General features: G+C 41.1%; 7 protein-coding genes across 9 annotated transcripts in view; 4 read left to right on the plus strand and 3 right to left on the minus strand.

Moving 5' to 3' along the window:
* Window positions 1-2,479: 2,479 nt before the first annotated feature.
* On the minus strand, window positions 2,480-4,516 carry LOC135706356 (F-box/LRR-repeat protein 2-like). Its single transcript, XM_065227972.1, has 4 exons — window positions 4,376-4,516; window positions 3,116-4,321; window positions 2,851-3,051; window positions 2,480-2,788 (listed from the first exon to the last, which is right to left on the minus strand). Exons 1-4 carry the CDS (start codon window positions 4,514-4,516, stop codon window positions 2,480-2,482), a joined length of 1,857 nt encoding a protein of 618 aa, XP_065084044.1.
* A 554-nt stretch (window positions 4,517-5,070) lies between these two features.
* On the plus strand, window positions 5,071-7,005 carry LOC135706357 (uncharacterized). Its single transcript, XM_065227973.1, has 2 exons — window positions 5,071-6,756; window positions 6,943-7,005. Exons 1-2 carry the CDS (start codon window positions 5,071-5,073, stop codon window positions 7,003-7,005), a joined length of 1,749 nt encoding a protein of 582 aa, XP_065084045.1.
* A 9,868-nt stretch (window positions 7,006-16,873) lies between these two features.
* Window positions 16,874-20,498, plus strand: LOC135706402 (F-box and leucine-rich repeat protein 13-like). Of its 2 annotated transcripts, none has more exons than XM_065228011.1 (5): window positions 16,874-16,944; window positions 17,014-18,222; window positions 19,810-20,013; window positions 20,080-20,286; window positions 20,352-20,498. In XM_065228011.1, exons 1-5 carry the CDS (start codon window positions 16,888-16,890, stop codon window positions 20,442-20,444), a joined length of 1,770 nt encoding a protein of 589 aa, XP_065084083.1. In that variant the 5' UTR covers window positions 16,874-16,887; the 3' UTR covers window positions 20,445-20,498. The 2 variants fall into 2 exon arrangements, with proteins under 2 accessions (XP_065084083.1, XP_065084084.1); XM_065228012.1 differs by lacking the exons at window positions 16,874-16,944; window positions 17,014-18,222 and adding exons at window positions 18,391-18,481; window positions 18,545-19,747.
* Window positions 20,499-21,637: 1,139 nt separating this feature from the next.
* LOC135706318 (F-box and leucine-rich repeat protein 13-like) lies at window positions 21,638-33,239 on the plus strand. Its single transcript, XM_065227929.1, has 4 exons — window positions 21,638-21,786; window positions 21,857-23,359; window positions 32,861-33,067; window positions 33,138-33,239. The coding sequence occupies exons 1-4, from the start codon at window positions 21,688-21,690 to the stop codon at window positions 33,159-33,161; spliced, it is 1,833 nt and encodes a 610-aa protein (XP_065084001.1). The 5' UTR covers window positions 21,638-21,687; the 3' UTR covers window positions 33,162-33,239.
* Window positions 33,240-33,742: 503 nt separating this feature from the next.
* LOC135706403 (F-box and leucine-rich repeat protein 13-like) lies at window positions 33,743-49,212 on the plus strand. The gene is made up of 5 exons (XM_065228013.1): window positions 33,743-34,033; window positions 34,107-35,300; window positions 48,396-48,599; window positions 48,664-48,956; window positions 49,129-49,212. The coding sequence occupies exons 1-5, from the start codon at window positions 33,809-33,811 to the stop codon at window positions 49,151-49,153; spliced, it is 1,941 nt and encodes a 646-aa protein (XP_065084085.1). The 5' UTR covers window positions 33,743-33,808; the 3' UTR covers window positions 49,154-49,212.
* Window positions 49,213-49,261: 49 nt separating this feature from the next.
* On the minus strand, window positions 49,262-50,672 carry mRpS31 (mitochondrial ribosomal protein S31). Its single transcript, XM_065228014.1, has 3 exons — window positions 50,543-50,672; window positions 49,895-50,475; window positions 49,262-49,835 (listed from the first exon to the last, which is right to left on the minus strand). The coding sequence occupies exons 1-3, from the start codon at window positions 50,572-50,574 to the stop codon at window positions 49,297-49,299; spliced, it is 1,152 nt and encodes a 383-aa protein (XP_065084086.1). The 5' UTR covers window positions 50,575-50,672; the 3' UTR covers window positions 49,262-49,296.
* Window positions 50,673-60,118: 9,446 nt separating this feature from the next.
* The window catches only part of mib1 (mind bomb 1), a 19,862-nt gene continuing 9,602 nt past the window's right edge, over window positions 60,119-70,378 (minus strand). Inside the window, exons 2-5 of one of the 2 annotated variants that reach the window (XM_065227852.1) lie at window positions 63,140-64,237; window positions 62,019-63,080; window positions 60,993-61,958; window positions 60,119-60,922 (exon numbers count right to left, since the gene is read on the minus strand). In XM_065227852.1, coding sequence (XP_065083924.1) covers window positions 60,782-60,922; window positions 60,993-61,958; window positions 62,019-63,080; window positions 63,140-64,237 — 3,267 coding nt within the window. In that variant the 3' untranslated portion in view covers window positions 60,119-60,781. Of the gene's footprint in view, window positions 60,923-60,992; window positions 61,959-62,018; window positions 63,081-63,136; window positions 64,238-70,378 lie in introns of both variants that reach the window. The other variant, XM_065227851.1, reaches the window with a different exon arrangement.

The following is a 70,378-nucleotide window of genomic DNA, read 5'->3' on the forward strand; positions in this document are numbered from 1 at the left end:
TCGTCAATAACTCTTGCATGATGAACTAGAGTGGACAGAACTTGTTATTGTTTGTCAATGAATGGTGCGTTCTGTTCGCTCTGGTTCATCATGGATAAGAGGTACAGATTTGTGTTATTCACAATCTTCAATCTTTTATCTTTTGATCTGTTGCCCTAAAACCGTCCAAGCCGTGGTACTATCAAGATGATTTCTACCTTGATTTTTTTTCGATCATCAAATCATCGATTCAACGACATGAACCCATGAAAACGGATGATCTCTCTCACGAATGAGTAAATGGCGAATTTTCATTTGTAATGCGTTATTAATTATTTACTATGTTTTGTAGTTATGAAGCAGCCCACGGATGAAAATTACTGTTATAAAGTTTAAAAAAAACGCTTTTTTTTTGTTGAAGAGATATGCAGTTTTTGGGGAAAATCTCTAAAAGTTTTCCAAGTCCGCAATCTTATCATTAGGATTTATTGTTTTCTAAGAATGAGATCTTAAATTTAAAAATTCAAGATGCAGATTTATTTTAAGTCCCAAATTTTAGATTAGTTTTTCTAAGTGTGCGATTTTGATAGATTTCGATGATCAAAAATATTGTTTTTTTTTAATGATCGTGTTTTTTCATGTCTCTAATGTCTCTGCTTAGACAGAGATCTAGAAAACATCAGTCCCGGCCCAATCACCTTCAATGGCTTTCAACCACATTACCCATTCGGCCTTTTGATCTTTTGAGCTAATAGCACAGACAAACAGACATAACACTCGCAGGTTGTTCATCGAGCAAGCATTTAACGGTCAATTTAAAAGTATCGTAGTTGGTAGTACCGGCACCTGTGGCGCGCATAGTCATTTCCCTTGAGTTTGACGTTTACACACTACCGCCATCTGTTCAGCGTACTACCCACCACAGTGTACTCAACAGATGGCGGTAATGTTTTAGCGACGATGTTTTACAGTGAGAAATATTCAATGTGTTATGTCTATTTGTCTGTGCTAATAGCATTAGGCTTAATGACAAAAATCCTGGTTGTATATCAATTTGAGCATGAAATATATCACCCCAGCAGGCCTGGGTTCAATCAAAGTCGGCACCGCCGGGATGTTCTGAGGCATAACATCTCTGATCACGCTCTCCTTCGGAAGGGAAGTAAAGCCGTGGGACCCCGGTTAATGAGTTGATGGGTCGATAGTTAGGGTCCAGGTGTAGGAGCTGCCTCCCTGGCGTCGGTAGCGTTGATGCTCAGCACGAAAAACAAGATCGACGGAAAACAAATCAAGGAAAAAAAAACTACATAGCTTATGAACAGCCTTTTGATAATATATATTCATCGGAACTTCAAAGAAACACTTGGAACCAATGTTTGCAATGCAGTCAAGTAAGAATTTTAATGTGCTAGATTTCTAAAATCTGGAAATCTAAAACTGATTGCGATGGTGCGATGATGAATTACAAGGGTCATATAGAAGAGATTATCTAACCAAGGATTTGATGACAATCTTTATCAGTGTTCCAGCTCCAATCAGTTTCTATCAATTTCACTTTCCCCAGTACTATACTAAAACAGGTTAGTTCCAGACTTCAAGGGACTTTTCGGGTTGTACATTTTCTCAACTTCTTCGGGCTTTGTATATCAGTGTGACAAACACAGCGCTCAAAACAAAATACTTAGCTGAGAGCAAGAATTCGTTCCACTTGTAACGTCATCAACCGAAAAGAAACAAAACCATCGATTTTAAATGGTTATACAGATTTTCTTCAAGAATAAAAACTTAATGTATCAAACGGAAACCCAAACCACTCATATTCATTCAAGAGCAGACGAAAACCAATCCCAAAGATGAGAGCCGAACCGGAAGTTTTCCTTGCCCACACAAAACACACAACTCCTTCTGTGAGGTCCTCAAGTGTCCACTATCTATCGCCCCTAAACTGCACTAATTGCTCCATCAAGGACCTTCCATCCCGATCCCCCGCCGGGCCACCTCCAATAACGCAACAAAATCCGACACCCGGTTCAACTTGTGCATGAGATTTCCTCGCCCTTTCTCGACCTTTGACAACCGCCAGAAGTGGACACTGGACAGGAGGTAGATTACCGATCGCCGATTGCCACCATCCACATCGGTCGGAAGCCGGTTGATTAGTTCACTTCGTGTTCAACTCTTTTTTTTTAAGATCAAAGCCCAGGTGCCGCCGCTTGCCCATAGTATAGTAGCAATGGACTCGAACACTCAACGTAAGGTGAAGAGATAAAAAATGGGATTACCTTAGAGTAAAGAAAGGTCGAACCCGTCGGTCGGTCACTCAGTCATCGCCGTCGTCGGCAGCGTCAAACATAAAGAAGCAAGAGCAGAGAGTAAATTTATATGATTTAATAATTTTATTGCACGCATCTCCGGTGTTTTTGTTTCTGTTTTCTTTCTACAAATTTTACTCCGGGCTTTTTGTTTTACATATATCTTGAGCTACCGTCGGGCAACGATTTCATTCCCGCTCATTCGCCAGCACATTCCTCAGTGTTCTGATGGCGACCAACCGTGCTTCGGCTTCGGCGGAGATTTTGTAGCAACCACGAATGTTTAGGTGTTTCAAAGTGGTACAGTGTTTGACCAGGTGATCGATTGCCAGATCCGTAATCTCCGGACAGTTGTGCAGCCTCAGGGTGGTCAAACGGGTGCAAAACTTGGAAATGATTTCCACACATTGGTCGTTTACGTTCGGGCACTCGCTGAAATCGATAATCTCCAACGAAGGACAGTTGGCGGCGAGCTTTTCCACTCCAGAATCAGTTATCTATAATGGTAATTAATCGAGTGTGAAAATTAAAGGATAAATTCAAAAAATGAGGTTTTAACCTGAAGGCGAGCCAAAACTAGTTCCCTCAGCTCCTGCAGCATGAATTTTCGTCTGAACGAATAGTTGGTAACTCGATAGCAGCCGGAAAGATTCAGATAGCGCAACCTCTTCAGATCGTTAATGGAGAAGGACATTTGGAGGTCCCAAATATCAATTGCACATTCCGGTAGATCAATCCCCGTTAATCCTGCGTCCGAGAGCTGAAATGATCATTTGTCTGAAATAAGGCTTAATGTCGAATACGCTTAATGCAAACTGCGTTACCTTCGCACAACAGTCCAGATTCAATTCCTGCAAGCCCGTCATATGGTAGAAAATGTACTGGATTGATCGATCGTTGATACAATTTGAACAACCACCCAGATCAAGTACAACCAAATTGTTCAACTCGAAGGAGATTTTCGTGAACACCACCTCGCCAATGTTCGTCAACAGACCAAGGTATAACTTCCTCAAGCTCCGCTGTCTATTATGAGTCAACAGCCCTCCCATAATTCCCGTATCGCTGATCCTCTCACAGTTGGTTAGGTCTATATGCCTCAATCTGTTCAAATTCTTGATCGCCAAAATCCCATAGTCCGTTATCATCCAACATCGATTCAGGATCAACGTCTCCAACATAGGCATACACTTGCATATCTCAATCAAGCAAGAATCATGTAACGCCAACGATCGCGACAAGTCCAGATACGTGACATTCGTCTGCAACCGAATCAAGTCGATAATACCAGCATCAGTCGCCGGTATCTTATCACACACCATCAAGCTCAAGCTCTTCAGCTGCAGGCCCTTGATGTCGGCCAGATGACGCAAGAACAGATTATCGATTGGCGTATCGCCAATGTAAAAGTGGCGAACCGCGTGTTGATGATCGGACAGATACTGCAACACGTGCCCCAGCATTCGAAACCGATTCCCCGCTTCAATTCCCTTGAAACAGTTCGACACGTCTAGTGAATCGAGCTTTGGCGCCATGCCAACAATGAAATCGAAATGATGCTGCTCGAGTTTGTTATTGCCGGCTAGACTTATGTGACGCAGCTGCGGTAATGACGGACAGAACACTACCGTGAGGTTCTCGATGAACTTCCACGAGCGAAACAGATCCGGACAGTTCTCGATCGTTAGGCGCTTCAGCTTATACGTATACCGAAGAATCGACAGCAGTTTTTGTTTCCAGATGACACAGTTATCCAGCGTCAGTTCTTCGATGGATTCACCAAGTTCGGCCCAGAAGTCGCTGCGATTCCCAAATACGATTTTGGTTAGTTTCACATTCGGGAAGTACCGGAACGCCGTCAGTAGACTACGTACCGGTTCGACGTTGTCTTCGAATTCGATTTCAAAGATATGGAGACACGTTGACCGCAGAAAGTGTGGATGCTTGAGTCCTTCGTAGAAACCCCTGCACGCTTGAGCCATAGCGTAGCGATCGCTTGTATTAAGATACTTGAGCAGCATCACCATAATCTGAAAATGGAATCATTCATTGATCTGATCCTTGCCGAATAATTCCAAACAAACCTCGAAAGGAAGCTCCTCGAAAAATGGTTCATAGAAGAAAATAAAACCGTCCTCGAAGTGAACGTATCGATTCCGCTCTATCACTTCGCCGTTGATTTCCACTTTCATTTCGAGCACTTCACGATCCAAATCATTCGTCATCATGGCGATCTTCAAATTCAAATGTGCTGCCGATTGTGTGTTTTTGTTTGCTTGCGTGTTCAAGAATTCAAACTCGCGTCTCGAGATGGGAAAACAAAGCGCACTGCCGTACGTAGTTTTGATATGTGTAACGCTCACGGCGAACCTTGGCGATCAACTGATCGATTGCAGATCAAGATCATGGCTGAAGAGTACCCATCCCGAATGGATTTTTTGTTTGTTTGATGGTTTTCAATGTATTTAGTTGTTTCTGTTTACTTGACTTTTGAGATATTCTTCAATTGATCAAATGTCAGGTCAGTTCATTCGATTGCAAATAGAGAGTATTTTTTGAATAATGAATAAACGAACAAGTAGTAACTCATGCTGCAAGCATAAATACGATCTTTGCCACGATCATTCGAAATCGTAAGGTGCTTATGTGCACGATCGGCTTTTACTCATCCACGAAGACAATCGATCGTCAAATCTATCCGAATCGTTGGATCAAGCTACACTTACCGACAGTTCTGTGGACTACCCAGGCATCAGTTTGCCTAAAACCTTCGATCACAATGGAGACGAATAAACATCTGTTAAAATTAAGGGAGTGGAAAGAACTTATGGATCTGATCCATCCCCCAACCGCGTACATAGAGAGAATGCCTGAGTTTAGGAAAAAGCAACCGGAGGAAAGTGAACCGAGGTCGTCCCGATCAAGACTGTGGAGAACCAAGAAAATCATAGACTACACTAATCCAGATCCAGAAAATATTCTGATTCGCACTCCTCCACCGAAGCCAGATCCTCCCAAATCTTCCAAACCACCACGCACTGGAGGTAAGAAATCGAAGAAAACCCGACCACCACCACCGCCACCGGTGGAAGATCAGCCCGTGGAGCGAAGAATCAGCTTTATCGAGAGTCTGCCGAATATCACGTGGAATTTTAACAAAGGTGAACCCGACCCACCCGAAGCTCCCAAGTGGATGGAACCCTTCGATACGACCGGTTTCTTCGAGGCACGGTACGATCTGCTGCCCATGGAATTGATTCTGATCATTTTCAAACAAATCACCACCAGCGATCGGATTTCCGCTGGTGAAACATGCCGACGATGGAACGAGGCCTCGCATTACTACGAACCATTTCTGGACCAGACCTACTATCACTTCGATAAGGCAGAATTTGGCGATAACATCGCTCCGTTCAAGTACTTCAGCAAAGGTTTCCGGTATTACCCCAGGTTGGTGTTCACTCAAGTCGAATTCAACAAGCACAGCGATTTCTGGGAAATGCACGGCCTTTGGATTACGGAACTAACCCTACGGTCATGCATTATTCGAAAGAAAAAATTCATATCGATCATGCGAAACCTGCTGAACCTGCGCAGCCTGGAACTGATGCAGTGCGATGAACTGTTCAAAAACTGGAGCATCGAGTACAACACCCAAGAGCCGATGTTCCCGTTTTTCATGTTCTGTCTCAAGCATCTTTCCCTATCCGGGTGCGACTACTTCAACGAGTTCCACTTTGAACGTTTCATCACGATGGCTCCAAATCTCCAATCGATTGACGTTTCCAATTGCTTCATAAACCTGTACCTCTCCAAGCGAATCACCATGCTCGATCGAGTCATGAAACTGATCAGTCGAAATCGCTACCTGATGAAAAACTTGAACCTTGCCGATACACCATGTGTAGATGACTTCACGTGGCACTGTCTGTGCGACATCGACGATCTCCGTCTATCCCACTTCACCATTGCCTACAGTGACCGAGTACCGCTCAAAGAACCCGGAATCATTCGTTTCTTCACTCTTCAAACCGAGCTCACCCATTTGGATCTAACATCCTCGATCGGTCTCAACGACGAGTGTATGCAGATTATCATCACCAGCTGTTTGCTACTTCACACGCTCAAAATCCGTCGCTGTTGGCTGCTGAGTGACGAAGGAGTTATCGATATGCACACCCTTCAACACCTCCGAGTACTGGACATCTCCAGCTGTGAGCGAATCAGTGACTACGGTATCATGACCGGAATCGTCGGCAAACGGAACAGAGAGATGCACGAAATCCATCTCTCCCTGCTTAACAACCTATCGGACACGACCCTGTACTACATGGTGGTCACCTTCAAAAATCTGCAGATTTTGAACCTGGACAGCTCGGCCAACGCCGTCACGGACGAATGCATCCAGTACATCGTATGTTACCTGCATAACCTGCGGCACCTGAACGTCATCGCTTGCACCAAGGTAAGACATAGTTTTCTAGTCGGTGCTAATCAATCCGCTTTGAAGTGTGCCGTAATGGTAGCCATTCTTGTGCAACCGGACGGCACACGATGTTCATTTTTATCCAATCGAAAAAGGATACTCTTTTACTCGATTGGAGCATAATTATAGTGCACAGCACCGGGTGCCAAATCATTTCCCTGACAGGAATCGATCGAGTTGTGCATCGGTTTGACGCAAATATTTGCGCTACCTGGTGACGTGCATTGATCGCATCGCGGCAGTGAAATGATAAATCAACCGTTAGTATGTGTGTGTGTGTGTTTGCTTTGGTTACTATCGAAACGCGATTGCATCAATAACAACAACGTCTCCGATGACGCCATCGCATCGTAGTGCTTGATTGCGTTTTTGGCAAGCATCACCGCCGGTGATGTCGGCTGTGTCGTTTCCTAGTTTGTTGTGGCATGTAGGGGAGGAAAAATGTGTATCTGCTTTGTTGTGAGGACAAGGTTCAACAAAACCTCCGTGATTCTACTAGCAAAATGACTAGACAAACATTTCAAAGATCTAATCTACATATAATAGTGAACCGTTAGATATGGGTGATGAAAAGTTGTTAGGAGAGCAGGGTAGTGTTTACTAATTATTATTCATTTTCATGAACATTTAGTGTTCATTTTTAGTAAACATTGTTCCACTCTCCTGTCAATTTTTCATCAGTGGAGTAACGTAAATCCGAACAACTCGATTACTTTTGAACTTAATTGTCTTTGGAACACTTCCATATGTAGACGAGTGCACAGATGGTTCACTCACTCGAGAAAAAGTGACACAAACTGCGGAAAATTTTTACTAATCATAAGCACTAAATGTTCATTATTCAATAACATTTAGCGTTCAAGATAAGTAAACATTGCCCGTAGATGTGTCACTTTTTCTTGAGTGAGTGAACTCAAATCCATCCGTGAATTCTAACAGTTTTGAAAATATAAATTATTACAGCGGGTAAGCATTGTTTTTTATGTCATTCATTTCAGAATTTTCTTCAACTTCCATAGCAACTCTTATGGTACATGTCTTAACTACGACCAAGAAGTTTTGTTTCAAAAACAGGTCTCCCTTAGTACTTAGAACTTAAGCCCTAGAACCAGGATTAATAACTCTGCTTTATAATTATTCCTAACATTCCTAGCATTCGGCCTTATATGGGTTGTTGACACTTAAGCTAGTTCACTAGTTCAGCCAGCTCAACCAATTGTCACGAATTTCAGTTGTTCCTAAAATCTCATGCTGGTATATGCTGACGCCCTGTTTACATTATGCTGGCTACTTTTTAGTACAGTTCTAGTACACTAGCGCTAGCAAATCAACACAGATGTAAACACCACATTTTGAAATATAGTGATAATATAGGGCTTCCGAACTTTACATCCTTCATATGTCACCCTTATATAGCAAATAGTGAATTTATTGGGCTTCTCGGTGACTTGAGATATGCTATAAGGACTCAATCAATCTTGATGCTTAGAGAAGGAATATTGCATATATTCTGATGATGAGTAGCATTTCCCATTAAGGGTCAATTTTGTATATTAGACCTAGTTATGTATTTCAATCGGCATAGACCAATTTTAAATAGCAGGCATTTAAAAAAAGCACATTTGAATATATATTTTTTTAATTTAACATATACTAATGACGGTTCATAAACATGTTTGCTAATCCAAGTTGTGCTATGCTTATTGAAATTTCCAACTAGGTCTGCATTAAGAAATCTGAATAAATTTGTCCGTCCATGTATGTCCTAGTTTGAGTAAATTTCAAGGGGTAATCAACTCTGTACATTGTGCCAAAACACAGCATGGCACACTGTTTGGCACGTTAGGCAAGTAGGACACAAATAATATAAAATAAAACGTCATCACTGTTGAGTGTTGATGTTTTGCCAATTGTTTCTATGGCTTATTACTCGGTTGAATAATTTGTTAACTCAAAAATTAAGCTAGTGAGATAATTTGTTATCACACTGGTACAACAACGTTTCAATCAAGAATTTAAAAACGACAAACGGGTACCCACTGGTTTTGAGGATCGTATCTCTAAAAACCTATAGCAAAACTGTGTCTGTCTCTTCTGAATCACAGCAAAAATCCCAGTGGCTCATGTTTTCATCTAAAACAGCTACTATTCGAGCCTCACCTTAATCGAGTTCATCCACACCATGGCCGATCGAGAGCGTCTTATCGCTCAAGTCAAGGCGGCTGGAACGGGTTACCTCTAGTGATGATTCGTTTTCGATTGAAAAATGCCGACGGTTGCCTTTGATGATAAATTTGGATGGCCACACAAACAATTTCATCAATATCAAGCAAATGGAACCAAACTATATGACTGGAATGCGGAACACCTACACTATGCTCACAGAACAGAAATGGAACTTCGGATCCAAATGTGGCTCCATATTACATTTGTGAACACTAGCGCACATAGCGGTAGAAGGCAAACTTTGCCAGCAGTTTATATTAGCAGCATGCTTCCCATAGAAAACCCATGTGAAGCGCATCCACAACCATCGCTTGGTAAACAAATAAAATCTCCCACTTTTTGATACACTGGTTCGTTCACACTTCAACTTCTGTTCTGTTATTCATACGAAAAGAGGAGTACCATCCTGCAAAGATCGGATTTAAATTTCGAACGGTGACCATTGCTCGATGAATCCTCACTTTGACTCGGGAACTTTTCCTACGCTGCTCACATTCACGCAAGCTTTACCCAAAGGTACTGAAGTCTTATTCCAGAATACGCTTCTTATTTTTGAGCTATACATTTTGTACTGTCGTGGATATCCAATTTCTAAGCGTACAATGAAAGATCAGAGTAGCATCTTCTGCGAGAGTTTAACTACATTAACAAAAGCTTATCATAAGGGAAGCGACCAGATTCGAATCCCGGTCTTGCCGAGGATCTACTGGGATGGCCCTGCATTTTTCCTCGGATTTCTTCTCAGTCATTAATCTCATTTATGTAGTATGGACTTCAATAGGACATCTACAGGACTTAATAAGGATGTCTTTAAAATTATGAAAGAAGTCTCAGAAGTCCAAATATAAAAGCTCTTGAACCTCGAATCACCCACGATTATCATCTGTGCGAAGCTGAGTAGATTGATCAGAAAATTTTCGACTTCTATACAGACCTACTGAAGCCTGCAGTGAACGAAAATCCCATTTTCGAAGCATGACAGATCTTAAGAAGGAGATGTTTGATAATTTTCATCGATAGGAACCACAACTCCATTAAACCGTAGGTCAAGGGGTAAGTCACTCAGGACATTGTGCCGAAATCAGATTTGGCACAACTTGGGCACATCCATCGGCACACCTTCGGCAAAATCTTCGGCATTGGATTGTTGTAAATAAAATGGGAGCACTGCTGGATAACTGTCATTGAAGCTGTTCACAACGTTAGGTGCTGTTTGACTGTATATTCAGGAACATCCTCAAATTCAGGAGTACTTTGAGATTTGAGTAATTGCTTTTGTAAACAAACACGTCAATCGCTGATTGCTCGCGAATAAAAGCTCAATCTCGCAAACAAACAATACCAAATGATAGAGGAGTCATTCCTCTACCTGCTTGTGTGGTTAGTTTTTGAGATTGAGCTCCAATTCGCGAGAAATCGGTGATTGGCGTGTTTGTTTACAAAAGCAATTACGCTCTAATCTCGAAGTTCTCCGGAATTGAATATACCACAGGAACTCAGACCAGCAGTTCACTTATAGATCTAAATGCGAAATGTAGATTCTAGAGTGGGCTCAAGAGAAAGAGGCATCAGACCCCATTAGTAACCCTTAATTCAAATAATGCTGCAACTCATACAAAACAAACTTAAGAAGTCTATTCATCATCCTCTATAGTCGGTCTTCAACAATGTTCCCCACCGGTTCCAACTCTTTCCGACTGCTGATAAAGGGTGTCCACGATGAAATTGCCACACACAAAATTGATTCGCAAAATTCGAGTTTTCATCCGATTGCCATCAAATTTTCAGGGATTGAGAAATAACTATTAAACTTCATTTTACCATTTTACTCGTATTTTATTTACAGTCCATACGCAAATGCCCGCACCTTGGCCTTAACCCCGGCCATAAGATTCTGCACAACCTGTGAATCAACCGTTTTTTGCGTGTAAACCCATACTTTCTTCAGTTCCTCGACTATCTTCACTACCTTAGGTCGTTTAAGAAGGTGCTGCTTCATAATCGCCCAGTACTTCTCGATGGGGCGGAGCTCCGGAGTGTTGGGAGGATTGAACATTTTCGGCACGAAATTGACCTTATTGTCCGCATACCACTTCAGCACGTCCTTGGAGTAGTGGCATGAGGCCAAATCCGGCCAGAAGATTGTTGGGACGTTGTGGGCCTTCAGGAGAGGAAGCAGCCGCTTCTGGAGGCACTCTTTTATGTACACCTGTCCGTTCATCGTGTCCTGGGTCACGAAAGGTGCACTCCGCTTCCCGCACGTGCAGATGGCTTGCCAAACCAGGAATTTCTTCGCAAATTTGGACATCTTCTGAGTGCGGACCTGCTCCGGAACGCTAAACTTATCCTTGGCCGTGAAAAACAGGTTGCCGGGGATCTGTTTGAAGTCGGCCTTCACATATGTTTCGTCGTCCATGATGCAGCATTCAACTTTCGTCAGCATGTTGAGGTACAACTTCCTGGCACGGGTTTTGGCGGACTTGTTCTGCTTCTCGTCGCGATTAGGGGCCTTTTGTACCTTGAACGTTCGAAGCCCAGCCTTAGTTTTGGCCTTCTGGACAAAACTTCGGCTTAGGTGCAGCTTCTTAGCCACATCCCTAACGGAGGCGTTCGGATTTCGGTTGAAGGCCCCAACTACGCGGTTGTGATTTTTGGTGTTGTACGGAATACTTTTTCCTTCACTTCTGGGCTTCCGATCGGTGGTCAACCGTTCCTCGAACCGCTTAATCACTCGCGACACCGTGGAATTCGCGATTCCCAACGTTTTAGCGATGGAACTATGCGAGAGATCTTTGTTCTCGTGATGAATGCGCAAGATTTTATCACGCACGAGCTGTTCTTTCGACTTCATTTCCGCGAGTTTTGATCACAGGACTTTAAAACTTGCAGGATGTAAATAATGCACTATGAACTAAATCCACCCAAATTTTCATTAAATTCTACCCAACGGTTAAAAAGTTAGAGCAATTTCATAGTGTGGCAATTTCATCGTGGACACCCTTTATACCGATGCTTTTCACATCACGAAAGGCTAGGTTTCTGGTCTGCCTTTGAGGGCATTATAAAACACTAAAACACAGGACTTTTACTACCTTACGGAAAATAAAACACCAAAATTTCGCACACCCGCCACTTCCCGTGTAATCCCCAATCCGATTTATCCTTGAGATTTTAAACCAAAACATTCAAAGTGTCAGAAATACCGGGTTGCCGGGATGGGTATTTTACAAACAATCGCAGCTTGCTCACACCTGCGGCACACTTGCGACACACTGACAAAAAATATGATCCAAGATTGGTGTGCGGAGTGACCTACTCCTTGAGCATGGTAGAATTGAACGCTTGGTTGTGAAATAAGTAGTAGAAGGCATCATAATCAGCTTGATAGGCTTGGGTGATATCTTTGAGGACACGCTCTTCTGACGCAGGGCTCTACATTTTCGAAGCTCTAAAATGAACTCGAGTTTTGTTTCTCTCATACAAACGTGTTCAACGCTTCAATTCTATACACGCTATTTCAAAACTACCCAAATTTGGGTAGAATCCACCCAGATCCGTCAAAACTGAACCTACCCAAAAATGGGTAAACTGTGTTGGGAGTGACAAGTTGACAAATGAACAACATTGACATCAATCCGATCGACGTTGTCCATTTGTCAACTTTTCACTCCCAACACAGTTTACCCATTTTTGGGTAGGTTCAGTTTTGACGGATCTGGGTGGATTCTACCCAAATTTGGGTAGTTTTAAAATAGCGTGTAACGCCTAGCTAGACTATCAGCAAGAAATGATAATGAAAAAGAAGCACGTTTAGAAGGAAACGCTGGCTGTGGATCTTCTCGTCGTTGCTTTGCTCATCGCTTTCAATGTAAGTAATGTCGATTTTCTAGTTTAACGAAACCTCATTATGGCTTTCAATCCCCTTCCACGAACACTCTATCACCGCTCTTTCAATTTGTTTAAAATGCGTTATGTCCCGTTTTCATTAATTTTTTTAGATAAATATGATGGAAGATAAATTAAACATATTACATGTAATCTTCAAGTGGTCTCACGTGAGAAATGCTTTAAATGTGTTATTTCATTTTCCGTCATATACGTCATGAAACCTCTGTTGATGTGTTTCATGAAAGAGAAAACTATCGAAGTCGAGCGCTCTTTCGCTCATACGTTTCACCGAAGCTTGAAAGGAAGACCAATGGAGCGACGGGAGAAAGAGAGACAAGCGATTGAACATTTGTTTGTGCACGCCGACTGAGGTTCTAGAATGCTGCGAAGCTGTTCGATTTTAACAGAAAAAGAAAGCCAGCAGTCTCTTCGTCGCATCGATTTGGTAGATTGAAGCTGATATTGTGACGCCCTGCTTCTGAGTCGATCAGATGATTTAAAACTGGTTCGACATTCGACGATGTTGCTCCTAGGCCCGTTCAGGCTCTGGGTTTACGTTAGTTGGAGAGAATTTAATTGGCAGGAATTCATCGATCGGATTTTTCCTTTCTTTCTGTACACCAGAACATCAACAGTTCAAATGGTCATCGAGCCAGAATCTTGTGAACACCTCCATGAGAATCACTTGACAAAATTCATAGCTTTCAGGGCTGCCAAACTCATGGAATATTGACACTTTGATTGACCTTGATAGGCACATTCGGCACAGCACTTGGCACAGCTTTCGGCACAGCTCAATAACTCGGCATAGATTAAGGTGTGCAGAGTTGACTACCCTTTGGAAAATGTCATTTTTATACTTCGCTAGTTTGAAACATTTTAGCAGGTACCTAAAAAAATTTAATTATTGGGAAATTTTTGACATTTTGATAAAGTTTTACTTAAGGGGAAGTTCACGGCTCGGAAAAAAATAATAAGGTTTTGATTTTTATAAAAATATTTAAAAAAATATCATAAATCATAGAAACAAAAAACAATTTTTTCTAATATTTTAAAGAAAATTCACCAGCAATTTTTTTTTTTTTTGCAAGTCATCATGGCATAATGTTGGATCTCAAAATACACAAAACAATGACCTTTCGGTTTTGCTGAGAGTCAATTTTTTTAATGATGAAATAAGTAAACTTCTTCTTAAGCTTACACTTCTGAGCGAAAAACGAAAAAAAAAATGTGATAATTATAATTCCTGAGAAATTTATTTGATAGCCGATGTTTCATTTTCAGTGAGTCTAATGTCTTTGACAACATTTCTCATAACTAAAAAATACACAACTTTGCCAAAAAAAATCATTCTTGTAGGACGCTCCGCTAAAAATATAAATTTGGAAGCCACCATTTTGCAGCAATACGACCTAATCAGAAACCACCAAAAGCTGGCCGTATTTAAACTAAACAACTTTGTCGAAGACTGCAATCTGAAGGATGAATATACCCATGGGGCTAGAGGTTTTGGCCACGCTACCACGATCTTTGCCCCACTGTGCACCGTCGACACAAACCAATCAAGGCTAGATTATCTTTATTAGCGAGACTTTCAGCCAGATGCTGGTTCATCTCTTGACGAATATTGGGGACTCCAGAAGGGGTCCCCTTAGTGACAGAGTTTGAAATAGCGGTGGGGAGCCAGAAAGGACCCCCTAGTTATAGAGTTAATGAGGTGAGGTATCCAGAAGGGACCCACTAATTAAGAGGAGTGGACAGTCCACAAGAGACCTCCCAAGAGACTTCCCAAGTAGTAGATGTTCCTGGTTTGGTGCATTTGGTCGGCTAATTGTTATGGCGGTGTATTCGGAGTCCGGTATAGAGGTTGATCCTGGCTCGATGCAGTGGGTCGGTTATGGTTGGTTCTTGTGAGTTAGGTCAGATGTTCTTCGGTTGTTAGCCAGCTGCTTCGGATGAAGGGTCATTGGCCAAGGCATTTCTAATGTTCGTCGGGATCCCATAAAGATCCCCAATTCCCTGGAAACCTGGGCAATCCACTAAGAGGTGCTCTACCGTCATCGTTGTGTTGCAAATATCACAGTGTTTTCGGAACGAAGTCGCACTTCCCATATTGTGGGTCGTCTGAGTATGTCCTGAGTGGAGACAAGAAAGAATCAGTTGGTCATGACGGTTTGGGGAATCTTTCACTTGGTGGTTTCCCCTTTGATTTTACGGAGGAACGGTTCCCTTTTGCTGGCCCACTCCTGGGCCTAAGCATTCCGAAGTTCGAACTTCATCCAAGTCTTGCTATCAGGTCCTGGAACGGTTTTAGTAGTGCTGGTTCAATTATGCTGATTAACAATTTATGCGCCAATATTAATTAGCTGCTAAAAACTATTTACACCTTGTTGAATACCATGTTTGTGAATGACAGACTAACCAGCATCAGTGAATCAGCACAACTATAAACCGGACAACAGGCTAGCGAAAAATAACGCCACACCATATAGACCACAAACCCTTGTACAAATGCTACTGAGCTACACATCGCCAGCAGCCGTAACTCGTACAAAGTGTTGACCTTTCACAAAACCCGATATAGAAAAGTACCCACACAACATAAAATCAGGCATAACATTTGATAACGGCACAAAAGCATTTGTAAACAAGCTTTCTAAGGCCCTTTACACACGAACCAAAGTACGCCCAAGCAAACCAACAATATCATCGGATAGGGGCAACTATCACCTTTCCGAAAGTGGTATTGGTTTGCGTTAGCGTACTTTGGTTCAAAAAGGGTTTCGCTCAAGGTGCACTCGAGAGTGCTCTCAAGCAGTTCTCAACAAAATCTTGAAAAAGCTAAAATCTGACGCGAATCTTTCCGACTTAAGTCAAACTTTGTCTATGTTTTCAACAGGAGGTAATATGAATCTTCCATAGCTATTTAGACCATTTGACTCAAGCGTCATATTTTAAAATGGCGTATGTATTTTCATGGGTACTAGGTTTGAGAGATTGATTCTCAAAAACTATTGATTGTTCCGAAATGGTGATGAGTTATAGAGGATTGATTTTAAAACGTAAAAAAATATTAAAAACTAAAAATAATTATTGAAAAACTTGATTTAATTTTTTTCTAGCAAAACGCGAAGTCAAATAGAGACTATTAAAAATCATTCTGATATGGTGTAAAATGTATTATCACATTTCGAAGAAGACCAAATTTTCATTCAATTTGCAAACATAGAGGGTACAAACAGTACGTACTGTCTCTTTCTGAGAAAACGATGTGCCGCGAAATCATTTGAGTACTGATTTCTCTATGCGCCATCTATGTTTACAAACAGAATATGGGAGACAACTCTCAGTCACCATTAATCCTGTGATAATGATAAGCTTAAACCAGCACCACTAGAGCAGTCACGCTATCTACCAGCCACCCTTTATACCTAAACCTATACCTATACCTCGGTTTATACCTCTGACAGACATGATTGTAGAAACGTTGGACTCATTTAATCTATAACCACAATCGACGAACTAGCTCAAAAGAGCACAACGTTAGTACAATTATGTCTGTCACAGGTATTATATAGAGCTATTTGGCCTCGTCTTTTACTATGTCATCATTCACAATGTATGCTTCTAATTTACCGGAAATTCAACTTACGATCTTCTAAGCCTCAAGTCATGGTCACACATCGACATTTCTATGACAAAAATTACAAACTAACAGCATCAACGATCGTACAGGAAAAATACAAACTGTGTCATCCACTAACACCATTATTCAGCATCCCTCGAGCGATCACCCAATCCTACTCCTTCCCTATGACCAACAATGATCAACTACCTACCACGTCATACAGTCGCTGGCATTGCGACTTCCTGAAATGGTTTTCACTTTGCCCACCCCTAAAAACACTATCGACTCGTCAGTACCCACCCATCAGCCGGGCCGACCTGAAGGATTAGGTAACCGACAGAGTGTTATAAGAAAAAGTGCTCCCCGAGATGAAACTGATCGAACCAGAGCCAAGCGTGCCAGACTTTGGCAATCTCCCAACCGAAGTGAGTTGTCTTATGTCAACAGGTTTTCTCTTATTTCAAACTGATCTCCCTTATACCACCGCCCATCAGCTGTTGGTTACGATCTTCAAGTACCTCTCGCCGGGGGATCGCAACGCCGCCAGCTACACCTGCTCGAAATGGTACGAAGCGTCCAAGTACCTTGGGTTTGCCCGGCAGATGGTACTGCATCTGGTGGGGGTCGAGTTCGATGACTGCAAACCACCGGTTGCAGACTTGCTGCAGAGCCCGCACGTCTTCCCTGTACTGAAGCTGACCCGCGTCAGGCTGCAGCAATCGGTGTACAGCCAATTTTGGAGGGACTTTGGCCCAGCGATCAGTGAGATCACCTTCGAAAAGTGTATGATCTGGCGGGAGCGGATCATCAAGGTGCTGAAGCATATGGACAACTTGAGGACGGCTCGCTTCATGGAATGTGATCTTCTGAGGGATGATCTATTCAAGGAATGGAAGTACATGGAGAATGGCGTGCTGGAGACTCAATTTCAGAGCATTCAGACGTTGAGTTTGGCGAAGAATAACTTCACCGAGTTGCAGTTCGGAGCGATCGTGGAAATGATGCCCAACTTGGTGGTTCTGGATTTATCCAACTGCTTCAGCTACGTTGACTCGGCGAGCAAGACACTGATGTTGAACTGCATTCTGAGGTTTGTTCGCGATAGACAGTGTACGCTGAAAGGGTTGATCTTGAATGGAATTTCGCTGGACGATCTGTTCTTGCGGGGCCTTTGTAAAGCACAGGATTTACGACTGGAAAGCTTCAGTATGATGTACCTGGAAAAGATGCCACTGAGGGATCCAGCGATCATTAACTTTCTTCGACAGCAAACGGAAATGCGAGTCTTGGATTTGTCCCAATCAACAGGAATCACGGATTTCTGTCTCGATCAAATTGTAAGGTACATGACCAAACTGAAGATTTTAGACCTGACGGGCTGCTGGAATGTGGGTGACTATGGCGTGTCACAGATCTTCCGATTGCAAAATCTAGAAAAGCTGGATCTTTCCCAGTGCCGAATTACAAAGAAAGGAATCATCAATGGATGTGCATACTGTAATAGAAAAGTTCTGAAGGAACTACACTTGGAGCTGATCAACACCCTGGACGATGACTGCGTCGTGAAGATCGGAGCAAATTTCACATACTTGACTGTATTGAACATCGGAGGGTCATCATCTTGCATGACTGATTGGTCGGCTCAGTACATCTTCTACAATCTAACCTGCCTAGAGGATGCCAACTTTGAACGAAGCACAAAGGTAATTACCAAATTTCATCGTAAGTACAAGTTGATTGAGGCAAATTTTCCTGCCCTAATAAAATCGCAGTGAAAATAGTTTCACTGCCAGTGAAGAATTCAATTTAAACCGCGGTGATCGTGAAATTCCCAACTATTTCAGAGCCGGCTGGCTAGTGAATCGGTTTGTTACTCAGTATTATCCAATCGCTTGCTTAATTCGTTATTACAAAATGAAATTCAAGTGTGTTGAACCTGACTTTTCGATGCTACCAACTGAAGTAGGTCAATTGGAAAGTTTGTTTTATATTCACTCTGTAATCTAAAAAACTTCTACAATGCAGCTTTTGGTAAAGATCTTCAAATACCTCCCGGTAGCCGATCGCAGTACTGCCAGCGTGGCCTGCTGGCACTGGTACGAAGCCTCCAAGTATCTGGGCTTTGTCCAGAAGATGTGCCTGCATTTAATAGGTGTAGAATTCGACGACTTCAAACCTCCAGTGATGGATCTCCTACAAAGTAGCTTCTGCTTTCCAGTGCTCAAGCTTACCCGCGTCAAGCTCAATGTCTACAGCAAGTTCTGGGCTAAATTTGGACCCTTCGTTCAGGAGATCACCTTCGAAAAGTGTATGATCTGGCGCGAACGGATCATTTCGGTGTTCAAGTTCATGCCAAACCTTCGGATAGCTCGGTTCGTCGAGTGTGACCTGCTGCGAGATGATTTGTTTAAAAACTGGAAATTCTTCGAGAACGGAGTCGTCAAGATCTACTTTCCAAGCATCGTACATCTCAGCCTTGCAAAAAACACTTTCAGCGAGCTGCAGTTTGACGTCATGGTTGACATGATGCCAAACTTGACCGAAGTAGACTTCTCCAACTGTTTCCGAAGTGTGGATTCTACTCGGAAGGCGCAGCTCTTAAACTGTATTCTAACGTTCATCCAGCATCGACAGAACGATTTGAAAAGCCTTAACCTTGGTGGTGTTCCAGTGGACGACATATTTCTTCGAGGCATGGTGAAAGCACGAGGACTTTTGATGAAACAGCTTACATTGACATACCTGGAGAAGATCCCGCGGAAATTACCAGCGATCATTGATCTTCTACAGCAGCAAACGGAGATTGGCGTTCTTGATCTGTCACAATCCACGGGAATCAACGATTACTGTATAGACCAAATTGTCCGAAATATGACAGGCTTAAGGATAGTAAGATTAGCCGGCTGTTGTGGAGTTTCCGACTACGGAGTAGTGCAGTTATTCAAACTTCGTAAGCTGGAAATAGTAGATCTTTCCAAGTGTCGCATTACGAAGCGGGGAATCATTGATGGGGCAACCAACAGTTCCAAGACTACTTTGAAGGAGCTTCATCTGGAGTTGTTGAGTCCTCTGGATGACGAATGTATAGTAAAAATTGGTTCAAGTTTTTCCAACCTAACGGTTTTAAACATGGGAGGGTCCGCTTCTTGCATGACTGATTGTGCTCTTCAGCACATTTTCTATAACCTTACCAATCTTGAACACCTGAATTTAGAGAGAAGTACCAAGGTTAACTATCCATTTCACCCCATTTAGAACTTCGAAGTCTAATTTTAACACTACCATTACAGTTGACGGACGCCGGATTCACCGGAATCGATCTACCGCAAAAGACGTTTGCCATCTGGGATATCGAGGAAACATTCTCCATTGATCGATTGAAGAAGCTACGCGTTCTTAAAGTTTCCGGATGCTATAAACTCACGGACTTTTCGTTGAGGTATGCCTTCCGATTTATGGAACTGAAGGAACTAAGCCTGTCCAGATGTCATCAGGTGAGTTGATGAAATGTTCTATTTTCGGAGAATGAGAAACGTGACGTACTGTATGTAATCCTGCAGATCTCCAAGCAAGGTATCGAGAAACTCGTGACCAGCTGCCCCGCTCTGGAGTATTTGGATCTTAGCGAATGTCCGAACATCAACGACTACTGTATCGAGTTGATCGCGCAGAACTTGAAACGCATAACCACGCTGAAGTTGGCCAACTGTCCGTTGATCAGCGAAGTGGCACTAAGCTATCTGTCGCAGTTCTGCAAGTACTTGAAGGTTCGGATTTCTGGTGGTCTGTGTAGTTATAAATTCATTGCAACTAATGTTTACATTCTTTACAGTACCTGTACGTGAGGGGCTGCTTCAAGCTACCACCGGATATCTCGGAACGATTGGCCAACATTACTACGCTGAGACAAGTGTACAAATCTTGAGTTCAAACAATTACCTTACCTTATGTTACTCTGTATATTTTGTCTTCTATTCGTTAATTTTAAACCCTGAATAAATCGCAATTTGTTTGTTACAACAAAGTCATTAATTATCTCGATGATACAATCCAGGTCCTCTTTTTCTTGTGCTTCACCATAGACCGATGTTATCCCAATAAGCCAATCTGCATCCAATTGTTTCCAGTTCCTGCAACTTTTCGTGACGAGCATGTGCTACTCAGGATAGTGTTTTACGGTTTTACGAACATATAATAAGCATTAGCTCAAAGCGAACAAAATGACATCTCCCGACACGAATTCACCCTTAAGGAGTAGAGTGTCGTTAATATATATAAAAAAATAACTGGTAGGGATAAGGTCTCATTTCCGTCATACTAAGCACAACCCGCACTTTACCTCTCTCTTACGATCTGGTTTGAACAAATAATGGAATATTGCTATCAAATAATTTATGTACCTTTCCATACGTAGCATTAGGTTTGATAAAGAGTTACAGATTGTTGAGATATTGATACAAATCAAGCATCGCTTCTTGGCTCCAATTCCGCCACTACACATTGAATTGCCATTGAATTTACTTAGACATACGAATGAAAGGAGAAAAATGTATTCGCTAGAAGCGCTTCTTGTGTTTTCGAGAAGAATTGATGTAAATATTCATATTATGCGTTCTTATAGACTTTCCTTTGTGGCTTTTGAACTACACTATCGTACCGAGCGTATCATTGAACCGTTCACGTCGAAATCATTGATACAAGCGATTTTTTCTGATATAACGGAAATGGGCACCTATGCCAAAGTAGTGCTCTACCCTATCTGTTGAGTGTCCGGGTAACTACAATTCATCCTACAAGTATGCAATTACAGCTACACCATTCGAACAAAAGAAAACATTGTAACTATTTCTGGCGAGCATTTCACGTGACGTGCGTCAGCTGAAAACACCAACAGTTACCACCAAACCAGGATGTTTGTATACACCAACTATCAAGGTAAAATTGGCACGCAAAGCACAAACAAAGACCCGTTTCGCAGATCTTCGTGGAACTCACTTCCCTATGCTCGGCTCCCGACCCGAATTCCACCGTCTTATTTTTACTTTCAACGTTCCTTTCGCCCAAGTTATATCATTCTGATTTTCACTGTCGCCATATCAAGACCGGTTTGCCTAGCTCTCTAAACAGTACGGTTCAGCCTAGTATCAAACGCCGCCTATACCGCCAAGATGATGGACTTCTTCATATCTAGTAATCATAACAAGGAGCCTACTCCCGAACCTCAACCTGAACCGGAAAAGCCGGGTTTCAATGATCTTCCCATGGAGGTAAGCCACCAAAGCCCTTTGTTCTACCTAAGCTGCAACGCAATTAATCATACACTTCGCGAACTTTCAGCTATTGCTCAAGATCATGAAGATGATCTCGTTGGATGATCGCATCGCTGCAGGTGAAACCTGTCGTCGCTGGTTGGAAGCCACTCACTATTACACTCCATTCAACGAGAAACTAATCTTTAGATTTTCCAACATAAACTTCTGCGATTATGAGCCTCCAATCAAGAACTTCATAGAAGGCTTCAGGATCTTTCCGCGGATCGAAGCCAGTTCGGTAACCTTCTACGGCAATAGTGACTTCTGGCCAGACTTTGGCGAATACATCTTAGAGTTAACCCTCAAAAATTGCTTAATTCGTGATACGGAGCTCACCTGGGTTCTTCAGCATGTACCAAATCTACAGAAACTTACGATTGAGTCATGTGACGAGCTCTTCCGAACGTGGCATTTCGATAAGAAATTCCGCTGCTGTGAATCACACTTCTTATTGGAGCATCTACTGGACGTATCCCTGGCGAACAACGACTTCATGGAGGAGACGCACTTCAATTGGATTATGACCATCGCCCCAAACATTATCGAGTTAGATATTTCCAACTGCTTCAAAATGGTCACGGCTCAGCGACGTGTCGCAATGGTCGACCACGTCATGCGGTTCATCAACAATAAACGCTTTCAGCTGGAATCGCTCAAGTTCAACGGTACCCTATCGATCGATGACATCTGCCTAAGCACGCTGGCAATGCTGGATGGACTGTGTCTGGAGAGTTTGAGCTTGACATTCTGCGATAAGATCCCGCCAGCGATCATCGACCTACTGAGACGACAGCCCGACCTGAAGATCACCCAAGCTCTTCAGTTTAAAGTTAACAAGACCAAGAAAACCATCAAAACTCCTGGATTCATCAGCTTCCTCACCAGTCAGCCGGACCTCGTACATCTGGATCTAACTTCTTCGTTGGGCGTCACGGACGAGATAATGGAACTGATCACCAGTTATCTACCAAAGCTGAAAACCTTAAAACTCCGCCGATGCATCCTGATCACGGACGAAGGCATCATGGACATTGTCAAGCTCGAACACTTGGAAGTTCTAGATCTGTCCAACTGTGAACGAATCTCCGACCGGGCCATGTTTCACGGAGTGATCGGGCGAAAGATGAAACAACTAAAAGAACTGTACCTTTGTGAAATGCCCAATCTAAGTGACTATTCGTTGATCCAGGTGACGCTGAATTTCGAGTTGATCCAGATTCTAGACCTCAGCAGTTCACCGAATGCGGCCACCGATGCCACCCTCCAATACATCAACTTCTATCTGCTTCATCTGAGGACGCTGATACTGTACTGTTGCACAAAGGTGACTGACGCGGGACTTACGGGCATCGATCTACCGTACAACCCATTGGAGATTTGGGACATTTCCGAATCGTTTTCCATCGATCGGCTATTCAAGCTGCGGACGCTAAATCTAACCGGATGCTACAAGATCACCGATCTAGCGCTTCAGAAGGGTTTCAATTTTGGCGAACTGAAGGAGCTGCATCTGTCGAGGTGTTCGCTGGTAAGTTGGAAACTCACGCCGCAATGGTAACGCCAATGTGATGGGGTACTTTGGAAATCATTTATTCGTTATTCATTTTGCTAAAACTCCTTGATGAACTGCATTGCTGGAAAGTTAAACGATCCTTCTGGCTAAATTGGTGATGAAGGATTTAATGGTCAATCGGCTTTACTCGCCAAAGGCTAAATCATGGTGAATTCTGTCCAGGCAAGGGTTTTTATATCGTTAAAAAGGACGTCCACCATACTTCGTTTAATACTTTTTGTCAAACTTCAACATTCATACTTAAGTTTGATTTGAAAGCTATATAATGGATTCATGAAAGCCATAGGTAGGAATGCTTAGATTGAACTGTAACTGAAGCTAAAACTATTCCTATTTTCCATAATTTTGCATTTCTTTGGACTGGACGCCATTGCCATTAGGCCATTACAGTGAAAGTCATTATACCAAAAGACAATAGTGGAGTTTTGGAAGTGAAAGATTGAGCTTAGAAATTGTTTTACGATCATTGGAATTGGAAAAAAATATTGAGATCCAGCGAGAATAGTTCTTCATTTCAGGCTAATAAGCGTTAGCTCAGGATTTTTTCAAGATTCTGGCACTATTTTTCGAGATTTCAAACTAAGCTCCACTAGTTGGAAGAAGAGGAAGAAGAATTTATTAGTAATTTTCATTTAATTCCACTACCTTATTTGTTTCTCCTTAACGGATACTCCTTTGGTTTTTTTCCGTCGATCTTGTTTTCCGTGCTGAGCACCAATGCTACCGACGTGCCAGGAAGGCAGCTCCCACACCTGGACCCTACCTATCGACCCATCAACTCATGAACCGGGGACCAACGACTTTACTTCCCATCCGAAGGAAGGCGTGATCAGAGATGTTATGCCTCAAGAACATCCCGGCGGCGCCGACTGGGATTGAACCCAGGCCTGCTGGGGTGAGAGGTAATCACGCTTACCACTACACCACCGGCGCCGTTGTTAACGGATACTCGAATGTGCAGACTTTGTCAGTGTCTTGTACTAATACTCGACAGCAGTGCTGATAAAAATCGTTTCTTCTACACTTAACTTAGCTGAACAGCGCCGTTGTTAACTGCAGCAGGAGCTTGTGTTTTGTGTAGGAATATGAATTTGAGCGGGGTTCTCTCTGGTTATACTCTTTAGTATGACGCGCTTGACATAGATGGCCCACAGCGACTTACAGCGACTCACGAAGAGCTACTGATTCCGATCAATAGCGGTGCGGCTGCTTCCTCTTTGTATGGATGCTCATGTGAGCAGCAGCTCGCTGCTTGCAGTCAGCCTTTCGTTGTGTACTGGAGATCAATCAACAATCAATACGAAACTAACGATTTTAAATTGGCTCACTACTTGACTAGCCTATTGGTCCCAAGCAAATCGATTAACGTACCCCAATCTAGTATAATTCCAGTACTACACTATGTTTGTTTTGATTTGCTATGAAAGTTTGACAGATAAAATGAGGGGTTAGTGGATTTTCCTATGTTTCGAGGGGTGAATCGATTAGCTTGGGACCGAAGATAGTACCAGAGCTGAGCCAAAAAGTTGAGCTCGTTTCTGCGGGACCTTCTGGTCTTAGAGTTACCTCTATGGAATAATGTTCAACGCCACGCGCCGAAAGCACTGATGTTGCTCCTGATGCCGATGACTGGACACCACCACACACGGTGATTGGAACTGAATCCGATCAGCGGTTGAATCACTTTTCGCAGGCAATTGGTGATAATTTTTATTATCATAGCATTTCGTGCAATTTTCAACAGTGACAATTTGAAAATGATAAAGTCTAACTTACAAGATACGTAGAAATATTTCTGATCGATTGGTGATAAAATTATTGAAATTGGTCTAGGGGCAGCTGCGTTATTAACGTTCAAAATCTTTCAAAATTTTGTTACATGTTCCATTTTCAGTTTTCACAAAGTGTACTCCCATATAGAAAACACAGACGTAGTCCTACGTCAAAATGTTTGTGGAACATTTTCCAGTTTCTTTTTTTCGCAGTTTACAGTTCATGTGAAACGAAATCGATCAGTTTACACCTCCGGTGAAGTGAAAATCTGACAGATACGCTCTTTCTCGTCAACTTTTTGCTTAGCTGCTGCTCTTTTCGCTAGCGCTTCATGCGCGAAAAAAATAAACGTAAGCGAAAACGATACGATCCACAAAATTAGATTTCGCTGGATCGCATCTGTTTACAGTTCATTATTCATTAAGTGTTCATGATTAGTAAACATTGCCCGCAGCTTGTGTCACTTTTTCTCGAGTGAGTGAACTCAAATCCACCGGTGCACTCGTCCATTCGTTGATGTATAATGAACTCATTTGTTCATTTCGCTCGTACGTAACAGCGAAAATTTTCAAAACAAACGCAATTCATCTACACTGGGTTGAAGCGCTGCGCTACTGGCGCTACTCTTTGCTTGTGATGGTAAATGACACTGCTGGACAGTACAAGATATTGAAGAAATCTGCACATTGTAGACGAAATATGCGTATCTGTAAAAGATTATCAAATAAGGTAGTGGAATTAAATGGAAATTACTAATCCTTTTCCCCTTCTATATTCAGGTATTCCACTTAGACACCGAAATTCAACAACTATATTGAAGGTTTACATTAAATTAAATTTATTTAAATTTTACTATTTATGCAATCAAAATTTGCAAGCATAGTATAATTTTTTTAGAATCGTGGAAGATTATTTTGCATTCATAGTCTACTACACTAGACGTTCACTAACTGAAAGTTTTTAAACTGTAAGTCCACTAACGACTGTGTTTTAAATGAAAGCCCAATAACTAAAAGAAGTTTCAGTTAAAGGACATTTATCGATATAGGGTAAATGTCGGCTTCGGCACACATTGACTGTTTTCGGCAACCAAAATTTAAACGATAATTTAACTATGTTTTCCCAACAACACCCTTCCCTGAATGTATCCAAACGATTCTTTAGTCTTTCAGCTTCAATCTGATTATATTTGTACGTCCGAGAAATCCTATTATGCCAGATTTTTCTTCAAATGAAGCATACGCACTACAAAATTGGGCTGATTTCGAGTTGCCGATAATAGAACAGCTGGTTAACACGCAGTTCTAATGGGACGGTTGCCGAAGAAAAAGAGACTGCCGACAATAGTCACACTCACCTGAGAAGTTTGAAGCGTTGTAAAAAAGCTTTCAAACCGTTTTGAAAAATTCTGTCGATTGGAATGGATAGAGAAGCAAGTAGCAGATGAATATAAACAAACAGACACGTCATATATGTGCGTGACGCTGAAAAAATTCTAATAGAAGTGCGGACGCTGCTTAGATTGACGAGAATACGTAAATTCCCCTATCTGTCAAGTTCATGTATTGAAAAATGTCAAGATTAACCAGATGAACATGAGGATGAACATTGATGCATTTAAAATGCATTTGACAGTTGGTTTGACACATGAAATGCATTTCAATTAGAGAATGCCGTTCGCTAAGTGAAAAGTACTCACCTATGTCAACATTTCAAAAGAGCGAAATTGCTTTTGTAAACATTGACTATATCCGCCCATTTCTCGCGAAAAAAAAGCTGAAACTTGCAAAGTAATGACACCAAGAGTGAAACCATAGAGGTAACTCTAAGACTAGAAGGTCCCGAAATAACATGCTCAACTTTTTGGCTCAGCTCCAGTGCTGTAAATTCTCAAAATCATTTGAACTTTTTTGATGAAAATGAGAAAAGTAGCTATTCGCTATCAAAGGTTATCAGTTGCTTAGTCATTTGACGAAGGCATGGATCATTCTCATTTGAGAAACGCTATATATCATTCGATTGAGTGTAACCTACACACAAACGGAGCTCTGGTCGACATTCCGGCGAAAAAGCTAAGCCAACCCGACACCAACCTGACTTCTATCAAACCCCAACCCGATGTTGATCCGACATTGAACCGACATAAACTTAAAATTGACCCGACATTAACACGACATTGGGTCGACATCGACCTTAAATTAGCCTTACATTGATCCGACATCGGGTCGACTTGTCTGTTCGGGACCATTTTGCTGGATTTCTTTCATACTCCACTGTCGTATATCAAATGATACTGAGTGACTCAATTGACAGTGACAATGAGCTTCGAATGAGAAAGGGGCTCTTCAAATTATGGTCATGTGAGAATTCGTTTACACAGAATTGATTGAATGGTTGTAGTGGTTCATCTTCAATCGAATGATATGAAAATTTACAGCACTGCTCAGCTCTGGTACTCTCTTCGGTCCCAAGCTAATCGATTCACCCCTCGAAACATAGGAAAAAACCAATAACCCCTCATTTTATCTGTCAAACTTTCATAGCGAATCAAAACAAACATTGTGTAGTACTAGAATTTTGACTAGAATGGGGTACTTTAATCGTTTGCTTGGGACCGATAGGCTAGTCAAGTAGTGAGCCAATTTAAAATCGTTAGTTTCGTATTGATTGTTGGTGAAACCAAGCCTACCTATTGAACTGTCAAACCGGCTACCTATCGTGCAAGCTTCATGAAAAGTATTGCAATAAAATATAAAATACTATCGTAGAAATGATCATAAACACGCAGTGAGCCTGGGTGTAAGTCACTCTGCCACCTTGTGTTAACACCCACAAAAACGCACTGTGACACTCTCAGGGGGTAACTTACTCTGCCACCTTGTGACTGTGCAAATTGTGTTTTTGGATGTTTCAGGGTGTTTCCATAGAGGTAACTCTAAGACCACTGGGTCCCGAAGAAAATCATTATTATTTTTGGCTCACTCAGTACCAGAACAACGGTCCCAAGCAGTCCCAAGCTATTTCACTCACCCCTGCATGTTCTGCATGAATCCACACACCCCTGATGTTATCTGTCAAACTTTCATAGCGAATCAAAACAAACATAGTGTAGTAATAGTATTTCAACTAGAATAGGGTTCGTTAATCGTTTGCTTGGGACCAATAGGCTACTAAAGTGGTGAGCCAATTTAAAATCGTTAGTTTCGTATTGATTGTTGGTGTTTCTGTGTCGAACGAGCTGTCAAAACGTCAAGCGGCAACATACAATGTTTAATGGCAACCATAATTTCCACAACGCTGAAAATGACAGATTCTCCTGCGATCTTGACGATGACGATGGGTCTGTAGCTGTTCACTCGTATGGTAAAATCCAATAAGCAAACGTCAGACTGTGCAAGAAGGAAGATTTTTCGACGGTGCCATCAACACCAATGATACGGATGGACAAACTACATTTGAAGACCCACGACTTGGTGTACCTAAACCTGGGTTTAGACAGGGCAAGTCAATTCAGTGCCAACATTTCAAAGGGGCGTAATTGCTTTTGTAAACAATGACTTTAGCCGTCAATTTCTCGCGAATGAAATCTTACCTCTCCAAAATTACAATGCTAGCTGGTAGAGGAAACATTCATCTACCTGCTGGTGTCATTATTTTTCATGAGTGAGCTTTTATTCGCGAGAAATCGACGGCTAAAGCCATTATTTACAAATGCAATTACGCCCTTTTGAAATGTTAGCACTGAATTACTCAAATCAGTTGAATTCAACTGACTTGAACGCAAATTGAACGTGTAAACCATGCCATTCAACTGAGTGATCAACTCACTTGAATTGAAAAAACTTGAACCAGGCTCAACTTTTCAAGCCAATTGAATTCAACTGAGTTGATCATTTGACTTGCCTAGTCTAAACCCAGCTTAATGGTGGAAAAGCTGTCTACGGAGTTCCACGAGCCTACGATCGGCCCTTCTGATGGAAGCTCAGTCAATTCCGGCACTTCGCATCCCGTATCAAGATTACGGTACTTTGTTTGAAGACTCCTACCACCAAATCAGGCGACTACCAGCTTACGAACTACGGCGAAGGCTGTACATCATCTTCCGAGGCGAAGAAGGTCTGGATTATGGAGGCGTTTCGCGAGAATGGCTCTTCAATCCAATCCAATGTACAGTCTGTTCGAGAGTATGCCAACAAAAACAGATACAGTCTACAAATCAGTCCTGCCAGCTACGTTAATCCAGATCACTTGCATTATTTTGACTGTATTGGCCGATTTATCGCGATGGACCTGTTCGATGCCGTTCTACAAGCGAATGTTGAACAAGAAACTAACTACCAACGAATTAACGATATATTAAATGATTGACCCGAAGTTTTACAATTCGCTCATCTGGGTGCGAGATAACGAAATCGACGAGTTCGGCTTGGAGTTGTGATTTAGGGTGGATGTTGAGGTGCAGGGGCAGATTAATCATCACGAGTTGAACGAGGAAGGCGATAAGGAACGAGTTATGGAAAAAATAAGAAGGAGTACATTTCATCAACCAATCGTTCTAAATATTTTAAAATTTGATAGGGGAAACGCTTCAATAGTTGCGGTACGTTAGAAGCGTTAGGTTCATATACACGGTTAGAAAAAAGTACCCAAAATTAAGTTCTTTTCACTCATCTCGGCACTATAGTGAAGGAACCCAAAAGTAGGTAAAGCGGCTCAAAGTAATTTTAATTTACTTGTGTGCAATTCGTATGGAATTTTCCACTGGCTTTTTAACCAAAAGTATGTTAGTTGTACCCAACAGTAGGTAAATATGATTATACTCAACGTTGGGTTCCCACACTTTACTACCCCGGTTGGGTGGTTTTGCTCCTCCGTTTTTGACAACATTAGAAGGAGAAAAGGAGACAAACTAGTCAAAAGTAGGTAAAAGTGAACTCTCCGTTGGGTACTTTTTTCTTACCGTGTAGTTCTGCATGGAGTCTCAATACACAACTATAGGAACCTAACGCTTCTAACGTACCGCAACTATAGGAGCGTTTACCCTAGGTTAGATTGGTTTGTTTGCTCATTACGCCTTTTTAATGCACCACCAACGTAGAGTGCGCCACGTGAGTTCGAGAAGAAACGTCAACCAAACCGTTTGTTTACATCAGAATAACAATTTTTCACAACGCAAATTAATGCATTTTTCATTCAACATCTTGCCAATTTCTATCGATAATTGTCTTATTGTACGATTTTCCACAGATCTGAACTGATTTGTACCTTAACTATCCACACACAAGAAATCCGGAAGATCATAACCACTAAGGCACTTTTCTAATTTTCCATATTTCGCAACAACAATATTCCTTTACACCAGCAGGATGTTTGCAAAAGCGTTATAGAATTAAATTTTTCAGCTGTCGATTAAGTTTTGGAGCATCTCAGATGAGTCAATTTATCAGGAAAAGTTAAAAAGTGTTCCGCTTCCTACACTCAAAGATAAATTAAATAAAAAAAAGCTTTAAAAGTATGCAGATTCCCGCTTCACCTTATTGAGTCCGACCCATGATTACTTCGGCAGTAGTCATGCATGATTAAAATCGAAATAATCTTTCCAGTATTAAATCTTATGCTTTTTCAATACTGATATATAGTCAAAAAAGATTAAAATTCAATCAAAATTTATTAAAATAGAATCAAAAATGATTAAAATTTATTCAAAAAAAGATAATCTACAATCTAATCAATCATGATTTAACTGGGATTAATATCAGATGCTTATTATTTAGAAAGAGAGGATTAATTTTTAATCATTCGATATGATTAAACTGAGTTTAATGTCAAATTGATTAAATTTCAAGCAAAATGGGAATAGTTCAATTTATCAGTGTATGTCTCAAACTCTCAAGGCAAAAATTTCTGTTCACAACACTCTTTTTGACGTTCTCCTATTCACCACCAGAGTCTGAATCGATCGTTAAGTTCCCATTAAAAAGGCCTTTAGAGTGGTTCAGAAAAATAAAAAAAACAGATCATACTGTCAAAGATGCATGATAAAATCAGCTCATGGATTGGGCTATTATAAACAGCACATGATGTAAACAATTTTGAAAGTGGTGAAATGGATGAAAAATTATCTTTTATGTGGTGGCAGCCAATGGTGACAAGGTGTTTGAAGTGTGTCACAGCGTGTTTTTGTGGGTGTTAACACAAGTTGGCAGCACAGGCAAACAGACATAGTACTCACAATCACATTCATCGCAAATAAGGTTTTAGCTGGGAATGTGCTCGCATTTGACATGGTGGCGCAACTGAAGCGTTAAGTAAGCTAACACATTTCGAACTTATCAGTGTCAGCTCTTGAAAATGATTAGTGGCCAAGGCTGGAGACACACCACACCTGTCGAATACAGAAAAAGTTGTTAAATATTACATCCAAACTGCTGTACATTGGTCATTCCGCTTTTGTAATATTACACTGTACGATGTTCACAGAATTTGACAACAAATCGTTTTGATGACTGTAATATTCTATCAACTATTACCATTTATTGATGTTCAATTCATCAACATGATTATCACTGATTGATACATACTATATTTGTTTGCTGTGTACACATTAAAGTAATGAGCGGGGTAGAAATGGCACTCATTAGTGATGCATTACCACGAAGGTAGGTATGAAAACTTGTTGCAAGCAAAATAAAAATCGATCTAAATAACCAAAACAAATCCATAATAAAAGTTTGAGCTTCTGTGAATATCTTCTACGGATCCGTATTTCTGCAAAGTTCAATCAAACCGACATCATTGGCTTCCATCTGTTTTGTTTTTATTCAACACAGGTGGTGTGTTGACAGATCGAGGGAAAAGCAACTAGTGGAAAAAATGCATGAACTAGGGATGCTCCGGTTGCAAACCAATGCTTGGGAATGTGCTTGCAAAATATGTTTGAAAAATTTCCTTCTAAGAATTTTGTCTGTTTGTGGTGTCAGAGTGACTTACCCCCTGAACCAACGACCAACAATCTGAGACTTCCTTTATTTCCGGAAAAAATGAGAGACATTAAAGTCATGAAGACCAGATCTTGAGTGAGGACAATACAGATAGCAATTCGTATGTAGCGATAAATCCCACTGTAATTTCTATTAAATTTGTTGTCAGAAACAAAACGCTCTCAAAACGTCGGTTTATGACAACAAATTTTATCAATACGTAGAAGCAATATGTCAGACTTGGTTGGTTGCATTTTTGCTATCTTTAAACAGCCGTTTCGCAACTCTTCGATTCGCTGTAGAGCTTGAATATGCTGTTGATTAGTCCCAAACCATAGGTTTATATAGATCGAAATCTGAAAAACCATTCGTACCCATAAAACCTACCTACAACTTTCGTACCTAGAGATATGAATGGAAAAGGTCTGTGATTTTAAGAAATACATCTGAGTAAAAGTCTCAGTGGCCGTGTACAAATTTACTATTTCAACTGTCCATGGCTTCACGACATCTGGTTTGAATCCCGCCTTGACCCTAACCTCAAACTTCACGCACCCAACCTACTCCAATTTATCCCTGGTCACAGATTCTAATAAACTCTAGTGATGATCCAGCCTACGGTTGAAAATCATCTTAATAAAGTTTAAAAAAAAATCAAAGCTAAATCTAATAACTCTATGGACGTTCCCAACCTACCGCACAGATCACGGAAGTGGGCATTGCCGAACTGGTCCGGAACAACAAATCCATCGAGTACCTGGAGCTGAGCGAGTGTCCCAACATCAACGACTACTGCATCGAGCTCATCACCGCCAACCTGAAGCGCCTGAAAACTCTCAAGGTTAACAAGTGTCCCCTGCTCACGGACGACAGTCTGTGCATTATCAGTCTGAATTGCCACTACCTAAAGGTATTTAGGTTTATTTTTCTCCCCCCATCTGTGTTTGTTCCTGAGAGGTAAAGTTTTAACCGTTTCTAAGTTCTATTCCAGCATGTTTCGATGAGTGGGTGCTTCAAACTGAACCGGATCGAGGAACGGCTCTCCCGACTGCCGTCAATCAAAGTGGTCGATACTAGGTAGAGTGGAGGACTCAATTGATTGCTTACCGTTTTGTATCGTTCACCTCTATGTTTGAATAAATCACAAAAATAAAAGTCTTGTTCTAAATTTAAACCGTGAGTACAAATCACAGTCAAAACAAATACCGCTGATGCAATGTGATCGGGCGGGCGGTGTTAGTAGCGCCTCTTTACACCGATCGAATGTATGTCAAAAGCAGGCTACGATCAAATTCTGGTTTTTCACTATCAAGATCACGTTGTCCTCGAGCACGCTCGTTTCGTTGGGTGATTTGGGCTTGTAAACAAAGTGGATACCGGTAGTGGCGTCCTCCCGAATGCGCATGCTCAATGATCCTCCTCCAAAAACGTTATTTGGATGTCCAAGAAAGTAGATCACTTTCAAGAGAACGATCGATGCGCCATCTTCGTTGGTTTCCTGCACACGAGCACGTCAGGATACGTTGTTAAGGTCTAATTTTAGTGGATATGTTGTTTTCAAACTTACAAGTCGAGTCGAGGTGATCGGACGTGATATTTGCGCAACAGAAAGAGTGAAGCTTTAGGGAAAATTTATAACCCGCAGTTCAAGATGCAGATGATGCTCGAGAGTTATTTCAATCTTCACTATTATGGATATGGAAAAGAAGAGTATATTTCCGATTCCGATGGCTACGATACGGAACCTGAAGTGGAAAAGAAGAAGGAACCTGAAGAGGAAGTGGTGAATCGTGAATTTCCTTTCGACGATGACATTATCTACATAAACCTCAAAGGTCCGAGAGTAAGAACGGGCTGGGATAATCTTCCGATGGAGGTGAGATTTCCAAAAACCTACTGTAACTTAACCTGAACATTCAATAGTGCCCCTTTTCCGTTAATACTTCCAGATTCTTATTCGAATCTTCTCCTCCATCAGACCGAGTGATCGCAACTCGGCGGCACTCACGTGCCACCGTTGGTTCGAAGCTCTGCGCCATCCGATGTTCCTCGATGAGACCTGTTTTCACTTTGAGTGCATCGAGCTTTGCGACAACAAGTCACCCATCCAGATTTTCCTGGATAGCTTCCGGCACTTTACCAACATTAAACTAACGCGGGTGCAGTTTAGCGGCCAAACCGAGTTCTGGGACTACTTCGGAGTGCACATCCGTGAAATAACGTTCGACAACTGCGCACTTACCAAACCAAAGCTGTCGAGCATCCTGGGCTGTTTGCCAAATTTAGAACGATTAAATATAGTCGATTGTGACGAGCTGTTCAAGAGTTGGCACCCTGTGATCTTTCAGAATATATCTCCGATCTGCAGACGCCTCAAGCATGTGGGCTTACGCAAAATAAGTACCTTCAATGAAGATCACCTGAACTACCTAGTAGCGATGGCTCCTCGGATATCGTCACTGGAAATTTCCAAATGCCTCAAAGATGTGGATGCCAACCAGCGAGTGAAGATCCTATCTCACATACTTCGCATCCTAAAGCTCAACAAACATCAAATGCGATCGGTCAACTTTAGCTACACCATGTACGATGATCTTTTCCTGAAGCAGTTTGCCGAGATCGAGAACATGTCACTTAGCGATATCAGCTTGTCATTCTTCGTGCGAACTCCGATCAAGGACCCCGGCATAATCGACGTCCTGAAGAAACATACCAATTTGGTGCACCTAGATCTGACATCGTTCCTGAATCTCTCCGATTTTGCTCTGATCGAAATCGCCAACTCAATGCCACTGCTCAGGACTTTGAAACTGAACGGTTGCTGGCTTTTGACCGATTTTGGAATATCCGCTATCAACAAGCTACGAAAATTAAGAGTCCTAGATCTTTCGGATTGCGATCATGTTACGGATAATGGCTTTCTGACAGCGATTGTCGATAGGGACAGAGCTAACATGCAAGAGCTGTATCTCAGCATGCTTCCGGGGTTAACGGAAAATGTGATCCTGAAGATCTGCCTAACGCTGACTAAGCTAACGGTGTTGGACTTTTGCGGATCGGATTGCATCAACGATACGTCGATTCAGTTTGTCTTCTGCTACCTTAAGTTGGTTCGGATTCTACGATTGAATGGATGTGTTAAGGTATGTAAGGGTCAGTTCACATTATAGGTGGAATCTTAGGTAATCATCAAATGGTGAAATGCTTCAAGGACGATTCAGCCTATAGTCACTATATGCATAGTCTAGCGGATACAAAACCCTACGAACTGGCAACTTTGGATTTGGCACTCCGTGAAAATGCTCAAGGCAATTCAAATTTGGAAGTAATTTCCAAGAGTAGTCTTTTCCAGGGCAAGCCAGAAGAAGCTAGGAAAAACCTTCCAATATAAGTAGGAATAAAAATCTAACGGATAATGGCTGATGGAGAAACTTTAAGGATGGCGATAGAAACTTGTAGGAGAATTTGATAGAAGAAACTTTTTGGAAACACTGGAAGAAACTTCCTAAGGTAGATTGGAAGAAACTTCTGGAGAAATTCGGAAGCTAGAGGGCTTATGGAACAGTCGAAAGAAGCTTCAAGGAGAATTTTGGAAAAAAATATTTCTGGGGGATTTTAGCACAATAGCAGTTTTTCTGATATTCACAAATCATCCCTGAAGACCCCGCATTGTCCCTGAAATTTTCAAAACATTCCTGAAATACAAATCCTCGGAACTCCTTGCAAGTTCTTGCATCCTGAAGTGGTTGGGGCTGTTTTGAAGTATTCGGATCTTCACTGATTATAATGAAACTACCGGAACACATCTAATCTTTTTTGAAGGTCTCTGGATTTTCATGAAGAATTCGGAACTTCTTTAGCGCTCTCACAATTTTCTTGAATTTAATGAAACATCAGCATTGAAGTTCTCTGATCTTCTCGATTTTTTTTTTAATTTTTAGACAAAAAAAATCACAATTATTGTCTAAAGTTCATGTAACTTCCCTTACATTTCCAAAATTTTCATGAACCTCTCTGAACTTTACTGAAGTTTTCGGAAAATCTCTGAGTTTCTCGGAACTCCTTTAAAGTTTCAGTAATTTCCTTGATATTAATTGATCTGTCCTGTTGTACTCAGAGGTTCCCTAAAGTTATCGCAATGTAACTGTCCTGAAAACCATTAAATTTCCCTGAAGTTCTTTGGACTTGTGATGTTCCCAAAACTGGACTTTCCTGTAATTCCCGGCTTTTCGAATTTTCACAGAAGTTAATTAAACTGTCTTAAATTTATCGGAACTTACTCTTACAGATTTTAAAATTTACAAAAAAGTCTGAATTTATCGGAAGTTTCAGAACTTCTTTGGGATTCCTGCAGTTTTTTCTCAAGCTAATGGAACCACATTAAAACAGTGGAAGCATTCCTGACGTTTCGTAGAAGCCGAAAACACTGGCTAGAGAAGACGGAAGAACCTTTCGAGTGAAGCCAGAAGAAGCTTCCAAGGGAAGTCGAAATAACTTTCCGGGAGGAATCGGAAAAATAAATTACGGGTTAAGGCAGAAGAAAGTTCCAGGGGATAGTTGGAAGATACTTGCAAGGGAAGATTAAATAAACTTCAGGAAGTGATAGAGTTAACATTTTGAAGGACCTATTTGATCACTAAATAAAAGTAGTTCCCGATTCCCAGGAATCACCGGAATGAGCCATCAGCTGTTTTCCGATTCCTTGATAGCCAGCATCGGCGAGGAAATGGAAGCATTAGTCGAAAGAGTATCATTTTCGATCATTGGCGTAGCTACTGGGGGTGTCAAGGGGCCAGGCCCCCTCCAGAATTATCGAGCCCCCCCCCCAGAACTTTTGATGTTTTTTATTCACCGGTATTTTGTCATGCTTGTCAAGTTCGATGTTACTTATCTTTTTTTAAATTCCTTTATGTTGACTACTTTTCTTACGTTCTGGACTAGAAGAAGCAATTTTGATAAATTATATTATATCGATATTGGTAATGAGTCCAGGGATTTTTCTTTAACTTCTGGAAACTTTGTAAAACTTCAAGGACTTCTAAAAAGTTCAAGGAACATCGCAGAAATTGAAGAAATTTATTAGAAATTTTGGGAACTTCATAGATCTACAGAAAAATCGTAGAAACAAGAAACTTGAAAAAGTTTTGAAAACTGCGTAGAAGTTAAGGGAACATTATTTTATTTCAGGGAAGCTCATTGTTGATTGGGAACCTCTATATAATTTCAGAGCATTTTTTGAAGCCTCATGGTCTTGGAATAGTTGTGGATATTACGTACAAGTGCAAGAAATTTCTTTCGTGGAACTTCACGGAAAATCATCGAGAAACGTAGAAGTACAACAAACTTTGGAGAAGTTTTGCAAATTTCGTAGCGTTTTGAGGAGTTGCATAAAACTTCATATAAGTGTAAGGAATTTTGAAAAAAATCAGTAATTTTTTTAGTTCAACAAACTTCTAAGAACTTCAGGGATCCTCACTTCAGTATAGAGAACTTCGTTGCAGATTGTCAGAGATCTGAATTCGAAAAAGCTTAATGATCTTCTTGGGGGGTTTGAGAACTTTGTTAAATTTCAAGGAACTTTCCAGATGTCCAAGAATACTTGTAGATGTCTTAGGTGTCTTTCCAGAAGTGCAAAGATGTTCAGATCTTCGTAGAATTAAGAGAGATTGACAAAATATGGAATTTGAAATAAGTTCAGGAAACTTTGTAGAAGTTGAGGAAATTTAGTAAAACTTAAGGGAGTTAAGTTACAGGTTATTCTTTCAGACATCCTTCCTAGACAGCAGGAAATATTCAAAAGATCTTCATATAGACAAAGATATTAGTAAAGTTCTCTTTGAAATTTTTCAGTTTGATCAAGCTCTGAGGATCTCCAACTGTTTAAAAATTTAATGTTCTTTCAAGACTGTAGGTTGTTCGGGATGTACCGTAATCCGGGGGAAAATTGATCACCAGGGTAAAATTGATCATAATGCGTTACATTATTAATTGTCACGTATAACATGGTTGGTGATAGATATCAAGAGAAATATTAAAAGTAGGTATATCATCATGAGACTCCAATGATTGCTTTGATGTATTTTTCCTTACAAAAAGAAACATTCTTTTCCTAACAAAAAGACAAAAAGAATATTGCATAAATTTCAATTTTATAGATCTGACGTTAAGTAGCATACAATATCAACATGCAAACAAATGATCATAGGACTGCAACGATTGATGTCATTACCATTCAAGTATCATGTTTTACTAAACTAAGTGTCAATGAATCCGAATTATTTTAAAAATTGCGGTAGAATGTTTCAAATATCAAGAATCCAGGGTTTCTTGCAAAGTTCCTAGTGATTTTAAATGAAATTGTCTACATTTAGGCGCAACTGTGCATTGAAGACATCTTTTTTGGCGTTTCTGTTCAAAACACTTTTCACACAAAGGCTTAAGCATCTAAATCGGTTTCAGGGAATCCACATTTAATGAGAATAATTACTAGAATTACTAGAAATGTACTGGGCAGCTATTTGAGGTGTTGATCAATATCACCCCATATCGATATTTACAAATTTAAAATTTCAAAAATTTCCTAATAATTAACAAAACAGCCAATATAATAAGAAATTATGCAGGACAATGGAGCCCTCATAACTGATTTAAATACCATTAGTTTTTCAATTTAGTTTATTGTAGAAATTTATTTATTTACGTTAAATAGTGATTAATTTATCCCCGGATTACGGTATTCAAAACTTTTCCAGCTAATTGAATCTGATGAAATCTTGAATGATGAATCTATATTTTCTGGACATGTTTGTACCACAGACAAACAGACGTAACTCTTTGAAAAACTTGTTCTTGAAAACTTAGTATCTCAAAACCCAAGAGAGAGGCGCCAGCTTGCTCTGAAGCCGATCACGTAAACGTCAATGCGAACCAGTCATGATCTGTCACTGCGAACCGAAATTTTGATTCAATAAAGTGGGGGAAGTATTGTTAATCGGAAAAAATTTGCGTATTGTTTTTTTTTTCAAGATAGTTTTTTTGAAATAGCAGTTAATGACGGTGCAGAATACAAATGTTTTTGGACGTTCGGCGTTTCTGTTAATTATTGTGAAGCAGGGAGACGGTGTTATTAGTAGTTTTCGCGCAAAGGATTTATTTTCCATTGAAATAGAGACAACTTGTAGGGATTGAAGTGAACAATCGTTACGTAATTGAAAATTGATTATCGTCTATCCACTAGAAGTATGAAAGTCGGAGCAAGCAGCAGTCATTTTGATGCCGAAAAAGCTAGAAGTCGTACCTAATGCACAATGTTGCTCAAGTATTCGTACGCTGCTACTCCGAGCTCCTAAAAAATAACCATTTTTTTGCACAATACATTGACTATTTGGCGACTACTGTGAAGGAGTGGGTGGTCTATTTCAGATTTCTGACTAAAATAATTGTTAATTTGTGAAATAAAGACATATTTATTGTGTTATCATATGGGTCATTCCACACCATGAGTGTGCACAGCCAAATAACCCACCTTCCCGGATTTTGAGCAAAGTAAACAAAATATATTTATTTCGAACTGACATTTTGAAAAATCTTTTAATTTTGTTGGTAAGACCCACTCTTTCGATGTTTTGAAAAACATGTCAGTTTTAAACGCCCGTATATCTTACACAGTATTTTGAATTATTTTTTTCCAGGAGATTTCTAAGAGTTATGATACATTAATACAAAAAATCTTAATAAACGACGTACTTATGTCAATCCAATCATAGGTCCAATACAAATCTTCTAAATTATGATCTTTTTGTCATAAATTGAAGCTTCACAATCAGTAACAATGTTGCTTGAATCGTAAAATTACAATACAGTCAACTCTCCTTGAGTCGATGTTCTATGAGTCGATATTGATCATATCATTTTATTTCATAGAATTCTACTGGAAAAAATTATTTCGAAACACCACATCTCGGAAATGCCTTATTTTAATGTAAATCAAAATAATCTGTAGAACACAATTCTGTTGAATAATCAAAGGTCAAGCTGTATAAATGCATAATAATTATTATTATTTTAAATTAAAAAGTGGATTGATAATTGTATTTTTAATGGATTTCTAGAGAAATTTCAACAAAAAAAATCTGACTTATATTGGATTCTTTCCCGGGAAACCTGAAAGATACACAAGAGCAACCGATATGTTGCAACGTAATGACGCGTTTTGAGTAGTTCAAGTTCCGAGTTCAAAATCTGGCCACTTCTCTTGGGGCAGGCGGAATGAACCTGAGGGTGGCCAACTCGGTTCAGGACACTTATTATGGCTACCAATAAGCTCGCAATCAAAATACGAATCATTTGATGTATCATTTGATGGGTTTTAGGTCAAGCTTTGTTTTGCTTCAGAATGGGTCGCCATGTTTTATTCGTTTAAGGTTAAATGTTCCGTGGGATCCCATAATTAACATCTGTGTCAAATAAATCTTTTGAATTTTATGTTGCTGTAAAATGTTAGAAGTGGCATGATCTCCGCGGTGTGATCTACCAAAATTTTTATGAAATTATGAAAATCTTCACTGTGCTTTATTTCTAAAAAAAATACAGAGAGGATCCAGCACTCAACTGCAATTTTAAATTCATATCCACACTGTTGTATGCTAACAAAGAGTCTACAAGGGTACAAAATGCATGACGTGTGTTCCATCAACGGTCAAATGCTCTAAAAAATCAAAGAAACGCATTTTCGAGATAATAAGAACCGATAACTGAGTATTTGTAGCAATTCCGTAATAATTGCGAATGATTTTTAATACAACCATAACCATAACAGATAGGGTACCACAAATCGTTCGCATAAAGTTCAAATCTCAGCAGTTAAGGTTGCAGTTTAGATGATTAACCATTCATGATAAGGTTCTATAATGGTTTGAATTATGCGGTTTAGCGAAATTTCATTTCAGTTTCAGGGTCGTTACTGTTTCCAAAATTAGTGACACAGTTGAAGGTGGTAAAAAAATCGTGATACGATAAACCAGACGAAGAAAATCTATAGGGAACCACTAATTTATCCGTTAAACTAACCTGTGTCAAAGTGTACGTCCTGGATTCTTCGTACCAGTGTGCGGGCACTAGGAAGTACTACATATGGTAGTTTGAGCAATTGCTCGTATCCAGCTCCGCAAGCAAATCTGATTCGCAATCCTTCCGTGATAGTTTCGTTGGACAACTTCTTAACTTGTTTCGCCTTCCCTGTTACAACAGAAAGCTGGTCCGGTCGAAATTTTTCTTTCAATTTCTTTGCATCATCAACTTCTCTCTTTAAAATTGAAAACTTGTTCTTCCACAAAAGCGCTTCTTTCTTCCATTTCATCGCCCTTTTTTTCATTTTTTTTGCATATCTAGAATATATAACGTTGGGTACCGTGCCGATTCAAATTTCGGACACTTAAACTCGAATTTCGGACACTTTTAAAAGTTGATTATCTCGGTCGAATATGATCCACATGTCTTGTAAATTTTAAATTTTTTTGACTAATGCCCTCCACGATCATCTAACATTATTACTTTGTTTCTAACTGGATGTAATATTTAATTAAAAATGAAAGTGTCCGAAATTTGAATCGTCCGAAATTTGAATCGGAACGGTAGAATATTTATTGAAACAAAATCTTGTAAATCATATTTAAGTACCTGTCATAGCTTTTGATTTGCTTTTTCGTTTTGCAACAATCAGAAAATTTAATCTTGGTTGCTTTTGACTTTGTCGACGCATTCTCCGTGGCGATGATGATTTCTTGATCCGCGTTTTCAATGTCATCAAATTGAAAATCCGGCGGGATTGCTTTGAAATCAGCGTATGTGTGATCCAGAAGCGACGGGCAGGAATAGAGTGGAAAGGATGTCGATAGGATCGCTGGGTACCCGTCGTCTTCGTCGTTTGTCTCGTCATCGTCATTGATCAAATAAGCACACAATGTAGGGATTGCAGTTTTGCTCAATCTGGTGCTTTTGCCAGCCTTAGCATAACAGATCGCATTAAAATGCATCTGCAAAACAGTAAATCATTTCTAATTTTTCACATTTCATGATTATTTGCATATGTATTCTTTACGTACGTTGCATACTCTCATTGCATCTGTGACAATAAAATCAGCTCCTACATTACAAAACTCAACCCACCGTGCTTGAAGCAATGGATCGTTTGAAAACCGGTGAAACAACACATCCGGGTGGGTTTTCTTGTTCCGGCCGCAACGCTTCACTTGACAACGCATTTTACCTGCTATGTATCACTTTTAACCTCCTCCTAATCACCAGAATTCACAAAATCAAACCCGTTTAATACGAACCCGATATCTCTAAGCAATATGCAGTAAGATACTTGTTCACAACATACAGTTCACGACAAGTTTGAACACTCCGACGGCAAAACTATATCAACAAACCGAGTGACAAACGCGCATCCTCGCTTGAATGATTCTTTCCATCAACAATTTTTTCAACAAAAAGGAAGAAGAAGAAGACAACCAAAACAAAGCATCTGTCATTTGAGCTGGTTCCTCTCTCTTGGCTCAAAACATATAACCTCAGTAACGACATCTATCTGGCTTCTCGCGGAAAACAAGCTTGCTCGCTAACTCGTAAACAATATTGCATAAAAGTTCTATAGAATATATAGAAACGTCAAAGTGACCCGATGCCAGCGCTGCGGCGAGTAGTTCGCGGAACTGATAATATTCAAATCAACCGTTAAATGCATGAACGAAGATACACAATGAAGAGTTACGTCTGTTTGTCTGTGTTTGTACATTCTCTATAGTGAAGACCTGTGCCTTGGTGATTTAGCTAAATTGACAAGTCTGAGATTTAACTGATGATGAAATATTCAAACTAGCATCTTAAAAAAGCTAGTTACAAAATTCATGGAATTACCTAACTCTGAGCATTTTCTTAAGTTTGAGATGCTTAAGTTTATGACATCCGGACGCTATATGATTTCATTACAAAAAGCATGAACAAAGGATCATTGCTTGTTCAAATTGAGTAAGTTTTTAAGGCTCCCCCAATTGAGGTCCCAATCATTGCTATGAAATAAATAAAATCAAATTTATTGTTTCACCATTAAAATAAAAGTAAACCTCAATGTCTTATTATTGGTCACAGATAAAATGAACCCAAAAACAAGCAACTTCGCCAGTTTTTATTTAACCGTAGTTTAGCAAAATAAAAATATCAACAGGCCCCCCTAGGCGAGGGGGACGACTCTATCTACGATGCAAAAAAGATTGTGTTTTGCTGTGGCTAGCTGCGCGCACGCTGAGTAGATAGAAAGAAGATTGATGACGATTCTGAAGATTTCCTGCAAAAAATTGATGAGTGATGCAAGTAGATGCGACAAATGAAAGAAGATTGTTCGAAGATTGATTCGCTAGTGTGATATTTGTTGACCATCTAAACTTGAGATTTAGATGTGTCGCCCCCCTCGCCCCTAGGCCCCCTCCAGATAAATTTTCTAGCTACGCCAGTCGCCAACATTGGCGCAATAATGGGGCAATATGGTCCCCCTAAGAAAAACACATCATAAAACATGAAAAACTTTCTTAAATGTGTTTGCTCCGATCAACAACCTTACACGGCGAATGAGAACGACTCAAATTTGAGTTTAGTTCACTCATAATCGCCAAAAGTGCAGGAACTCAGCGATGAGTTAATTTGCCTCATGGTTTCCCAGGTTTTTCCAGGATTTTCCAGGGAAAAATTCCCAAATTTGAGAAAAGTAAAGATTGGATTCACTCAGTCTATTGGTACTACTCCGAGACTGAATAAAATTTTCGTCAATTTCCTCATTTTCCGGCAGATTTTTTAGGTTTTCCACAGGAAACCATGAGACAAATTTTACTCATCGCTGAGTTCCTGCACTTCTGGCGATTATGAGTGAACTAAACTCAAATTTGAGTCGTTCTCATTCGCCGTGTACTGGGCAATACGAGCACCCATAGTAATCAATAATAGACAGATAATCGCTAAAAATAACGTTGAAATCATGCGAAATGGAACCATAAGGTATATTTTAGCAAATTGTAGGTGTATTTCATTATTTTTCTGGTAGTAAACCGTAGGACAAACATAATAAACATGCACGCAATACAATAGACCATGGTGGGTATATAAATGGTGATACAGCTTTGGCACTATATAGGCGAGGAGGTCGCGGGGGGGAAAAGTGCGGTTTTAGAGCAAATTGTAAACAAACTCGGTCGCTGTCCAATACTAAAATCCAACATGGCTGAATCATGAATTTGACACATTAGAACACCTATATGTAGTCACCTTGCAATAGACGAGTGATCAAGACTCTTGGATCAAGACGCAGGACTGATGATCACAAGATACATGGCTGAGTCCCCAGTCTGCTGCGTTTTTTTCTTGTGACGGACTTTGGAAAGAGCGGACGACCATCAAAGGACCAATGAGCTGGATTACCGAGGTGAAGCAATCGGTTAAGTTGTGTGAGTAAAACCCCTGTACTATACAAGCAAGTAGTGACGTCACTACTTGCGTTTACGTTGATTTTTTGGTTTACTAATACAACCATATTCCACGATCTGCTTCACCTCTCTCTGTACCTCATTGTCAAAGGACTACCAGCAGACGGAAAAGCAGCAGTAGAAGACCAACAGAGGGAGCAGCAGATTCGTGGAACCGTGACCGAGGCTGGAAACCTCGGTCCAGTCACAACATCATGCTCCATACCACGGATCCACAAGCACGTTTTGTTGCTCTACCGAATAAACAAACATTAGAAATCAACTCGAGTTGCTGGGGCTCCGATGAATTCGCGCGGCGTAAATAACATTTCAATGGGGGGGATACATAGACGTAGTCAGCGGGCAAGGGGGCAACTCCCCCCCCCCCCCCTAGCTCAGCCGCAAAATATATATTTTTTTAGATTTCATGAAGGGGAAAGGACGGCATGACCCACTATTTTCGGCAACCCAAATTGAAACGCTAATTTCACCAAGGGGTGGTCACTCTACCAGGCATGGAAAATCATTTGCATTCATTTCGTGCATTCATTTACATTCATTTGCCCCTAACTTTTTTCATCAACAGAATTCCGCAAAATGATGTATGGAGCTTTTGTAGGTTTTGTTATTAACTACAACTTTTGTCAACAACTCAAATCCGTATCGGACCAGAGCGAACAGAAGCCACTACTGTTTTTCAGTGAATGTATTTTACATTCACTGAAAAACAGTAACAAGTTCTGCCCACTCTAATTCGTGATGCATAAGAGATACACATTTGAGTTATGGGCAAAAGTTGTAGCTAATAACAAAACCTACTAAAGCTCCATACATTATTTTGCGGATTACTGTTGATGAAAAAAGTTAGAGGCAAATGAATGTAAATGATTGCATGAAATGAATGTAAATGATTTTCCATGCCTGCACTCTACACACTTATTTTGCACCAACATTTTTCTCAGTGTGCCTCAGTGTACCGAAGCTGTTACCGGCAGTGCCAAGAAGTCATTGAACTGCCTTTTTTTTGCTTGTGAATAATCCCAACAAACATTGGAAGCAGAATAAGAGCTTATTCAGGTAAAATCATGCTTCTTCAGCTGAAAAAGTGCTTATTCAGCCTTTAATCAGCTCAAGTTGTTTGTTGGGAATGCTTTGTTTGGCAACCCGGCATTTGAACAGCTCTCGTTTTTGTTTTGTTTTTCAATGTTTTCAAAAACGACACGGACTCCAGTTGGGACTACACACTGCTGGCGCCGGTGGTGTAGTGGATACGATGTACTAACCCGCATAAACAATACCCGCATAAACAATAACCATAAGATGCGCCTAACCACCAATTCGGGATATCATCCCAATTTTATGTGGTATGGTCGCACCATCTAAGATATCGTCAGTATATGGTACACGTTTATTAGGGAAGGCTGGGGCGAATAAGATGTACTAAGGCTGCATACTGCACTAAAGTGCCACTATCCAGAACTTCAATGGCTGCAATCATGCTGCTTTGTGGCCACTGGTTCCGATTCGATTTACGCGTTTAATTCCGCACTATAATTTCCGCCAATATTTTGACAGCAATATTTATAGGTTATGTTCAAAAAAACTGCTTGTATTGCTCCAGTTAGAGTACGCCCATTCCGTCCACACACACTTAATCTAGCTCAGTAAAATCTCCAACAGCCGATTACCTCGGCATTTACTTTTGCTGATATCTCTGCAAAATATCTGTTTGTTAGCTAATATCTCAGCAAAATCATATTTGTTTGCTGAGTCTTGGTAAAATAAATTGCAGAACTACTCGGCTGTTGGAATCTCGGCAAAAAAAAATTAAGTGTGTATAGCGATAATGCTTGAGAAAAATTACTTCATTACCACGAGAAAATGCTAAAATCAGTGCAATCATTCAGAGCAATTTGTTCAATGACAGTGATTATTGATAGAACCAGGATCGCCAAAATGCACTATAGAGAATGCCAAGCCAATTTTAGAGATGGCGAGCCAATATTGCATTTTCGTTATTATCTTAGACATGTAATTGAATTTTGATTCGGTTAGCATTATCAACAAGTTTGTAAAATATTGAGATTGAAAAAATGGTGGTCCATCCATCACCTATAGTCGCTATATTCATATTCTGGCGGATAAAATGTCGATCTATCAAAAAGCGGAACCAATTCAATATATTGTTGACCAACAATTGAAATGGTACTATCAACTTTTATAAACAAAATGTTGATAATTCTTTCCTCGCCAATCGAAGGTAAATTACCAGCATCATCGGATAGGGGAAACTTTCCACAACCTAAAGATGGTGTTAGTTTGTGTAATTTTGTTCGCAATACCTGATGTGCTCTTTTCTGTTGTTGGTCGTGATTTGCTCGATTGGTTCCGCTATTTGACAGCTCAATTGGTTCCCGAGATTCTATCCGCCAGACTATAAATATAGCGACTATAATCTAACCCCGTATGACTAAAGAGCCTGAATTTATAAAGAGACGACATCTTATCCATTTGACAGGTCTTCTGCTCGATTGGAATGACTTTTCCTATGACTTTGACAGACAATCGATTGTTCCAATTTTGACATATCGCCTCTTTATAAATTTAGGCTCTTTACGTATGACCATGCTTGGCATGCACATTTGTACACACCAACTGCTCATTTGTTAATAACTTTTCACTCAATTGTTGGAATTTAGTGTTCTTTGAAGTAACTGATAGATTAGGATCATAGTTTACTGTGGACATGCAAAGGGTAGGTAAATCTTATCATGAATCAACACCAATGATTTTTTACACTTAAACTCCGAGATGTGCAGCGAGAATTTCTCACTTCATTTTTGCAACGTAAAATCAAATACAGTTTATTACTAAAATTAAAATATCATTTTTTACGTATCTATAAGAAGCTTAAACTCTATTCTATCGACTGCTTCAAACAGTACTATGTTTCGTCAACTCTGTGCAAAGTTATTAGCAAATGAGCAGCTCGTGAGCAAAACTGTGTATGCCAAGCATGCGGCATGACCGTCTTGCCCCCATCTACCCTATTCTAGTCGTGACCCTTTTTTCAATAGCTAAGTTTAACGAATCATCTACTGTATCGCTGGCCGAATAAAAATTTACTTTTACTTAGCTAGTAGGTACCTATCATATATATAAAAAAAATATCTTTATTTTTTTTTTATCTAGTTCGTTTATTTGTAAGGCTCAATCGCGTTAGCTTTACGGAGCCGATAATTCATTGTTCTTTGTTTGTAACAAAATTCACTTAATTCTATGTCTAGTAGGAGTTGGGCCGGATACTCGCGGCTTACTCGAGGTTAGAGGGGTACATTGTCGAAGGATAGGAAAAGGGGAGGAGCTTGGGAGTAGGGTATCGTTGCCTCATCAGAGCGTTGTCGCCAGTGTGAACGGTAGTGTGGTTCTAGATTCGTCTGGAGTTCGACCGGCTATGGTGACCAGTGGGCGACGATGAGGCTCATCGAGACGGGGGACAAGACAAACAAAAACTAATAAAGAGATACAAAAGACAAACGAATGAGAATCTTTATTTGTGTCAGGTGTTTAAGCTTTTAAAAAAGATCAAAATTTCCGTAACGGCCACGCAATAAAAAAATATGCGTTTTTGATATTTTTATAATTTAAACTCAAGAACGACAATGCACATAAAGTACCATTCGCCTCCTCTCAGTAATGCGAAAGAAATACACTTCCCCATAGATTACAGATGCCGGTCTCACAGGAGTTGATCTACAGCGGCCAGCCATCGAAATTTGGGACGAACAGCAAACCTTTTCGATCGACATGCTCCACGGCCTGCAGGAGCTTCAGATATCCGGATGCTTCAAAGTAACCGACCTTAGCCTAAAGCGAAGCTTCAAACTAATCGAATTGCGGGAGATCAATCTTTCGCACTGTGTCCATGTGAGTCATTCCGATGCTTGATTCCAATAAAAAAAATACATACATTTCACTTCATCGCCCACAGATTACAGATGAAGGCATCGACGCCATGGCCAGGAATTGCCCCTCGCTGGAAGTGGTCGATCTGAGCGACTGCACAAATCTCACCGATGAGAGTGTTGAAGCACTGTCCAAGTATTTGATACGGCTCAGAGCTCTGAAGCTAGTTCGCCTTCCCCTATTGACAACAGACACCGTCTATTCGCTGCGAGCCAACTGTAAACGGCTTAGGAACATAAGCCTTCGGGGTTGCAACCAACTGCCTCGCAATGCCATCAACATGCTGGGCAGGATGAAGTGTCTGCGGAATCCACCAAAGTATTAACCATTTCGTTGTTGGTTGTCGATAAATGTTATTATGTCGTTCGTTTGCAACCGGTGAGGCGTCCTATTGTTTGTTCAAAATGTAAATGTGACATTCTATTTCTATGTGCTCTTCTTGATTCAATGCTGAAAACTAACGGAGTCTACTTTATTTCTTCTTTTATAGCTCTGACTTATTCGTTCAGATGTAAATATAAATATATTGTAGTGATGCATCAGCAGTTAATATAATTGACATAAATGATTGTTCCAATAAAACATAATTTAAATCAAAACTAACACTTTTTTTCCATTTACGACATTTTATTAAACTACTTTTAAATTTCTTAATGTCCTACTTTTCAAGCTTCTTTCCGCCAGTCGTCTCCTGCTGCTGAACAATAACCTGACTCAGCAGCTCCTTTTTCTGGTCGAAATAATCCCTGAACCAGAGGATGTGTTCCTTCTTCTCCTGGGCAGTGATAAAGTAATTCTTGGACAACCCAACACAGACCAGTTCCATGAAATGTCGTATGGGACCTCGCTTCGGGCACCACGGTTCCAGGTGATCCTCGAGGAAAATATGTTCCGTAAAGGACACCATCGCTTCTTCGGTCAAGCCTTGTTCGTTATCAATGGGGAACTTCCACAGTTTTCCCTGCTCCGTCCACAAGGCCATCTTTTGGAAGTAATTCGCCGGAGGATGCGTTACAGCTAACCGCAACTCACGGTCCTGAAGTTTCTTCCAGGTTTGTAAAACATCCGGACTCTCGATGAGTGCAGCTGGGTCCTTGAAAATGTTCAACGGTTCCTCTTCGAACAATTTCACGCTAGCTCCAGTCGGTTGAACGGCTTCCAGCGGTCGCTTCCTTTCTCGAGACATTCCGAAATATTCTGAAAATGCGAAACTCTCAGTCAATTTTCCTAACTATTAAAAAAAAAAACACTTTTACCTTGTCCTCCTCTAGATCCTTTCCTCTCGATGGCCTTCCGTACAACCTTACTCCTGGTTAACTGCACACTGCTACCCTTCTTGGTTCCTTCCTTATCCACTTGCATCCCCGTGATAATGTCGCTCAGACTAGCACCCGATGATTCTCCTTCAACACTGGTATCTCCTCCCAGCAGTTTTGCCAACAGCTCAGCTTCCGTCTTCTTGGCATCCCCACCAAGCGATTGCGCCACCTTCTGTGTAGCTTTTACTAAATCTTTTGGTTTTTCGTCGTCCGAATCTGAATCCGAATCGGAATCTTGCTTTTTCTCATCTTCCTTTTTCTTCTTTCCCTTGTCTCTTCTCTGTCCGGTGGGTTTAGCCAGTTGAATTTTTTTGACCAGCTGCACTTCGCTTTCGGTGGTCATCATCGAGAGTAGCTCGTTCAGTCGATTCAGAGCAGCACTTGATTTGACATCCGGCTTCTGGGATTGGCCCTCTTGCTTTGGGGGTTTCTTTTTGTCTCCATCGTCACCCTTCTGACCGGAATCCGAGCAAAAGCCACTGTTGACAATCAGTCGAATGCTCGAGTTCTTATGTAATCTGGAACAAAGTAGTGATTTTGAATGCAAAAAACGTCTGCAACAAGATGGGAAACAAATGAACTTACCGATGGAAGCCGGAACGAACTAGTTGGAGCATTTTTCGCACAAAATGGGTCTATTTTTCACGAAATATCGGAAAAGTTTTCGACGACCGGTGAAAACCAGCACCAATCTCGTGGTTTTGTTTACAAATTTAAGGTGCAGAAGAGTGGTCTAAAATCACGTCTGTCAAAACATCTTGCTGGTAAATGGGTGTTTCTGAAGGGAGCAAACAATCACGCAAGCCGAACATTTCTCGCGTCACTTTTCAAATAGACCAATGTAACAAATGTAAACAAATCGAGTTAAGCGATACAAACTATTGCTCTTCTATCATTGTATGTGATACAAAAACATCCATCCTAATTTACTTTCATTTATTTAAAATAATCATTGATCAAAAATTGTCCAATGTACAGTTTGAAATGATGGGTACATGATTGTTACTTCGGTCATTCGGACTGCCTAATATGATTGGTGCTCATTTTCCAAAGGCGGGGCCAATCTAAAGTTAGGTACTATACTCTGAAATCTGTGAAAGGGAATCTAGTATCATGTAGACAAAACGTCCAATGTAACACTGATTGATTATGTCAGTGAGAAAAATCGTCCAATGTAACATGTCCGATGTACAACTCGACTTGTCAAAACGTCCTATGTGGTTTTTTCTATGTTGTAGCATGAAATTCAAAGTAAAATTGTGATTTTAACGTTTCTTCTGAATTTTCAACGTTATTATACACTGACTACATTAAAAATAGTATTGCAAAATGTATTGTTTTTAAACAGTTAAAATAATAATCTGTCGAACTTCAACTTCGATTTTCTCAAAATGGTGGATATGTTACATTGGTCTATTTGAAAAGTGACGCGAGATTTCATGATGTCCTAACATATCAGTACCAGCATTTCAAAAGGGCGAAACTGAGAATTATTGTAAACAAAGTGAGTGTTGTTATACACTCAAAAATATTATTAAACAGCAATAGATTAAAATTTAATCATTTTCTGGTTATGTAATATTTATACATTGATAATATTAAAATTCAGCTTCAAAATTATGCTAAGTTAGAATAACGGCGCAGAATCCATTCAGTGGATAACTGCTTTGTGTTTGACAGGCATCTGTTTTTGAAAATTGGCTTTTTCTTGTTGAGACATTTGTCAGTGCGCGAAAAATTGAACAAAATAGTCTAGGAATCCCTTCGAACTCTGCCAAGAAAGCGTACACAATGGCATAGAAAACTGATTGTAAGGCAGCGGAACACAGTACGTGTTCCGGAAGGAGAATGCCAAATGGATTAAGGTATGTTTCTGGCGAGGGCGGAGGGTGAGTGAAACATTTTGAGCAATCTAGAGTTACTCTGATAAACTCTCTTGCTCTCTGAGCAAATCTTTTACTCATTTCTAGTGGATTTTTTCAAAAGGTCTTATTTATTTTTTACAATAATTCGAGTTTAAGGTTCGTTTAAAACTTTTTTAAATCTTCAACTAGATATTTAACATCGTTTGTTTTGAAAGTTATGAATAGCAGCAGAAGACTTACATTTCACTGTTGTTGATTTAAACTGCCTTGAATACTAAAATACGCATCAAACATCGAGATGCAGAATAATGTTTCCTCATCACCGGAGTCACACTCAGGTTGCTGCTCCAAGCAAGCCGGAAAGCGAACAGTAAGTTTTTAGTATAATCTAGGTTTTTTGAAAAATTACTGAGACTTATAAACATTTCCATCAAGAATATCTTCTTTTCTTTAACGTGGGTCTCTGTTCCGCAATCTAGTGCCAAACACCGACGGACATCGATTGCCATCCATTGACGGCAATCGAATGTGCAGGAAGGCAGCTTCCACACCTGCCTAGGATATCGCACCCACACCGACAAACCGACATGAATGATCATACAAATTACAAAGAAATTTCTGGTCAAAGCACAAAACTGACATCTGCCGCCGTGTTCACGGAAAATATTTATCCTAGCCACGAACACACGTACAAAATGTATGAGTTGGTTCGTGTCTAATCTATTTCGGACAAATTATTTTTATCTAGATAAAACATTTCTATGGTTTCAACAGATGGGATCGCTGCACATTTGAATCGGCCGTTATGGATTCTCGATCAAGAGTTAAGTTTAAGTTTCATGTCGGTTTGTCGGTGGCACCCATTCAACACACATGGGCCGGGACCAACGGCTTTACTTCCCTTCCGAAGGAAGACGTGACCAGAGATTTTTATGCCTCAGAAAAATCCTACCGACCTCGGCTGGGATTGAACCCAGACCCATTGGGGTGTTGGAAAGCAGTCACGCTTACCACTACACCACCGGCGCCGGCTACCATCAAGAATATAGTTTGGCATTGAATGCAGCAAGAAGTTGGAGATGTTGCTCTGCATCTTCAAAGCATCGTTAACTTCCAAGAGCTGATTACAATTGGGTTCTTTAAGGGTATTGAGGTACATAAATGCATATTCGTAATTTGCATTTAAAATGGAACCCAAACCCAAAACTTCATCCAGTTTGGTACACTGGAACTATTTTAAATAAGTACGATTACATTTGCTAAAATCACCTTATTAACGCCGCCCTGTGTCACTTTGTATGGGAGCAAGCTGTCAGTTTGTCAGTTTAGTGTCAAACAGTGATGTTATTATTTTGCTTTAAATCTTGATTTAAAAATCGAGATGAAAATGTGTGGATTCGAAAAAATATCGCTGTGCTTAGAAAACGAAGCTTTTTCAGATGATACATAAAAACTGATATAAATATCGACAGTGAGCATGCATAAGGGCGAATACGCGATGATCGATTCTCTTCATCGATTTTCTCTTTGCATTGCTACAGCTAAGCGAAACAATTTTCTAGAATTTGTTCAATGCAGAGTTGTAACAGGTTGTATTAGCTATCAAAAGCAACAGCAAACGCACCGAGAAACGTTAAATCTAGCGAGTTATTAACAAAAGAGAAAATCGACGAAGAGAATCGATCATCGCGTATAGGCCCTTATGCATGCTCACTGTCGATATATTCGACAAGAATTTCCAGAATGGTCCGAAACTCAGATGGATCCCTGAAAATGTCAGATTTTTACGGCAGTTTCGATTAAACCCTGAGCAGTTCACATTTGAAAAGGGCCTATAACTATTTAAAATGTAAACAAACCAGAAAGTGGATTGTAAATAATCTCTGCCTTTTCTCGGCCTTTTTAATCATTTTAGTTCCTATCTCGCGTAACTTTTTAAATGGGCCAACAACCAAAATATAAACAAACCAGACAATGGATTGTAAATAATCTGCCTTTTTCTATTCCTTTATAAGAAAATCTACACTCAAAGATAAATTAAATCAAAAAAGCTTAAAAAGTATGCAGATTCTCGCTTCACCTTATTGAGTCCGAGCCATGATTACTTCGGCAGTAGTCATGCATGATTAAAATCGAAATAATCTTTCCAGTATTAAATTTTATTCTTCTTAAATACTAATATATAATCAAAAAAGGTTAAAATTCAATCAAAAATTATTAAAATAATATCAAAAATGATTAAAATTTATTAAAAAAAAAAAGATAATCTGCAATCTAATCAACCATGATTAAACTGGGATTAATATGATATGCTTATTTTTAGAAAGAGAGTATTTATTTTTAATCATTCGATATGATTAAACTGAGTTTAATGACAAATTAATTAAATTTCAAGCAAAATGGGAATAGTTAAATTTATCAGTGTAAGTTTTTCGGTCAGCTTTTCCATAGTTCAGTATGACAATAATATCTGTATCTCAGCACACAACACCCAAATAATACATGGTTGGCTGTTTTAGCATTCGGGCCAATAATTGATTTGTAAAATTTCTTTGATCGGCCGTTTTGAAAATCGAGTTATTTATAATGATTTTTACTGGTTATGCTATTAAGCGGTGCTATAGAAAGGTATCATGAACCGATTTGTTTACATTTTGATTATAGGCTCCTTTCACATGTTACGTGAGATTTGCCTTGTTCTTTATTTTTCCGATGCAGATCAGAGCAAATCAGAGTTATTTTGAGTAAAGCTGGGTTTAGACTAGACAAGTCAAATGATCAACTCAGTTGAATTCAATTGGCTTGAAAAGTTGAGCCTGGTTCAACTTTTTTCAATTCATGTGAGTTGATCAAGTCAGTTGAATGGCATGGTTTACACGTTACGTTCAATTCGCGTTCAAGTCATTTGAATTCAACTGACTTCTCTTTGCATCCCCACGGCCATGTAAAGACAATCCCAGGTATTTTCAGCCCACAGATCGATAAAAGAAGCTTTTATCTAGCATCTAAACGCTTGGCTTTGTCTTCAAGATTACTAAGAACTTCACGGACATTTACTGCTTGAAATCGCTCTATTGCTCTCTCGTACGATCTACGTTGGAATACTGCTCTGTAGTCTGGAGCCCGAACTACAATAATGGGGCCGAGCGAATTGAATCTGTTCAACGACGTTTTCTTCGCTTCGCGCTCCGTAAGCTGCCTTGGAGATACCCACTTCGTCTTCCAAGCTACGAGAATCGCTGCCAATTGATCAATGTCGAGCCCTTACGTATCCGAAGAGATATGAATGTTTGACAGATGAAATGAGGGGTTAGTGGATTTTCCTATGTTTCGAGGGGTGAATCGATTAGCTTGGGACCGAAGATAGTACCAGAGCTGAGCCAAAAAGTTGAGCATGTTTCTTCGGGGCCTACCAGCATAGAGGTAACTCTAAGACCAGAAGGTCCCGAAGAAATGTGCTCAACTTCTTGGCTCAGCTCTGGTACTCTCTTCGGTCCCAAGCTAATCGATGCACCCCTCGAAACATAGGAAAATCCACTAACCCCTCATTTTATCTGTCAAACTTTCATAGCGAATCAAAACAAACATTGTGTAGTACTAGAATTTCGACTAGAATGGGGTCGTTAATCGTTTGCTTGGGACCAATAGGCTAGTCAAGTAGTGAGCCAATTTAAAATCGTTAGTTTCGTATTGATTGTTGCTACTAGTCTTAGAGTTACCTCTATGATTGTACCACATGGCAACACTACTACGCTACTACTGGATTGAACTAGAATTTTCACCAAATGTACTAGAATGTTTTGATTCTATATCTTTCACTCTACAAAACTGAAATGCATAAAAAAAATGATAAAATGATACACTCTTTGTACACTGTCGAAGAATCATTGTACACAAAATCAACTTTGTGCAAAACCAAAACAAAAATACTATCCCATCTGGTGGATGATGGCACAAGCTTCTAAGAAAATTCTATTACAGCGAACCACATTATTTTAATTGATTTCTTCGCCAGTTAGTCGTCTGTCACTTCGTTTGTGCTACTAGTCTTATAGCGAATTCGTTTATTATTCAGTTCCAACCTGGATCGGGTATCAAGATTAGGTCTGCTTGTTTTTTGACAAACGTCAGTTTGCTCGTTTGTTTTTAAAACCTAGCTCAGGTTGAGGTTTGCACTGACAAAAAGTTCGGTTTCGCACTGGGTTGGAACTGGTTCCAACCCCGATAATAAACGAATTCGCTATTGACAAATCCAAGTTTGAATCGGCCACTGGGGCGCTGCAATCGCAGCGGTGATAACTCTGAAATAATGTGTCAAATAGAATACATTTTTGAAATAGCGACCGAAAACTATTATTTTTTATTTATTCTAGCGAGTTTCTGTGGAAGTCAAAACATGATACGAGCAAAAAAGTAGTGCTCTTAATAATGGTATGAAATGCTGAATTTTAAAGTGCTTTGTTTCGAAAATATCTTCAAAATAAACAAACATCATCCAAATCACCCGATTCGTCAACCGACTAAATCAAGCATAACTTTTCAAAAGGACGTATGTAACATTTGATATGAAATTAGAAACATTGGATAGCAATGTCTATATGAGATTATTAAATGCTATTTAAAATTTAATGCTATTTTTTTAAATCTGTTTGTGCTATTAGTTGGATAAAGGGATTGCGTTTAAGAGAATTGTGAAAAATGTTGAGTTTTGCAAACACGGACAAGACTTTTGATAAAACAAAATCATACACCTTTTACTTGTGTACTACTCACATACACCCTGATTGATTCGTCGGTATCACACCCTGATTGTTACATACACCCTGCATGATTCGTCAATTTGACAGAAGGGTTTTCACATACGTCAAATCAGATACACCGGTTTTTGCTTTGCAGTGAAGATACGTCGGCAGCTCGAAAAACATTGAGGAATTGTCGGATGGTTGGTTTATTTACATAACTAGCCAGAGTTGTGAATTAATTGATGTTAAAAGCGGAGATGAGAGGGTCATCGCATTATCTGCTGTCAGATTTGTGTTTTTCGTATAAGGAAAGCCCTGGTCATAATGGTATGTGAAGTTCAATAATAAAGTCAAGATTAAAGTGCAATTTTATTAGAATACTTTTGAAATAATAAACGTGTTGCTCCTGGAAATACAAAAAACAAACATATCACAGCGTTTTTTTGCAGGATTCAAACAAAGACTTCATCGTAACCGGATGTAAAGCGGCTCGGATATCATCAACCGATTGTCGTAAAGCGTTGTTATTATTCTGACGAGGAGAAGCATCATCGTGAACGTTTAGATCTAGGTCTGGAGGCAATCCTTCTTGTGGAACTGTTTCCACTTCCTCGAAATATCCCATGCTGGGAATATGTGCAGATGAAAACTGTTCTGACTCATCAAGCTGAGTGGCTACATCTAAAAAAATGTTATAATATTTATGTTTTAGTCAAGAATATTTAATAAAACATACCGCAGTAGCTGAATCCCGTTGAAATCCATTTTGTATCTACTTAGAAATAACTTGACGCATCTGCTGATTGATAGTGGTTGCTTTGTTTTTTTCACATACGACGCTTCACTGTGAGCGTATCTGCAGTTTTGGTGTTATCATCAAATTTTAACAGTTAAGTCATGTTGACAATAAAAGGGTGTATCAACACCATTTTAAAAACAATGAAAGCAGGTCACATAGGGCGTTCATTAAATATGTCTTTCATAATGCATTACAATTTCAAACCTTGTTTTTCATCAACTCGTAGGAAAAGCATGTATTTTATATTCGTTTAGATGCAAAATATCGATTTGTTTATTTTTGCGACTTACGTCCTTTTGAAAAGTTATGCTTGAAATCTATTGTCACTTGTAATTAATATCAGTTGGTGTATTAATCAGCAGATTTAATCGTTTTTCGTCTGGTGATACACCGAGCAATCGGCCTATTTAATAGATTTTCGTCGATGGATTTAGTCGGCTGACTTCGTCTTCTGTTTAATCGGCAGATGATTTCAAACCTTAACATATTTTCTGAAATTTATAAGTCTTGAAGTAGTTTTTTATTTAGGAACAATGCATTACAAAATAGTTTTATGCATTTTGTACAAGATTAATCCATTCTAACAAGAAATTTGCTTGAAATTAAATTGAAATTAATCAATTTTGCAAACAATCAATGAAATTGTCAAGGGCTGTCACAGACTTATCACCGTCGATTAGTGCTTATTCCTGCCACCAGGCGCGGAGGAGTTTAAGTTGGATTTCTCAATTGACAAATCCAACTTAAAATCCTGCGCGCCTGGTGGCAGGAATAAGCACTAACCGACGGTGATAAGTCTGTGACAGCCCTTGAAAATTCCTTTGATTGTTTGCCAAATTATTTAATTTCAATGTAATTTCATGAAAATTTGTTGTCAGCATGGATGAATCTTGTACAAAATGCATAAAACTATTTTGTAATGCATTGTTCTTAAATAAAAAGCTACTTCAAGACTTATAAATCACTGAAAACATGTTAAGGTTTGAAATCATCTAAAGATTAAACAGCAGACAAAGTTGGCCGACTAAATCAATCGACGAAAAACTATTAAATAGGCCGATTGCTCGGTGTAGCACCAGACGAAAAACGATTTAATGTGCTGATTAATACACCGACTGAAATTAATTTTTAAGTGGTAATGCATCGGGTGATTTGGATGATGTTTGTTTATTTGGAAGATATTTTCGAAACAAAGCACGATAAAATTCAGCATTATATACCATTATTACGAGTACTACTTTTTTGCTCGGATCATGTTTTGACTTCCACAGAAACTCGCTAGAATGAATAGAAAATAATAGGTTTTTGGTGGAAATTTCAAAAATGTATTCAGTTTGACACATTATTTCGGACTTATCACCGCTGCGATTGCAGCGTTACGGTAGTCGATTGAAACATGGATTTGTCAATTGACGAATCCAACTTAAACTAATGCGCGCCTGGTGACAGGAATAAGCACTATCCGACGGTGATCTGCTAGTGACAGCCCTTGGAAATTTCATTATTTTTATTAAAATTTGTTAAATTACAGTGCTAGTTCGTGTAAATATGCTATTAAAATGAATGAATCTTGTTCAAAACCTAAAAAAACTATTGTGATATGTGTCGATCCCAAAATAAAAATTAGTAGTTTTCAAATGAAATTGAAAAAAAACATGATGAGGTTATGGACATGGTTAAGTTAACAGCCATACCACATCGATTAATGTTGATATGGAGACACCCTAAATAAAATTTTATGGTTAATTTGTTTAACGACGTGTTCAAGGTATCATACAAACCATTTGTTGAATAGTTCAATGATTTGGGTTATCGTTCGTTTATGGTAATTTTTTATTAGGGCGTGACTAACCAAATTAAATAAAAATAGAAGAGCCCCTTTGTAAAATGTATTCCAATGCAGGCACCCGATGCTGGTTGTTGGTTTAATACGGTAGGATTGTATTCGGATACGATTTGCAACCATCGGTCGAAGCATGCAGGGATTTAGTTGGTTTTATCATGTTTGTTCTACGATTTTTTTTTTCAATGCTATTTCAATAATTTAGCACTTTAATATCTAATTATACTTACCAGAGAGATTATATTTATGCCAGAGAAGAAAGGGTTTCCGTTCGGCTATATTCCTTCAGCTATAGGAAAGATGATGTTCCTGCGGATGGAACAATATATTGTTTTGATTGCTTCAATATGTAAAATTGTTCTAACAACTCACCTCAAACAGCAAAACTAGTTGATTTAATTCAATCTCCGATGGGATGATCCTGCAGGATTGCATTCTCAGTTTGAATACTGTAAAAATATTGTTAACATTATTTGTTGATGTTTTGCTGAGAGCAACATATTTTTCATTTTGAAGAAATCTCAATAAGTTTGCATTTAAAAATTAGGATTTACTTACCATTCTTACCGGCGCTACTTTTCTGTTCATATTTGCTTTCTGTTATTGAATAAAGCAATTACAATAACACGTAAAACACAGTTTTCTTATCACAAACTTGAAAATATATGCAGTTTGACAGATGATCTCAAGTTCATCACCGCTACGATTACAGCACCGCGGTGACCGGCATAAACTTGGATTTGTCAATTAGAGTTACCTCTATGCTAACACGCTCTCACATATCGCACCAATACAACCGAACGTGAAAAGCTCAATTCCATATAAACCGGCTCTTACACGTTGCAGACCAACGCAACAACTTTGAATGATGTTTTCTTCCATATTCTATCTTAGCAATAAACCCGACACATCAATTGATATTGATATTCATAATCGACTTTATTTCGAAATAAGATATTTATAACCATCAGATTTGCAGTAATTAGATGTTGCACATAGCGATTGAGTTGCCCTTCTTTCTGTTGGACAGTTTTCTGTTATTATTATACTGGGACACTATGAATCTCCTTGCAAATATATTTGTGTAACTAGATCAATTTTGTATAATTATCCAACTAGGTTTATCCACAATTGTATTTTTTTGCGTAATGCAACTTCATAGATTGTTTCGGTTCAACGTTGAAATGTGTTGTAGTTGGAGCTAACCAACTCCAATAAGAAGACGGAAAACGTGTTTCGAGCACTACTTGCATACTGCAACTAATTCAAAATAAAATGTAGGTCAAACACTATTCTGTGCGCGAAAATTAAAAAAAAATCGTTAAAACGTAAACTTGACCTTTCTTATTAACCACGGAGTAGGCAATAAGAAAGCATTCTCAACGATTAACCATAAACAACTGAAGAAAACTAGTTTTGATTGAGAATTGACACATTTTAAAAACCTATTATACGATACGCGTAAACACAGCGACGGTATTTTGATTTTCGTAGAATGTTTTTACCAAGTAGATTCCGCGGGGGCGGATGGATGTTACTTGTTCAAGCGCAGAATGTTGTGCGATTATTTTAGTTTTAAAACAGTAAAATCCGCTTCTCCACCGTTTTGCGACAGATCGGGCATCCCTCGATTTGGTCTCCGCACATCTGGCACGTTCCATGGCCACACAGGAACACCATGTTTTTGATGCGATCGAAACAGACCGGGCACATTGTCTGCAACAATGATTAAAATTTAAAAATAATCAATGATCGAAATGTCCCAAAAAAGAAAGTTGTTACGAACCTGTTCCTTGATGTCCTGCAGTTGCTGCTGAAGTTTCTGGACGTCATCGGCCAGGTTCAGATTGCTTGGAGCAACGTTTCCTACGCCGATGTTGTTCATGGTGGTCAGTGACGTCGGGGTGCCGCTCACTCCGCTAACGTTCGGCGACATGGTGTTGTTCATGGCCACGCCATGACCACTCTTGTTGATACCCTGCAGAACGGTCTGATTGCCTTCCTTCTTTTCGTCGCGCTGGTACTGAACCGTGACAACGTTTCCTGGTCCACCGCTGCACACCGACAGCGGAACCTTCTGTTCTAGCTGAACCCTACATTGGACGCACTTCTTCATGATTTGGGCGCAATTATCGCATGCAACCATGTGACCGCAAGGTTTGAAGAATACCGAAGCCTTCCTGTCGGAACAAACCAAACACTCGCCAATCTTTTCCCGCTCCGTAACAGCTTCCCGACAGATCAAACACTTTTTGATTCGAGGACCACAATTGTCGCAACACACGACGTGTCCACACGGTTTGAATATGGTGTCTCGTTTCTGATCCGAACAGAGCAGGCACTCGTCCAGTGGACTTCCATTAGTACCAGCTACGCTATTCTGGCCACCGACAGTCGGCTGGATGGACATTTTGTTAAGATCATTCAGCAGGTTGGCATCTACCACTGCCACGGGTGAGATGCCTGGAGTGGAACCTGGCACTAGAGCAGAAGCGCTAGGCGCGGTTGCTGCTCCTGCGCTCGGTGTACCGTTGCGCAACATATTGGATGCCGGCAAAGCGGTGCCACCTGCGGCAGTCATGTCCATATCGTCTGTCTTACGTTCGTTGTAGCATTTGATGAGGGTCTTGCAGAGGTTTGGATCCGGACATAGGTCCAGCGGTGTTTGGAGCTTGCGATTCTTGATGGTCAGATCGGCACCGTTGGCCGCTAGGAAGCAGGCGATCGAAGCGGAGGCTTTCTTGTCGGTGTTCTGAAAAGACGAGGGAGCACGATTAGTACAGGGAATTCTGGAGGGAAATAATCCACTTACATTCCTTAGTCCCATCAGAATCTTTCCGAATCCTTCGACGTCCTGAAGTTGCCGCAGCTGGGACAAAGTGTGATGTCTCAAGGCTTCGTGAAGGGGCGTATCACCGTCCTTGTCGGGAATGTTCAGGTTAGCCCCTTCACGGACCAGCAGTTTGACGATCTGGACATGCTGACGTTCCACCGCCAGGTGCAGTGCCGTTTGCAGGTTGACATTCTGACAGTCCATGTTCGCTTTGCCCATCTTGACCAGTAGTTCAGCAATTTCAACGTGATTGTTCAGAGCAGCCAGGTGTAACGCGGTGTAGCCATCTTCCTTCTTCTCTTCCACGATCCACAAGCGGTTGGTTTTCGTCAGTAGAATCTTCATGGCGCTCGGATTGCCTTTTAGTGCAGCGTGGTGCAAAGCATTGAACCCGTTGTTGTTGGTTAAGGTGATATCCGCACCGTAATCCAGCAGCAGTGAAAGCATATTGTCATGTTCCTTCGAAATAGCATCATGGAGTGGGGTGTCGCCTTCGGAATCCTGCAAACTTGGATGGCAGCTAAGTTCCAGCAGGGTTTTAACGACGTTGAAGTGCCCCTTGTTGACTGCAATATGAAGTGCCGTCTGTCGTCGCTTGTTTCTGGCGTTTAGATCGGCTCCGGCCTTAGCCAGCAATCCCATAACTCCGGGCTCGTCTCCAAACGCAGCATGATGAACGGCACGATCACCATCTTTATCCTCAATCTCAACGTCTGCACTGTATCGTAGTAGAACTTGGATCACTTCTAGGTGACCATTTTGACTGGCCGCTTGCAAAGCGGTGTGACCAGCAAATACTCCATTGACGTCGACTTTGATCACTTGAGAAGAATCCTGCGAACTGGAGGACGAAGAAGCGACGTTTTGTGCGGTGGATCCGGACAGGAATTCCTCAACTTTAGCGACATCTCCGTTGGCAGCGGCCTTCACCAACTCTTCGGTAGTATCTCCCGATGCATGTGGTTCGAATAGTTTCTTCAAAATAGCCGACAATCGCTCTCCGTTGGTGGTGACTGCCGTTGAACCATCCGATGAGGAAGCCTGCAATACAAAATTCGTTATTCAAATACCCTTCAAGTAAACCAAACCCAGCTCACCACTTTTGTAACCGCCAACGGATTGTACGTCCACGAGGTGTTGCACACCTCTACCTTCAGATCGTTATCGTGGTACACCTGCTGTACCCTTCCAACCTTGCCCAGCGTTGGAACCATAGCTTCAGCCCATTCTCCATGACCACGCTGCAGTATCTTAATCCTCTCCAGGTCGCTGCAAATCTTCACAAAATCGCCCACCGCAAACTGTTGCGATTGATTCTCAGTTAGCATCGAAGCTGGAGACGAAACGATCGTCAGCACGGTCGGATTGAATGTCCACCGGTGCGAGCTCGGGTACGCCACCACAATATCGTGATCCTCATCGATACCGACCACCGTTCCTGTAGTGTTCAAACATTCGTACATCCCATCGGTCCAGCCACCATGACCGTGCTGCAACGATTGCACAATCTCGATATCCAAATCCACCGTCACCTGGTCTCCGATCTGGAAGCTGTGCGGCCCTCGACCCGGTCCAAACTCGCCCAGCAATGGCAGATGATCTCGATACACATTATTGCCCTTGGAATCATTCACCACCTTCAAGTCGGCCATCCCTTCAAACCCAACCCTGTACAAATTCTTCGCTCCATTATCCCACACTACATAGGCGGCAGAACGTGGCGAGGCCGATGACCAATCCTGTATCTCGTTGACCTTTCCACGTCGACCATTCCCCCCGTCTTGATCCTCCCACTGCCAATCAACCCCCCGCACAACCCGAGCCCCCGGAAAAATCCCTCGCACAGCAATCTTCTTTGTTTTGCGCCGTGGCTCTAGCAGCGTTTTCTCACCCCCGGGCGTCGAGATCCGATGAAACCGATGCCTCAGATGATGCTTATCGCCATGATAGCAAATCGAGCACAGATCGTAGTTATTACACTCGGCACACTTCCAGCGTATGCCGAAGATCGGCGTCTGGCGGCAGGTGTCGCACATGGTGCCCTCATGCTTGATACCGGTCGGGGCACTGTCCAGAATGCGGAGATCGTATGCGCCCGCGCATCGATAGTTGGCGGCAGTGCCGTTGTCCCAGACAACGACCACCTCCTCTTGGGATTCGAAATTGCGCACCGTCCCGACGTGGCCTTCACCGCCATCCTGCAAAAAAAATAGACACCAAGCGAAATGGGAGATTAGAAAACTGCTGAGGCAAGCAAGCCGGAAGAAGATCCCGGGATTGTAATCATTTGCAAATTGAGTGTTTGTTAGTAAACAGAATCTCAGTTTCTGTAATGAGGTGATGTGCGCGGCGCATGGTGCCGGCGTCGGCGGTATTGCAATTGTATGGAATTATTCAGGAGATTTTTGTGATTAGGCAGTTAGTAGACTATGAGATTGCGGGATGTGTCTAGAGTTGGTCAAATCAACATTTTATTGGTTAGGTCAGTTCCAGTTGGGACTAAGAGAAAAACAGAAGCAGAAGGAGATGGAATTTGCAGTATAAAACTAAAATTAGCTAATCAGCTAGGTGACATTAGCGTCGTAGTGAGGGTACGCTGCGTCATTGCTGACGGTCCTTTTCTTATCGATTGAATCAACCGCCAGGGTAGATGGGGCAATTATTTCTAGGGTTCTAAATATTTCCTCACCGAGGATTCTAAATTTTATGTGCGTCATTTCGCCGAATGGATCATCGCTAATATGTAATGATTGTTCATTTGATACATTTCTAAAAATGTAATACATTGAAATTGAAAAATTACCGAAACCAGTAAAACTCGAAAGAACAGCTCACGAAGAAGAAGAGGAAGAAAGCATTCCTATAAATCAAAACTATTAGTGGCGCCTGTGGTGTAGTGGTAAGCGTGATAACCTCTCATCTCAGCAGGCATGGGCTCAATCCCAGTCGGTGCCACCGGGATGTTCTGAGGCATAACATCTCTGATCACGCTTTCCTTCGAAAGGGGAAGTAAAGCCGTTGGTCCCCGATTCATGAGTTGATGGGTCGGTAGGTAGGGTCCTGGTGTGGGAGCTGCCTTCCTGGCGTCGGTAGCATTGGTGTTCAGCCGGGAAAACAAGATCGACGGAAAACAAATCAAGGAAAAAAAAATCTCCTCATCCATCGTATAGAATTAACACTTTAAGCATAGAGGTAAATCTAAGACCAGAAGGTCCCGAAGAAGCGAGCTCAACTTTTTGGCTCAGCTCTGGTACTATCTTCGGTCCCAAGCTAATCGATGCACCCCTCGAAACATTAGAAAATCCACGAACCCCTCATTTTATCTGTCAAACTTTCATAACGAATCAAAACAAACATAGTGTAGTACTGGAATTTATACTAGAATGGGGTACGTTAATCGATTTGCTAGGGACCAATAGGCTAGTCAGGGCTACAAAATGGTGAGTGACAATCTGGAAGGAGCGATATACCTAGCTCCGGTCCTCCCAAGTTCCTACCTCACGCCTCCACGAGTCATATGATCACAAAAGACTGCCAGCTGAAACATGGACACAGCTAGTTGGCGTAGCCTGGGCAATGTTGTCAATCCGACAATAGCAGAGTGAGGAGGTGCGACGCGAACACTGGCGTGGTAACCATAGCACGGTGATAGAGGAAATGCTTCGCCAACCCGAGCGTCTGTTCACCATGGAGGTGCGGCTCAAACAGCGTCTGACTGGCATCCAGCGGCTGAATAAAAAATGCTCTTCCCCGGAAGCTACACCTAAGATGGCAGCCCCATCACGGCGGATAGGAGACCTTAGGCCAACCACCTACTGTCTCTGAAACCTTTACAATTGTTACAGAAACCAACAGAGAAAGACATCGAACTGATATAACGGCAACGAATTTTAGCGCAAAACAAAGGATACGAATTGGATCATGGAATGTATTGACGTTAGCCCAGCAGGGTAAACTGGCACAACTCGCCAACGAGGCGCGACGCATGAAGCTAGAAATTCTGGGACTGAGTGAAGTTCGTTGGCCAAACTTTGGAGAGCACAAACTGCCGTCGGGACAGGTACTACTATACTCTGGTATTCGAGGTGAAAACGCTCCCCGCCATCGTGGAGTTGGTCTCCTACTTAGCGTCCAGGCAAGTGCTGCGCTCATCAAGTGGGAGCCTGTTAATGAGAGGATAATCGTTGCTAGATTTAGAACACGGGTTCGTAACCTTACCATAATCCAATGTTATGCGCCAACCGATGCTGCCGAGCTACAGGACAAGGAGAATTTTTACAGTCAACTGAATGCGGTCGTGGATAAGGTTCCAAAGGGTGACATCAAGATCTACACTGGCGACTTCAATGCGAAGATCGGCTCCGACAACACGGACTATGAGCGTGTCATGGGACGCCATGGTCTCGGCGAAATGAGCGAGAACGGTGAGCTGTTTGCAGAATTTTGTGGCAATAACGACATGGTGATCGGGGGCTCGCTCTTCCCCCATCGGCCAGTGCACAAAGTCACGTGGGTTTCCCGTGATGGACGTACCGAAAATCAGATCGACCACACCTGCATCAGCCGAAAATGGAGACGGAGCCTTCTTGATGTCCGGAATAAACGCAGCGCCGACATCGCGTCTGACCACCACCTTCTAATCGGTGAAATCCGCCTACGCATGGCGCGGATCCAGCGACGGGAGGAGAGACTCGGGCAGCGGTTCAACACACGCCGACTTGAAGATCCAGCGGTAAAAAGGTCTTTTGTTGAAGAGCTTGAGACTCGAGCTGCGGACGTTCCAAAAGGTGGCAGCGTAGAAGAACAATGGACGGCCATCAAGAATGCCTTTATAGAAACAACTTGGGTGAGCTGCGCACCCAGAGGAAAGAGTGGATCACAGATGAAACCTGGCGGAAGATTGAGGAGCGTAGAGAAGCAAAAGCCGCGATAGAGCGGGCGAGAACCAGAGGAGCCAAGAACGAAGCCTGTCAACGGTACTCGGCTCTAGAGAAGGAAGTCAAGCGCTCTTGCAGACGGGACAAGCGAGCGTGGGTGAACTCCCTGGCCGACGAAGGGGAGAAAGCCGCAAACACTGGCGATATACGCCTCCTCTACGATATCTCACGACGCCTGAGTGGAGCAAGGATGAAACCGAGGATGCCAGTGAAGGACACGACTGGACAATTGCTTACCGATCCCACTGACCAGCTGAAACGCTGGTTTGAGCACTTCAAACGACTTCTTCAAGTTTCGACGGCTAACCAGCCATCAACATCTCGGCATGATCCGCCTAGGGTGCGGCGCATCACTCGCGTCAATTCCGAGGCCCCATCACTGCAGGAGATTGAAGCAGCTATCCGAAGCATGAAATCCAACAAGGCTCCAGGGGTCGATCGCATATCAGCAGAGATGCTCAAAGCTGACCCCATGCTATCCGCACAAATGTTGCATCAACTATTCTGTAATATCTGGGACACCGCGACTTTTCCGGCCGACTGGATGCAGGGCATCTTAGTGAAGGTCCCAAAGAAGGGGGATCTGACTGTGTGCGACAATTGGCGAGGCATCATGTTACTGTGTATTGTTCTCAAAGTTCTGTGCAAAGTTATCCTGAATCGGATACAGGAGAAGATCGACGCGACTCTCCGACGGCAGCAGGCAGGATTCCGTGCCGGAAGATCTTGTGTGGACCATATTGTCACGCTCCGCATCATCCTGGAGCAGGTCAATGAATTCCAAGAGTCCCTTTATTTGGTATTCATTGACTACGAAAAAGGTTTCGACCGTCTCAATCACGAGAATCTGTGGGGCGCCCTGAGACGCAAGGGAGTTCCAGATAAAATCGTCAACCTCATCGAAGCGCAGTATGAGGCTTTCACGTGCAGAGTTCTGCATAACGGAGCCTTGTCCGACCCTATCCGGGTAGTCGCTGGTGTGAGACAAGGATGTATACTATCACCGCTACTGTTTCTCATCGTAATCGACGAGATCATGGTAGGTGCAATTGACCGTGTACCGAACCGTGGGCTGCTTTGACAGCCTATCACCATGGAGCATCTCAACGACTTCGATTTGGCTGATGATGTTGCTCTACTAGCACAACGGCGCTCTGATATGCAGAGTAAGCTCAATGACCTAACCGAACGCTCCTCTGCGGCGGGTCTCACCATCAACGTCAACAAGACCAAATCGTTGGATATCAACACGGGCAACCCTTCCAACTTTACGGTAGCGGGGCAAGCAGTGGAGAAGGTCGAAAGTTTCCAATATCTTGGCAGCCAAATAGCGTCGAACGGCGGGACCAAGAGCGACATAGGTGCACGAATCAAGAAGGCTAGGGCTGCATTTGCGAGTTTACGAAACGTATGGAGATCCAACCAGATAAGTCAACGCACCAAAATCCGAATTTTCAACTCGAACGTGAAATCTGTGTTGTTATACGCCAGCGAGACGTGGTGTGTATCAGCGGAGAACACTCAACCGATGCCTGCGGTATATAATTCGTGCCTGGTGGCCTCACAACTGGATCTCGACTGCCGAGCTCCATCGTCGATGTCATCAGAAACCGATAGCAACAGAAATTCGAGAGCGAAAGTGGAGGTGGGTCGGCCACACACTTCGACGGGGCGGAAACGAAATCTGCAAGCAAGCGCTGGATTGGAATCCGGCAGGACATCGCAGCAGAGGCAGACCCAGGGGCTCATGGCGGCGGAGCCTCAATAAGGAAATTAAGCAAGTCGATAGAAATCTGATCTGGACCCAGGTCAAGGCAAAAGCGAGCAGCCGCCCAGGATGGAAGTCTTTCACGTTGGCCCTTTGCACCGCTGGTGGTGCACAGGACCCTTAAGTAAGTAAGTAAAATAGGCTAGTCAAGTAGTGAGCCAATTTAAAACCGTTAGTTTCGAATTGATTGTTGCTTTAAGTCTGATATTTGTTGTTAAGCATCTTCAACTATGTAAATGTTGTCATGTGTTGGAGTGCGAAATGGAATAAGCGGAGTGCCTCTACAAAGTCCGCACGCCGCTGGGCTCAAGTTGACAGCGAGAGCTATCACACTATTAGCACAAACGAAGTGACAGACGACTAACTGGCGAAGAAAACCATTTAAATAATGTGGTTCACTGTAATAGAATTTTCTTGGAAGCTTGTGCCATCATCCACCAGATGGGTTAGTTTTTTTGTTTTGATTTGAACAAAGTTGATTTTGTGTACAATGATTCTTTGACAGTGTGCAAAGAGTGTATCATTTTTTCATTTTTTTTTTATGCATTTCAGTTTTGAGTAGAGTGAAAGAGATAGAACCAAAACATTCTAGTACATTTGGTGAAAATGCTAGTTCAATCCAGTAGTAGTGTTGCCATGTGGTACACTGAAAAATTGCAATAGCAGGTTAGTCACCAAAGTTTTCGAGCCGCTCCGTCTGTCACTTCGTTTGTGGTTTTATCGTTAAGACGCGCGTTTTAATTCGTTTAATTCCGAGTGATTTGTGGTTTCACGCCCAGTATTCGCGTCCGCGAGTTCGGCCTCTACGCGGGGCCTGAAATCATCAAAGTGGCGACTTCGGAAGTGGAGTTTGAATGTGTTTCTTGTGCTGATAAAGTTCAGCCAAAACGTATCCTACGCGAAAAAGGAGAAGAATGGATCATTCGTTCCTCGAGAACCAGAACCTCGGGAATGGCCAAGCAGGGCAGCAGTAGCAACAGCAGTTTCTTCGTGCTCCGGTCCTTTAACCACCTCCGTCGGTACCATCAGCTGATCCGTGCTTTCAATTGTTTCAGCAAACAGCAGCAGGGTTAACTAACGGAGCTATTTAGACAGCAGCAGGAGCTAATTGATCGCCAACAAGAGGTTATGCACCAGCAGCATTTTTTTTTAATCTTTATTTTAGAGATTTTTAGCCTTAGGCTAGTTTATTTCTTAGCACCAGCAGCAGCAAGCGTTTATGAAGCAGTAAGAACAGTTGATTTGAAGCATCATGTCCTCGATCCAGGTGCAAATACCACCGAATCCGGAAGCGATACTGGACTCTCTTGCCAACAATGTGAAGGAGTTCAGGTATGATCCGGAGAACAGTGTGACGTTTTCGGCGTGGTACAAGCGGTACGAGGACCTTTTTGAGAAGGATACTAGTCGTCTCGACGATGGAGCAAAGGTACGTTTGTTAACGAGGAAGCTGGGAATGTCCAAACATGAGCGATATGGGGTACACTTTGTGAAAACCAAAAATGGAACATATAACAAAATTATGAAAGATTTTGAACATTAATAACTCAGCTGCCCCTGGACCAATTTCAATCATTTTATCACCAATCAATCAGAAACATTTCTACGCATCAATAGCAACGCTTCCGACTAAT

Source organism: Ochlerotatus camptorhynchus, unplaced genomic scaffold, assembly GCF_037179485.1.
Source record: "Ochlerotatus camptorhynchus isolate MF236.1 unplaced genomic scaffold, CSIRO-AGI_Acam_v1.1 ptg000277l, whole genome shotgun sequence".
NCBI lineage: Eukaryota > Metazoa > Arthropoda > Insecta > Diptera > Culicidae > Ochlerotatus > Ochlerotatus camptorhynchus.

What these genes read in the sequence shown, in the direction of transcription:
- LOC135706318 (XM_065227929.1), top strand. Translation starts at nt 21,688, where the DNA reads ATGATGGACTTCTTCATATCTAGTAATCATAACAAGGAGCCTACTCCC. An exon ending in TCAATGATCTTCCCATGGAG is followed by an intron (nt 21,787 to 21,856) that starts GTAAGCCACCAA and finishes GCGAACTTTCAG; the next exon opens with CTATTGCTCAAGATCATGAA. An exon ending in TGAATTGCCACTACCTAAAG is followed by an intron (nt 33,068 to 33,137) that starts GTATTTAGGTTT and finishes ACCGTTTCTAAG; the next exon opens with TTCTATTCCAGCATGTTTCG.
- LOC135706356 (XM_065227972.1), bottom strand. Translation starts at nt 4,516, where the DNA reads ATGACGAATGATTTGGATCGTGAAGTGCTCGAAATGAAAGTGGAAATC. An exon ending in TCGAGGAGCTTCCTTTCGAG is followed by an intron (nt 4,322 to 4,375) that starts GTTTGTTTGGAA and finishes TTCCATTTTCAG; the next exon opens with ATTATGGTGATGCTGCTCAA. An exon ending in ATCTGGACTGTTGTGCGAAG is followed by an intron (nt 3,052 to 3,115) that starts GTAACGCAGTTT and finishes TGATCATTTCAG; the next exon opens with CTCTCGGACGCAGGATTAAC.
- LOC135706357 (XM_065227973.1), top strand. Translation starts at nt 5,071, where the DNA reads ATGGAGACGAATAAACATCTGTTAAAATTAAGGGAGTGGAAAGAACTT. An exon ending in ACGTCATCGCTTGCACCAAG is followed by an intron (nt 6,757 to 6,942) that starts GTAAGACATAGT and finishes TTTCCCTGACAG; the next exon opens with GAATCGATCGAGTTGTGCAT.
- LOC135706403 (XM_065228013.1), top strand. Translation starts at nt 33,809, where the DNA reads ATGCAGATGATGCTCGAGAGTTATTTCAATCTTCACTATTATGGATAT. An exon ending in GATTGAATGGATGTGTTAAG is followed by an intron (nt 35,301 to 48,395) that starts GTATGTAAGGGT and finishes ACTTCCCCATAG; the next exon opens with ATTACAGATGCCGGTCTCAC. An exon ending in ATCTTTCGCACTGTGTCCAT is followed by an intron (nt 48,600 to 48,663) that starts GTGAGTCATTCC and finishes CATCGCCCACAG; the next exon opens with ATTACAGATGAAGGCATCGA.
- mRpS31 (XM_065228014.1), bottom strand. Translation starts at nt 50,574, where the DNA reads ATGCTCCAACTAGTTCGTTCCGGCTTCCATCG. An exon ending in GTTCGTTCCGGCTTCCATCG is followed by an intron (nt 50,476 to 50,542) that starts GTAAGTTCATTT and finishes ACTTTGTTCCAG; the next exon opens with ATTACATAAGAACTCGAGCA. An exon ending in AGGATCTAGAGGAGGACAAG is followed by an intron (nt 49,836 to 49,894) that starts GTAAAAGTGTTT and finishes TCGCATTTTCAG; the next exon opens with AATATTTCGGAATGTCTCGA.
- LOC135706402 (XM_065228011.1), top strand. Translation starts at nt 16,888, where the DNA reads ATGAAACTGATCGAACCAGAGCCAAGCGTGCCAGACTTTGGCAATCTC. An exon ending in ACTTTGAACGAAGCACAAAG is followed by an intron (nt 18,223 to 19,809) that starts GTAATTACCAAA and finishes CTACCATTACAG; the next exon opens with TTGACGGACGCCGGATTCAC. An exon ending in AGTTCTGCAAGTACTTGAAG is followed by an intron (nt 20,287 to 20,351) that starts GTTCGGATTTCT and finishes CATTCTTTACAG; the next exon opens with TACCTGTACGTGAGGGGCTG.